At 42.9% G+C, this 72,089-nt stretch overlaps 2 protein-coding genes across 2 annotated transcripts; both read right to left on the reverse strand.

Annotated features, from left to right (window-relative positions):
* Positions 1-18,416: 18,416 nt before the first annotated feature.
* dipk2aa (divergent protein kinase domain 2Aa) lies at positions 18,417-33,730 on the reverse strand. Its single transcript, XM_080838151.1, has 4 exons — positions 33,533-33,730; positions 27,652-28,588; positions 23,384-23,687; positions 18,417-19,792 (listed from the first exon to the last, which is right to left on the reverse strand). The coding sequence occupies exons 2-4, from the start codon at positions 28,303-28,305 to the stop codon at positions 19,440-19,442; spliced, it is 1,311 nt and encodes a 436-aa protein (XP_080694277.1). The 5' UTR covers positions 28,306-28,588; positions 33,533-33,730; the 3' UTR covers positions 18,417-19,439.
* A 26,906-nt stretch (positions 33,731-60,636) lies between these two features.
* Positions 60,637-62,028, reverse strand: chst2a (carbohydrate (N-acetylglucosamine-6-O) sulfotransferase 2a; the record flags this gene model as incomplete). Its single annotated transcript, XM_080837977.1, has 1 exon — positions 60,637-62,028. One exon carries the CDS (start codon positions 62,026-62,028, stop codon positions 60,637-60,639), a length of 1,392 nt encoding a protein of 463 aa, XP_080694103.1.
* Positions 62,029-72,089: the final 10,061 nt, after the last annotated feature.

The following is a 72,089-nucleotide window of genomic DNA, read 5'->3' on the forward strand; positions in this document are numbered from 1 at the left end:
ATTCTGTTTTGCATTGGACACTATCTTCAGTAAAGATTTAGAGAATAATATCCTTCAATTGAAGGGAACAACCTTTAATTTCAATGATGCTGCATTCACGTTTCTTGATGTGTTTACGTCACTGCAGTTAGCCAGGGAAATGTGAATTACTATGTTACAACAGTAGAGTCCATTGCTATCTTCACAAATCACTTGCTGCTGTTGTCATGATTTGGGACCTTCTGGCCTCTAGAGGCCGTCTCAAGGATCATCTTCATCGTCCAGGGAACGTCAGGACACGTTTCTAGAGAAGGGGGTCATGTCATGATTTGGGACCTTCCTGCCTCGAGAAGCCACCACCAAGAACACTCTTTGCCTTTTGTGTGAACATGTTCTTTGTTTACTTCCTGCCATTGTTTTGTTCCACCTGCTTGGTAATGAGTCATTAACCATGAACTATTTCTGTGTTTTGGGACATTCCATTTTTGAGAGCAATTAAAGACTTTTTTTGGCACATCTGGCACTTGGGTCCTACTTCTTGCTCAGTGAGTTCCTCACTGGCCCAGAAAGCCAGCGGCCTGGGTTCATTACCTGAGCTCCGGCCCTGACAGAAAGACACAGCCATGATGGACCCAGCAGATGTGCCTACTCCTAGCTTCTCCTTTTCTGAGTTTAAGAAAGTCCTGAGTGGCTTGACGCACCGTAGCCAGGAGAATCTGGCCTGTAGTATTCAGTTCCTGCAGAATAATCTAAACTCTGGCCCTGACAGCTGTCACTTGAACTTGTTGCTGTCTGTTTAAATAACCATGAAATACTTGAAAGTGTGTTAGTGGACACTAAGTCAAAATTCCATGAAACCTATGGCTGATTCATACAGCAAGTTATTTAAAATCTTAAACTAATTAATATTGACTCAAATATAAGGTAGGTTTAAAACATTCTGACATTTATTTTTTAATGGAGTAAATAACACATGCAGCTGCCACCTACAAGTTCTCAGCTTCATTTTCATGTAAAGGTCGTAGGGGTCTGAAACAACCACCAGCAGCTGCGCTTGGCTTCTGGCTTGCTAGCGCCCGTTCGTGATGCCTCCTTTGCAAGTTTCCCTGAGAGTTACCCGAGAACAGTCAGTTCTCTGCCTGCTGTGTGCTGACTCGGTGTGTGAATATAGCAATCACTTTTCAATAATGTGTAGTATATGAAATGACTAGTTAGTGAAATCAAAGTCTGCAAACTTTGCAAATGTTGCAAACAGAGTGGGCATTTTTAATCTTGTGGTGAATCAATGAATCTACAGTGAAGAAAACATAATATCTGACACACAGGCACCGACTTGTCAATCACGGGTGCCTTAATCACCTTGTTCTTTTTTGCCTTTCTGGGTGAGGAGACTGGGAATGGAGGAGAGACTGAAACTAAGGTGCTGTCTCCAGCTGTCTGTATCAATCTGGCCTACCACAAAAGAAGTTCTGACCCGACTGCACCACAGTCCACTGCACATTTAATAACCTGCAATTATCACTGGTGTGAAGAAAGTGAATTGAAAGACTTTACAGGCATACATCATTCTTTTCTAAAGTTCTTCTATGCTGCCAAGATATGTTTGTAAGACAACACTGAAACTTTGTACAATGGCCTTTTTATTCCTAATTCCAATTATTTGGTTTAATTGTATGAAACTAATTCAGCCTGATGTGTTTTTCATTTCATAACCAAATAGTCACATAAGCACTTTATTTTAAAGCAAAGGTGCAAAAGTTCACCTCAGAACATGAAAATATAGAAAATAATATTTGCACTGTGATATTCACTTCTTTCGGACTCTTCTCTGTTGATTCAATTAGAGACTGATAATTACATTATTTGAAAGATGACCCACACACTGAAATACTTTTCCGCTGTGAAGACACAAAACAGCAGTGTATTTGTTTTTCTTCAAGACTTGCATTAGAATGGATCAAATTACCAGGCTTGTAGCGGTGATCCCCAAATGGTTTGTACTATAAAAAGCAACAACAAAACAAATGAAGGAAAGGGGGGGGGGGGGATGTAAACGAAATGGAAACTTATAATTAGGAAAGGAAGACATTGGGGGATTATTTCCTTAATTATTTATTGAATTCTGCTTAATTAATTCCATTTCAGTTAATAAAGCTGTTCAGATGCACAATAGACATATTCCTGTACCTGATGTAATTGAAGTGGCTGGTTGCGGTCTAAAATCACATTATACTATAGCCTACAAAGCAGCTAGACTAAGCTGACCTGGACCCAAGGGATCATCTGGTGAGAAAGAGAAACAGTCATACATCCATGAGTTCAATAGTTATTGACTGAAGCATGTTGTTGACATGTGCGTTTTCGACAAGGTAATAAAGCAACAGACATAAGCAAGAGGTTGCGTACATGTACATGCCTTTGGGGATAAGTGGTCGTGGGGGGGGGGGGGGGGGGGGTGTTGAGAAAGAGAGAGAGGTCTGTTTAGAATGATTTACTCAACAGGGTCACTTCCAGCCATTTTGCTTGCTGCCAAATCATACTTATATCATTGCTGCCAATTAGATTCCTGGGAGTGATAGCACTGCTGGGACCCAGTGCCGTACAGCCTGCCAAGGCCAGCAAGAAGAAAGTTATTTAGGAACAAATTACATTTTTAAAGCACCTCAGACTCTCTGAGGATAACGGAGTGCTCTAAAATCATATCAGCACATCTTAATATCCTTTCTGCATAACATGTGACAGAAGTGATTGTGGAGTTTGGGAAGGGCATCAGTTATTGCCTATTGCATGGAACCAGTCAGGAATAGAGGTGCTGATTGAATGTATCAATAGCACTTTTTAAGGGCGTTTTGTTAGGAAAGAGAAATATGTTTTGTGTTAGAATCTAGTGGCAACACAAAAGCCCTGCTGAGAATTAATTTCTGCAGCTCTGCCAGTTTTAGTAGATGAAACCATAAACATGATGTGGCTGTAAAATTGGCAGATCATAGTATTAACATTCAGTATGCACTTTTAAGGATCAAACACTCCTTATTTTCCCTCTCAAGATAAAAATTTTGACTACATGAGGTTCTTCACGGAGCCAAATATCAGTCCATCTTTGCCAGATTTGTAAGGCACTGATATCGATTTGTAATTTTGTAGTGTTGGTGGTGTTTTGTACCCTTACAAGTGTATCAAATCAGAATACACCTTAGTCATAACAAAATATGTCAATAAGATTGTCGTGTCCTTATAGCAACTGATTCTCTCACAGGAAAAATGAACAAAAATGGAGAGAGAGAGAGAGAGAAAATTGCTCTGGGAGTTTTGTCTAGTGAATAATCTAAATCCATTATCACGAGTGCCTTGGGGCTGGTGTCATGCTGGGCATTTCATCTCCTATGCATCCACCCCATTAACATCGCATAAGAAACATGAATGTTTGCATATAAATTTCCACTAATTAACTGCATAAATCAAAACGTGTTATTTCAGCACCACATTATGAAACACGGATCACATTTTTAAAAATGTTCTTATAAAAATGTCAGAATGAATTACCCCCAAAAAGTGTCAATATTTGCATTATTAATGTTTAACCGAACATGGTGTACTCAAGGAGAGACAAATATATACTTAAATTCCAATTGTAAAAAGATAGAATGATAGAATGATTTGGTCCCATCCAGAGACAGCATGTCAAAAGCATAATTTGGTAAAGAGCTTTAATATGATGTATTCGGTTGCAAGTTATTGACAGGTGTGTTCACTGTGCTGTGCACAGATACCTCAATTACGACACTGCTTCACCTGGAAGTGTAAACTGCAGGCTGTTAGGGAAATCCAATGCTTTGTGCTAACTCAGCTGTCAATATACCATTTTAATGATGCACCCATCTAAGAAATGCTTCCCACCTCCTTAGCCAGCTCAGTATTGAAAATGCATGTACCTGCACTAACTGTGGAACCTGAGGCGGTCTGACCAGGATGCCTCTCTTGTCTGTTTGTATGAGTCCTCTCAGAAGAACATTTGTCTTTTATCAAAGAGGTAGAAATACAAGAAAGTAGAAAGACAGAGCATTCCTCTGAGAAAACTTAAGTTTGAGAGATGAACGTACCAGGGAATTACGTCTATGTGTCTGACTTTTCAACAAGAGGATTGTCTTTGGAGTTCAGTGTGTGTGTGTGTGTGTGGGTGGGAGGGGTTAGGGTTAGGGTTGGGGGGGGGGGGGGGGGGGGTTGAGCTGTGAGGTTCTTTATGTTGACATACAGGAGGAGATTATGTGCAGTGGCTCTGTCCTTTATCCAGAGAGACTATTCACACACACATGGTAACACACTTACAAGTACACTATCCACACTTAGTGGATGGTGAAAATCTGCTCCCTTGTTTGTCAGGTCCAGTAATATCATTGTGATTGATGAGCTGGACCAGGCTGCTCCTACGCCTCCTCTAGCGCTCCCGCTTTAAACCACACGGCCCTCAGGATCTCAGCTGGCCTCCCTCCACAGCAGGGCAATCCCAGGAAATGCTCTTTTCACCAGGTCGACGGCCGGCCCAGATTGCTCTGCCTGCTCCCCTTGGAGAAGGAGTGATTGCATGTGCTTAGACCTTTCAGCAGCCCACCCTCCGCGTGTCAGTGGGTTCAGCCCCAAAGACAGAATGGCAAACCGTAGAGCTGATGGGTCTCATCTATCAGTCCACTCCATGGACACTGGACTACAGGTATGTCAAGTCAGGATGCTGCCCAGTCTCTCTCTGCTGGAGCACACAGCCCTCTGATTAATGTTCATGTGAGAGGTGATGGCGGGAAAGGAGGATCATTGGTGGGGTGATTCTAGCCACTAATTACAGAGCTGTAAAGTAAAGGTTTTTTTTCGTGCATCGTTGCTGTGACATCCTTTTGGTCCTGATCTCATTTGGTCTTAGTCTCATGACAAATTAATTTTATAACTATTGCACATGACACATATTGAGACCTTAGAGAGCTATCTCAGGGACCTACCCACTTCCCAAGCAAACATCTCAGCCAGCCAAGGCTTTTAACTTCTCATCAGCTAAGTAAAATAGGTAGGCCCGGTAGCTGAGGGAAATAGTTAGACAGTGATTAAGGATTCAACGATTCTCTGTTGAATTCCCTTAAACGTCGTCATGAAAACACAAACAACCTTTTCAAATGTCTTGTGTTTAGAGCTCCGTCTGCCTTAAGCTCTACGATGCACAGCACCATTGCTCCTGGGCAGGAGGTGTATTTTATCCAAGGTCATTGGAGGATAGTCACAGCCCTCAACAGAACAGGGGAAAAAAGCCTATTTCTTCAGTTCTTTTCACTAGTTGTACACGCAGCATCTCCAAATTGGGATTGATTTAATGCTGAAAGAAGCCAGTGTTGTGTTCCATCCATGCGATATTCCATCTCGTCTGCCTCTCTGTACACCAAGTGCTCACTCGCGCACATCCGGCAGATTTAACAGGCTTGCAACCACCGCTGTTACGCACTGACAACCGTAAGGAAAGAATCTGAACTTTTTTACACCACAGGTATTTTCTTTGATAAAGGGCGCTAGAAGACCACCCGCTGGGAACACAACCACATATCAGTACACGTGAATCTGTATAACTGGGAAGTGAAGGCTAGATAAGGTAACAGCTTGACAGAGGTGCATTTAAATGAGGCCTTCCCCGTGGCAAGCTGAAGAAGCTGAGGTTCAGCACGGATCAAAAGCAGTGCAGGCCTGCCCTGGGGAGAAAGCTCTGCTCCTCTGCAACCCCATCGTTCGGTGTGAGAGGATTCCTTACCAATCGTCTGTGGTCTGTTTTTTCCTCATTCTGATTGTTTGCTCTTTTTTTACCATACTGTTTTCCGTGTATTAGCAATTAGCTGTTGGGTTTTGCTCAGTCTCCTGCATTTCTCTTTTTCTCCCAACGTTTTCATTTTCTGTCTCTGTCTCTCTACACTTCTTATATTCTCACCTCTATCACTCCATCCTGCCTTTCTTTGCCACCTACCTTCACTTTCTCTCTCTCTATTATCACCACTTCCCATCTGTCTCTTTTCCTCTATCTCTCCCTCTCTCTCCATCTCTCGTTCCATTCCTCTCTCTCTCCCACCATTAGTAGTCTCTCTCTCTCTCTCTCTCTCTCTCTCTTTTCTTTTCACTTCTCGTCATCGAGTGTCTCCCAGGCTGCTAATGAGGCCAGTGTGTAGGAGAGGCATCTGCCTGGGACGAGTGGACCTGACTGGCAGACGTGCCTGTGCCGCTGCTGGGCCCTAAAAACCACTCTGTCATGTCTGATGCCCGCTGCCACGGGGGGGAACATCTGTCAGTGGACACAACCGCAGTAGCCTCCAGCATCGCCTCCACTCCACAACCAGAGTAAGTGAAAAGTTGCTGATTTCCACTAATTAAATTTCCCCTAATTACAGCAAAAGATAAAATACCGGGAAGAAGCCATGATGATATAAGCATTTTTTAACTTAAATCTTGCCATTATGTTTTTCATTCGGATCATCTCAAGTTAAGTTAGGCTTATTAGGCTCCTGGGCTATATTTACAGCATGGATATTTAAGGTGCTTTAGCAGTCCTTTAACACAGATTACAAGGTGCAGCAGAGCCCATAAAGCTCTCCTATCAGTGATCTATTCTAAGTTTATCATTTAATTGAAATCTTTTATTTGCCTCAGCTATTATCTGCATGTCTCTTTTAATCAATAAAAGAGGAATTATCTGATGAAAATGGAAAGTTGCCATTAATCAACTACAGTTGTATTACAGTACTTTCTTGAGCGATGCAGAGCTAATACTATCACACAAGTGTCAAATAAAAAAACTTCCTTCCTCAGAACAAACTCTTACCGAACGTTTTCTTCAGGGTTTAACAAGTTTAAGGTTTAATAGGTTTCAACACCTAGAGGCAGATCAGAGGCAAGAGGTCCCCTGGGTGGGATGTGTTATCTGCGGGTGATGTAATCTGTGCCTCCATACCCAGAAATAGTATCATGTATCATCACTTCCTCTATCTTTGTCAGAACATTCAATGTTTTGCATGGCTATCTTCAACATGTTGTGCCTATCTCAGGAACAATGGAGTATAGTCCGTTATTAGTCTGCGATGGGGCCCCTCTTTGCTGTGGGCCCCCTGTGCAACTGCACTGGCAGCACTGCCTATAGCTACAACCTTAATTTGGAGCCAAGGCGGCATCTGACAGAATGTTATATAATTAAAAATCTGTTACCTCATTCATATTGAGCAGGCAATCATTATTTTTTTCCTGTGTTCATTTTGAGAATTATTTTTCCTAACCCCAGTTGTGTGCTAAATGAACCTGAAGATGCCATTAATTAACACCTTAGCCTCTGAATATCAAATTAAATGAAGATTTGATTTCTTCAGAGAAAATCTAAAGCAAACCAAAGCCTCACAACAAATGATTTCAACAGTCTCTATCTTTCAACACAGAGACCATGACATCCCTATACAGAACAATGAGTGGAATAAATATATGATGATACTGCTTTTTCCACCATTAGCAGTTCTTACCTGGTTGATGATGATGGTTACTGTATGGAGCAGAAACCAGACAAGAGGGGAAAAAATCCAGTTCAGTTTTTACCACAGAATAACCGAAGTTTCACGTTTCATAGTAACAAGCGCCTGACTTGGCAGAGACAATGGAGCTAGCCAGGTGGCTAATTACAGCCCACAGGAATGAAAGGAAGGGAAGAATGATTCACCCTGCTAGTTCACAAGAGCTAATAGACACTGATTTAGATGACGATAGTGAAGAAGAATGTGCTGGTGGTGATGGTGGTGATGATGATGGTGGTGATGATGATGATGGCGGTGGTGGTGGTGATGGTGGTGGTGATGGTCACTGATGATGGTGGTGGTGACTGTGGTAAGAAGAAAAAAATGATGCTGGTGCTGGTTGCCATGACACGTCTTCCCTGTATGCTCCCGACGAAGCAACCGAGCACTGTAGCACAGGAGAGCAGCAGTTTATGCTCAGCCTTGTTCTCAAGGGCAGTATGTACTCTTCTCCCTCTGAGAGCACAGTCCCATGGGCGCCGCATGCCTAGGCAGTGACAGTCACATAGGGTAAAGACTCGATGGGGATCTCCGCTCCTCGAACAATGGTGGCAGCAGCACCAAAGTCAAGTTAAGTTCTTTACTGCACTAGAACTGCTGAAAAATATGCCTGCTTATTACGCCAGCCAGACTGTCTGTCTCTGACTTATACATATCTGTAATATCCTACATCTTCTGGGTTTTTGTCAATAATCACAAATACCTTACAAATAACTAACTACAGTAACATCACAAGCCAAGGTCCTTCGGCATTCCTATGTCTGTTTAATCCAGACACTGGATTTAAGGCTTAGCACACTATCATCGCTGCGCTGCTGCACTGTAGGCTCCTGTTTTAATCAATGTCCTTTCTTTCATCTCAGCTGGGACACACCCATCACTTTCACCAACAGCAGCTGAACACCACCATGAATGATCAGTCCTGTCCCTCACCATGTTACCTCTCCTTAGTTTATCTTTTGTTAAGGACCGTGCTGATTACCAATTTAAATAATGTACTTCTCTAGTTATCAGGAATCAACACATTTCTCCATCTATGACATTTTTAAGATGTCATAATCAAGACTGGTGTAAAAAGCTTTCCTTCTGTATGTTGTCTTTTCTCTTAAAGTCAAACCCCTGCCACCACTTCTAATTACTCTGTTTCTCCAACAGGAGTTGCCAGACACAAGAATGAGCAATCTATCATGCAGACATTTGTTGCAGATGACATTCACTTCTCTCCAATCAGCGTGACTCCTAAATTAAATCCCATCCCTCATTAAGGCTGAGGGTTGGGAGAGCCAGAATGAGGATCTCCCATGTGGGACAAGAAGGCTTGATTATACAGCAAAGAGTGCTACCACAGAAGCTAATAACAGAGAATGCAGTGTATCCTCACTGTGAATAAGGCCAGATTAGCGACAAGGTGATTTCTCTGTGCTAATAGCATTCAGTTCTGACCATATAATCATTCAAACTAATCAGCCACTGATTAGGCTGCATTCCGTTTTTCTAAAGCCCTCTCCCCAACACCACCAACACTGAGACCATCCCTTTCCCCTAAACCATGTAGACACACCACCAAAAAAATCAAAGATGTAAAATATTTAAAATTACAAATGTCTCAGTGTTGGGTGCTGCAAAGCAATTTGTCACTGTCTTCCATAAGATGTGGCTTCTCACAGTAACTGAGGATTTGTGGCTGAGGCAAAGAGAATGAGGAAGTGTAATTATATCCCACCTGCATTGTCTGTCATCTCTTAAAAGCAGCTATTCTCCAACATGACTGTAACCGAGTCTCCTTTTGACAGAGTTGAACCTCTGATTTTGTGGCCATTATCGCGCTCACCAGTTTTTTATTTGCATATAAAATGCAACTGATCGTTTTGCCTCTCTTTTTCTTCCTGACACATTGTCCGCCAGTCCTTCTTTGGGGCCTGATATTTTTGGTGTATATTTTATCATAAATTTTAGTCCAAACTACGCATGCATGTCACCTCTAATGAGACTACATTACCATTTCAGACAGAGCTGAGGCTCAGCTCTATCTGGGGCTCTTGGAGACGTGCGGGTACAAAGGGAATGGTAGAATGCAGAAGCCCTGTCATCACAAATGAAGTGCAGCTCTGGTATTTATTGGGGGAAGAGTCCCGTCACTTTTTCCTGCAGTACCATCTCACACACTTTCATTTAACATGCATCTCCGTTAGTACAGACTGCTTGCAGCTGTTTTAACTTTCTCGTAAAAGGGTGACAAAAAGAATCGTTCCCCCCAAAATAAGACCTGTCCACAGGGTTCTGACAGCGTTTTTTTGGCCATGATGCTCTGAACATTATAAGAATTTGTTCAGGGAAGTCATCAAGGCACTTTTGGTTCTAATGCCTTTGAAATTCTCAACATAATTGATGTCACCCATATGGATAATTAAGGAAGCTGGCTGCGTTTCAGTTATTTCAGTCGAGCAGACGGCAAGCAGATGGTGGAACAAATCAATGATGGGCAGGTTTGAATCAAACCTCCATTAGAAATGGGCACAAGCATAGTTCATATTGTTTAGCTCTTAGATTAAACCACATCAGATTTCTTCAGAGTTATATCAAGATGCATGAGTCTGTGGACCCTCAGCTCTCACTGAGACAAGATAGGGTACAAGCCAGGGGCCTTCATTCGTCCTAATAGGAATAGGAACATCCTGAAGGTGTCTGATATATTGAAGAAATACAGAACATAAATTCTTCACCACGACATGCTGAAGACTGACCAAAATCTGAGTGCTTTTATTCAGACTTTGTCGATGAGATGCCTAGACGAATGCCAATTCTGACATCACAGCAGGCACTCTGACACCTACAGTGCTGTATTCCCAGCTTTGGGATGTGACAAATAGCTTTAAACAGGCCTCGGGAGGAGGTGTTATACTGATGCATCAGGCAAAACGCACATAGCTTGTCTCTTGTTAAAAGAATGGAAAGGGAGGTATTTGTTCTCGTGCAGTGGAGAGGGTTTTTTTTGTGCCACTGAACAACAGAAGATTCCCATTCATCATACAGGCAACTATTCCCTTTGTGTCTATCCTCCACTTTATCCTGTGAACTGAAGACGGAAAAAACAAAGAGTAGGAGAAAGAGAGAAAGAGAACGATGAAAAAATAAACAATGGAGATTCTGTCTATTTTCACCAAACTAAACATAGCTTAACATGACATTTTCTGGATAAAACAGCAAAAATAAGGCTTGTGTGGGACTAAAAGCATTGGGAGTGTTGGAATCTCCTGTGTTGATGGCAGTGTTTGTGTGTGTGTGTGTGTGTGTGTGTGTGTGTGTGTGTGTGTGTGTGTGTGTGTGTGTGTGTCTGAGTGAGTGAGTGAGTGAGTGGTGTATTCTGGATGCTGTCCACACGCCTTCACCTCCCCCTTCCCATAGGGCAGATTACTCCATCACGCACGCACGCACACACACACACACACACACACGCACACACATACACACACACACACGGCCTCCGCCAACCAAGAGATTGTTTTTGACATGTCTGAAGCTCATGATTTTCCTTCAAAAGGAGAGAGGGGAGCCATCATTCCCTCATAATAGGGCTTGTCAGACTGAGTATTTTCATGTCTCAAACAGCCTCTCCTCATCTCCCATGCCTCTCTCCAATTTCACCTCCTCCTGCATTAGGTCAGGGGAACTGTTGAAGTTCCTTTTCCCCATCCTCTCTCTCTCTCTCTCTCTCTCTCTCTCTCTCTCTTATCCTTTCTCAGCCCAAGAAGTGGGCCAAGGCGATCGCCGTAAGCTTCTTACCCAGCATGGCCTGTCTTCCCCTCTGCTCTGATTGGGTGAGAGGGGAAAAATGTATAAAACTCTGTCAAAATGGAGAGGTCCATCTGTCAGGCCCATGCTGTGCCACCGTGCTCGGGCAGGCGGTTAAGGTGCCCCTCTATCCCTCTCTCTCTCATTCACTTTCTCTCTCTCTCACCCATGCCTGCCAAATCTGTCTCACACATGCAAGAATGCGTGAATAAAATAAACTCCTTAGCATCATGCCTTATCTCTCTGTTCCCACAGATGGGCTGGACTTAAGAGAGGGAAATATGATGAAATGCCACTGACCCACATCACCCTGGCATGAGGAGTGACTCTCTAGGTCTTCACTAACCTTTGGTGTTGTAGATCTACTTGCAGCAGAAGTTGACACACAAGTTTGGCCACACATAGTGCAATGCTAAATGCCACTGGTCCCCATATATTAAGGATGACCACGCAATTTACATTAGGGTTCCCATGAGGAAATATACAGAACAACGTAAATTGTATGCTTGGATGTCAAAGATTCTGCTGTACTCTGTATAATAACAACTGTATTCCCCATAAGTCCTTAGTCCATATTTTTTATTTATCTAGATATTTATAATGAAAATGGATAGCTTCATTAGCTGCATTGACTTGACACAAGGAAACAGAACATAAGACAGAAACCTCTGGCTGTTGTAACAGCTCAATTAAATAAATATGAGCCCAGGAGCAGGTGGTGCCATGGAGGAATGCATACTACATAGCACTGCATACTAAACTGACTTGCATGTTGCTCAGCAGCCTGCTTAACTGACACCTTAGGCATCTACCTCAGGAGTGCTTTGAAAGCAGTTTCAGACACTGCTCCCTTGACTCTGCCTGAGTCAATCACTCATGCGACTCACATGAAATATCACATTGCACCGGGGCATGTAAACGTGGGATATGGACGTTTTGGCTATGAAAAGGTCTTGTGGAGAATTGGATACACTGTGTATATACGTATTGCTGTGTTGACCACTCTGGTAATTATTATTGATTTTCTTCTTCTTTTTTTTACAAGCCAAGGCTTTGTGAACGAAGTCTAAGAGTAAATTATAAAAGCCCATTTGGACCATGACCGACCTGCACAATGTTTACAGTTTTGTTGGTCCTAGACTCATAGGAAATGACACTGTGATCTGATAACTGGACCTATTTAGCCTATTTCTATGGCTGGGACATGCAGAGACATGCTGAACGAAAAAAGCAATATTTCCTCAATGTACCACTGAAGTCCAACTACATGAAGCCATTACAAAAACAGGGCCCAATCCCACACGTCACACATGCTGAACTGATATGACAAATATTTGTCTCAAAGGCCACGGGTGTTGCAGATGAGCAATAAATTAGAAAACGCATAAAGCACTCTGTGTTTGTCACAGTGCACTAATGAAGCATATCAGTAGAGATTTTTTTCTCTCACCCTCCAAAACAGCCCGTAGGCTCACACTCAAAAGGCCCTATATGGAGCCTGTAAAAAAAAATTCACTTAGATTCTTTGACAAGCTAACATTATTTTTGTCAAGGTCTCATAAACACATCCATTCTGGAGAATGTATTTAGGCCTGGAATGTAAAATGTCCAAACATATGTTTCCAAACGTATAACATGCAATATTCAATTTCATAATCTTAATCCATCTAAAGCAGGGGTGGGCAATTCATTTCCCCAAGGGGCCATATGAGATAGTGGGACTGTTGTGGAGGGCCGGTCCAATAGGCTGACCTCAATTCAGCATGAAAAATGTGCATGTTTTTGCAGTAATAAAGGTGTGCCCAGACGACCAATATACATGGCACACACACACACACACACACATGAGAGCAAGCTTGCAATGCAATAGTATAAGTATACAAATTAATAGTTATATCAATTTTTATAGTTTAACGTCTGATTCCTAATTTACCATTGACCTCTGCGGGCTGGTCAGGGACAGCCCAGGGGCCGCAAATGGCCCTGGGGGCGCACTTTGCCCAGGTCTGATCTAAAGGAACACATTTGCAACTTCAGAGCTACTGAAAATAAAGCTTACATTCAGACACTCGCTGCGGTGCAACTTGTGGGAGCAGGAGACATCAGCGCTATATCCGATGGATATGTTTTCAGATGGAAACCCGTTAAAAAAAAATAATAGGCTTCTTTCAGTGTTTTTCCTAATAGAATATGCAGTGATTCCAAAGAATAGTCTTAAACGTTTACAGCAAAAGCATATTTGTTTTTTTCTGAGGGTATTCAATGTTAAAAATAATAACCTGTGGCTTTTTTTACTTAACTAGGCTAATAGTATTATTCTGGGAACAAGCTGTAACCTATTTGGTACAGTCGATGTACCCAGAACCCCAGCAGAACCGAACAGGGCAACCGGAGGATGGACATCTGTTAAATGTTTTGATTTGCATAACAAGAGGTTAGTGGTGACCATTTGTCTCGTTATACTGACGCTACGGGATATCCTGGTGACAGGAAAATAACCTCATGCGTAAATTGCAAAAGCAACAGTGACCAGTAGCCTACATGAGTAGGGAGGGCATAACATGGGGAGGGGGGGGGTTGAGAGCTATGTTTATGGTGATGAATTTGAATAGGGGAAACAAAATGTCATTGTGTATATCATGGATAACATTTGTACACTGCTGACTGAGCATTTAAATCAAGTTGCACAAAGACCATATTTTTCCAGACGATCGAGTTTGTCAAGGGGCTTAACCGTTTACAGCAAACATTTTACACTTTTTAAAAAGCCGGCCAGGATATGTGTTTGCATTAACCCATAACACAAGTGTGCTCCGGTTTCCTTGCTAATACATAGACATATCTAGGCATAATGCAAACACTCTTCCAATGAAGGGAACGTGATGTTTTATGTCAGAAAGATAAATCAGACTTGGGCAGTGATGGTTTGTGATCGGCGCATGCAAATGTCCCCTGTCAGAGACGAATATGTCGCCAGACCTTTATCCAAATACACGTTGCAGCGGAGTGTTAAATGTATTAGTTTAAGACAATCCACCCAGACGGAATAGGCCGTTTTATCCAGTTTCCGTCGTCAAACTAGGGTTCACAGTCTTCCACATGGCTAGAGCACGAGTAAACATGACAGAGCAGTTAAAGGCACCCAGTGCAACTTTATAGGCTTGAGACTCGAAAAATAATCATTCAATTTCTAGTCTTTTTTACACGTAGTAAGTTTAAATAACTCCATACCATTACATATCGACATTCAAGGAGCAAAGATGAGACGTCGTTGTGTGGTGAGAACTGATAGAAAATCGTTAACAACAGCAATCGCTGGTGGGGAGAGGCCATTTTTCCATTGACTGGAATCCTACTTTATTTATTGGTGGCACCAATAAATAAAGAAAATTGCACCCACTGCAACTTTTGAGGCAAAAATAAACATTCAATTTCTAGTCTTTTTTACACGTAGTAAGTTTCAATAACTCCATACCATTACATATCGACATTCAAGGAGCAAAGATGAGACGTCGTTGTGTGGTGAGAACTGATAGAAAATAGTAAACAACAACAATCTTTATTTATTGGGCCCACCAATAAATAAAGCAGGATTCCCGTCGGCAATTCTCAGAGTTTTCCGATGAGTCCCGAACGCTTCTGGAGATTCTAACACGCAAGGCAGTGCTGTCTGTTCTAAGGTATTTGCTGAATGTTACACAATGATATTCCGCAAATGTGGCCCATGCATTGAATACAGTTGTACTTTCATGCCTGTAATTGAATACAGTTGTTAGTGAATTCACTGAAAAATGAATTATTATTATTATTATTACCTGTCCGACAGCACACGCAAGTTCGCTGTCCCTCTGCAGCCCGAGTTTCTCGCTTAGCTTCCTCCATTCGTCAAATGTGTCGCCCAAGAGCACACGACACCCATATGCTTCTTATGAAACTTCTGTTTTTTCTGTGGTGTTGTGAAAACACGAGGTCGACCACGCTTTCTCTTCGTCTTCGTCTCGGAACAACTTAGATCATGAAATAGAAAAAGATAAAATAAAGATTGTTGTTGTTTACGATTTTCTATCAGTTCTCACCACACAACGACGTCTCATCTTTGCTCCTTGAAAGTCGATATGTAATGGTATGGAGTTATTGAAACTTACTATGTGTAAAAAAGACTAGAAATGTAATGTTTATTTTTGCCTCGAAAGTTGCACTGGGTGCCTTTAAAACACACACACACACACAGACACTCACCCCGAGTGAAAACTGGGCTCCACAAGTCTCTCTAGGCATAGGGCTTTGACTGTTTTCCGGGCGAAACTGAGGCAGCACCAAATGCAAAGACAAACCCCATTAACAGGAATGCCGTTTCCCAGACCTGGTCCATGACCTTCAATTAAAAGTGTTTATTTAAATTTGCTAGGAGAAGAGGCTAACTGGTTTGTTCCGTGGTGTTTTAATTTTTCATCAGTATTTCACACCAAGATTGTGGCTTACCTCCCCCCCCCCCCCCCCCCCCCCCCCCCGTCTCTTTCTAATTCAGTCAAGTCAATGTTTGCAGAGCATCAGCTTTAAAAAAAGGAGACCAGGAATAACTTGTTCAAACAGCCCCCCCCCATTACACCATACACCATACACAGAGGTACACACACAGACACATACACCAACACCAACTGCCAATAACAATTTACCATTAACAGAAACCCAACCTCTACATCACTGAAGTGTCAAAGATCGCCTAAGTGTTAACTGCAAAAACACCCAAGGCCTCTGTGCCTCTGTAAGCTGAACTCAGATGGCACAAAATTGAATTTGCTGCCTCTGGCATGTAATAAGCGAAAGGTGACAGTCGTGCTTGCGGTCAGGCATTTATTTATTTATTAATTTGTTAAGACTTTCTTCTCTTTATGCTGATGTCCCTGCACTGCTGGAGCCGGATTGTGTGAGTCCATCACAGTCATCCCAGAACATTAAACCGCCAGGCCATGACATGGACTGCCTGCCAGATCTTTCGTTCGATGAAGACAGAGCTCCCGACTTTGGCTTTACAAAATTGAGCTGTGTTAACGGAATTCCAACCTCAGTGTGCACCCCAACCAACCAACACACACGGAGAACAGCACCCTATTATAAATGCTAGCTCAAGGACTATGGGACTGTAAAAATATAGATCTACCAACACAAGCCGGACTTATCTGCCAATTTAGGCCCCAGCAAGCCAGTGGGAAGCAATCCAGAAGATTGATTTCAAATGCATGCAGCCTCTTCCCTTGTTCACAGACTTGAGAATGAACTGCTTAGTGTTTTTTTGTAACCATAATTTGTTTTATTGCACACTTAAACTAGTTGCAAGAGGGGAACTGGGCATTTGCAGAGGATCTGTTGAAACACATCACACCAGCGATATGGCTGACTCTGATCAGAGCAGAATCAATGCGCTTTTTAGGGGGGGGGGGGGGATCGTACATGTAGCGGGGGGCTTGGGAGAGGAGAGGAGCGGAGCACTGAAGCTGTGAAGCTAAGCGGACAAGAAAGGGAAGAAGATGGTCTGTGCTGGGCTCCAGGCCGTTCCATTGATCCTGTCACTCAGGGAAGAAGCAGCTGCTGGCTGTGTGTGTGTGTTAGAGAGTCCCACTGCTGAGTCAGCATGTCAATACGTTTGATCTGAGACACTCACCATCTCAGTCCCAGGTGAGTTTAATGAAGAAGATGACACACACACACACACCCCCGCACACTCTTTCTTTCCCACACCCTATTCTCAGAAGGAGATTGTCTCGGATCAGCATTCATAACTGGCTGCTCTATGACTACGACCATCCCACTGTAGTGCAACACTCTTTGTATTGATTCAGGTCACATGTTGCCCATTTAGGTCACATGCTGGGTGAATGCTTTGGGTTACTGGCATGGAGGAAGCTTGGTCAGGTTTTACAGCCTGTGTCAAGTGGAGACCCAATAGGGAAAGCAGAGTGATAAACACACACAAATGAAAACCACACACACACAAACACACACACTTTCTGTCTCTTTTGTTCTTTTTGTCTGTCTTTCTCTCTTTAACACACTCATACACATTCTCTCTCTCTCTCTCTCTGACACTCTGACCAATACATGTTTTTCTTTCATTCTGACACACACACACACACACACACACACACACACACACACTCCTGCTCTCTCACTCGTCTGAAACACTCCACATCTGTGTCAATCACAGACACACTTTTTCTCTCAGTAGCCCTGTGCTCACGAGGGCAGCCTGGTTTTCATTAGGGCCCTGAGGGAGCGGATGGTGGGCAGCCACTCACTGTCACTCAGGTCAATAATAATGTCTTCCTGCAGGCCAGTGGGCCAGCCGCAAAGCCTCACAGCGGAATGGGGCCACAGCTGTTTAGGCACCCTGCTGAGCCGGTCGCTCTGACCTCCCAGTCTCTGAGGCCCTGTGGCAACGTAAGCAGGACAGAAGCCTTTCTGTGTGTGTATATTTCTCTCTCTCTCTCAGAATGTGGGACCCATTTGTAGGCCTGGCCCGATGGTAGGTACTGTACAGCATGTGATGTTATCTGTGCTGGTGGTGAGGTACATGCTGGGTTATCAGATCTGAATATTCTCTGTATGCTTTTGTTCTCAGCTCAGGCAGCTTTACAGCTATACATGCTTCAGCGTCAGCCCATTTTAACTGTGTACAAACACAGTATGTTCAGTGTTTTTTTTTTTTTTTAATATTGTATCGTAATGACCTTCAAGCCTGGGAGTTAAACAAATCTTTTATGCCAATATAAAGCCAACAGAAAGCTTCTTACAACAGATATACTTTGTCAGAAAATCATGGCATCAAAACAGGATGTACATGGTCTGTCCCACTGGCTCATTCATTCCTAACAGTCACTCGGAGTAGATGGCCATGTCTCTCCTCTGTGACTCTCTAACACACACACACACGCACGCACGCACGCACAAATAAATCTCTCATACAACAGTGTGGCTTGTATATATAGAGATATATATATATTTATATAGATGTACTTTTTTAATATTTTCATTTCAACAAGTTGTAAACACCACTTTTGAAGGAAAGGCACAGTAAAGCCAGACTCAGCTGTACTCTCAAAAGAAAGTAATAGTACAAAAAGCCATGAAGTTCACAAACACAGGCTTTAGACTCGCCCTGGAAAATTAACAGAGATAGGCTGGGTCGGAAAATGGAGTGCAATATGCACAGAGTTTAAGCAACACATCCAACAAAGGAGAAATAAACTTAATTTAAAGACTTTAGCTAAGCTCAACAGTAATGAAAGAAATATATTTTCAGCTCCCCCTGTATAGCCCAACATAAACAAATCATGTAAAACATTTATTTGAGTGGACAAAACATTTATATTTCAATGGACAAAACTAACAGGAACATAAACGCTGCAGTGCAAATTCACATTCTAAACTCAAGAGACAATTAGGGTTGCCTGAGGTTAAACACAAAACGCCACTGGTCCTGTGAGTTTCCGCATCAGTCACTGACAAATAAAAAAATGTGGATCGGATGGATTGGCCTTATTCTTTGGTAGTCACTGGATGTCCATTCTTGCATACTGTGTGATTCTCAGGGCTCTGTGCTGTTCTGCTGTGCACACGTCATTAGGCGGGGGGGGGGAATTGTCTGACGTACTAAAACTGCCCCGCTGATATATCATATAGACCTGCACCATGAAGCCCCAGCATCCCAGCAGCATATCGATACCCATATGCGTCCAGCCTGTTATCCTGGTGGCAGCCACGCCTCCACTCCCTCCCACTGGCATAGGTGGCAACATTCCTTTCATTCCCCTCACGTTAATGAGACGCACAGTCGTGCAGGAGGGGGCACCTGATCGCTGCACCCGCACCGTGTGTGCTGGGATGCCAGAGCGGCTACCACAACCTTCCCTTGCTCTCTCGTTCTCTTCCACCTTCCCTTGCTCTCTCGCTCCCTTCCACCATCCCTAACTCTCTCGTTCTCAGTCCAGTCTGAAAGGGCAGATGAGAGACATGAGGACAAACCGGGGTGGGGGGAGGTAGGGAGGAGGAGGGTTAGTGCATCACACACACACCCCTGACCCTTGCCTCCATGTACTACCTCACACTATTGCTGTTGCCACTGTTGAGCTGTGTGAGCTGTGTGAGGTGATCGCGTAGGTCCTTGGCGGCCTGAAAGCGGCCGTACAGTCTGCTGGGCTTGGAGCACTCGTCTAGCAGGGCCTCAAGACGGCCGTTGCTGACCACGTCAGCCGGGGGGTCGTGTAGCAGGCCTCCTGTGGTGCCGCGCCAGGTGGCGTGGGGTGAGAGAAGGTTCTGGCAAACGGCATAGTAGTTGTGGTCCACGGTGACCCGGGAGCACAGAATGTCCTTGGAGAAGGAGAGGCAGGCCTCTTTGTCACAATCTTCCGCACGGCTTTCATACCAGACATCGTAGCTCTCTGGTTTATCTGCAAAGAGAGAGAGAGAGAGAGAGAGAGAGAGATAGAGAGAGAGAAAAAGACCACCTGATGTGTTATTACATAGATCCCCATTTATTTCGACTGCATTGATGTAGGCCACATCCTGTGTCATTGTATAATGTTTTGTATTGTAGACACTGTATTAATCATATAGATTTGTCTCAGTAATTGGTGTTCTGTTCTACAATAATGTGTCCCTGCAGAGATAAGTGCGCAAGATTTACATCGATTGAAAACACACACACACACATTCGTGGGAGGAGCTGTCAAACCTGCTCTGCAGAAATGAGTTTACATGTACTCTACCCCCCTGACCACCTAAAATCAACCATAAAAACACTTCCCCTTGAGGCCTTCTTTCTATTTCGACCGTCTTGCACGAACACTTACTCTCTCTCTCACACACACACACACACACACACACACACACACACACACACACACACGCACACACACACACACAGAGTATGAAAGGCAATGACCTATTTTAAAGTGAGCCGTCTGCCGAGGGCAGCAGAGCAAAGAACATAACCTCCAGCTTCCTCCTTTGTCTGTGTACTAATGGAGTTGACTGCTCACTGCATTTAGAACCCTTTCATTCAATCAATACCAGAGAAAAATCAGAGGGGGGGGGGGGGGTGCACATGAGGAAGAATAGAGGAAAGGGAGGGAAAACAACTTAAGAGGAAATAGCAAGAAACGAGGACCAAAACACAGAGAGGGGAGATAGAAATAGGCTGAGAAAGTGTGCTTAAGAAACAGGGAGAGCACTTTAAATGGCTAGGGTCATGACAAACTGGCAGGAAGAGAGACTACCGTTCATCAGCAAAAACTATTTTCGGTCACTCTGCCAAAAATAGTGAGAGATCCGCTTTCCCGGTCATTTGACACAAGTCAATGACATGCCAATAACTAATTAGAGAAAATGAAGTCACCATTCTGCCAATCAATCCCTCCAGAGCCAATTATGAGGAGGCCAGAGACAGCATCACAGCACAGCACTTCAGCACGGGCACACTTTAGCCCCACAGGACCGGAACAGCCTGTACGGGTGGCCATACAGCAGAGCTCGCCAGGGGCACAGTGTGTATCTGGGGTCTAACAGACTGGAGTGTTTTGCATAGGGTGGCTGACAGTGCAGATGTCTCACTGAATGATTGGGGGGTAAAACGGAGTATACGTCTGCACTACCGGAAGAGAGAGAGAGAGAGAGAGAGAGAGAGAGAGAGAAACATGGTAGTATGTGGTTCATGTGTCTGTGACCAGATATTCTAAAATAACTACAACTTCAAACAGAGGCGTTGCTTTTCGACTTGCCAGACCACAGGCAAAAGGAAACACCCATAACCAGACACCCACATGGGGCCCTTATTTCTTAGTGAAACTAGGACCACAAACAGGCTTCGCAGCCGTAACCACACAGTGGGAACAGATGAGGATATCTATATTTCATTGGTTGCGTTTCAGTTCGACCTCAGACTGACTTAAGCTGACTTGAGCAACGTGAACTGCCGGTCTCAGTCGGGGAGGGGTTGGAACTGAGGTGACTGACGGGAGATCTTGCAGAATTGTGTTCCTCATTGTTGTTTGCAGTGGATACAGTTTTAAATTACAGTTAACTTTTCATTAAAATTAACATAAAAAGTTAACATTAGGACTGACTAAATAGATTATAGTGGTTATTTAATACTTCATTGTTGAGATACATTCAACAGGTCAGCAGTGCAGAACACATAAATGCAGTGTTTTATGTTTTCTGCACAATTGTATCTTCAGCATAAACTGAAGCATAAGGCTTTCAGTGCCACTGTTGCAGAAATCATCAATGTATACCTGATTTTTTTTAAACTATTCTTGCATAAGAAAACACGTCATGCTTGTCATGGTAGATTCCAGCCAATGAGGGTGATTTTCTGACATCATGAAGGAGTGTCCTAGCTCATACGGTGGTTTCAAAAACAACAGCCACCTTGCTCCCTTGAGGCTTTAATGTCATGCATCATGGTGACATTCTGCAGGGCCGGCGAAAGTTGGACAACATTTCTAACCAACATTGCGTTAAGTCCGCATCGCATTAAGTCAGCGCTGTGCAGTGCCGGATTAAGTCGTACGCCACCATTGACACAGGGCCACAATCAAGCAAGTGGATCTGGCATTTTAGTAATTCTTTATCGGCTGATCACAATGACTCGACCACACCTTATTAACGTTCACACATAGCTCAGTCATTGTTCTATAATGGAGCAAATCATTTCCAGTTGCAAACAGGGGGGTTTACACCAGAGAAGACGGAGGTTTCTTTTGCGGGAGGTCCATACGGAACAAGAAATCATTTTTGGGGCCACAGTATTACATTTATTTATTTACTTTACTAATAGGAATAAACAATTGATCAATATATATATGCTTACCAAGGTAACAACTTGAAGACACCAAAAAAAGACACTGACTTCCTTTGGGCTGTATTGAAATGTGCCCAATGACCTTTCCAAGCATCAGAAAATGCATTTTTAACAGACTAAATGTTCGCTCAATCACAGACCTGGCTCTTAACAATGTCATATTCTATTGGCATTGAGTCGCTGGCATAATGTACGGCCTGAAAGCCAGGTGCGTAAGGAGAGCCATTGCCTCCTAGCGGCCACCCATCCAAAGGCGCAATGCCCTGGAAGGCTGATGAAACACCTGAATTCGCCAAAATGAAAGCGTCGTGTGTGGAGCCAGAATAGTGGGCAAACTCATGAGCAACCTTACAATAAGGGTCACAGATCACTTGAACATTTGTATACATTTGTTAAAGCAGGACAAAGTATTTGCCTACCACTTCAATGTGCTATACGGTGATGTTATTCACCTTACCAATAGGGGTTTAGAAACAGAGCAATGCTTATTAGGAACATTTTGTTTTATCTGCGCTTCATTTAATCAAGACTTCAGTCACTTCAATAAATAAAATTAGGGCCAACAGAGTCACAAGCCACACAATAATGTCCATACCATAGGAATTAACACTATTCCAATGGGTCTTAAGACACACAGCTATCATTTCCTTTCTTGCCGTGAAGTAAGCAAGAATTTAGGTATAGTATTGCAACAACTGAGCCTCTATTAGTTAGAGCTGTGAAACACTTAACGCCCAATGACACACTGGTGACTAATTGAGACTCATTCTTAATGCCTCTCATTATTGTGTTAATCTTCCTTGAGTCATTGTTTTCTTCATCTGTTTTACCACCAGCAAAGGACCTGGATGTTGCCTCTGCTGTGAAATTAGTTTTACCTCTGAAGGTGCCAACGAGGTGCACTTAAACTGGAGAGCATGAAGTCATGATATTTAGCAGTAAGCTTAGCAGGGACTTCAACAGGGACTGGACGTACCGGCAGGGAGCTCACTTAGAAAAGTAGGATTGCATTGTAGCTACCACAGGATTGCCCAATCATAAATCACGTGTCTGTTGTATTTCTATTGCTAGTTTAAGAATACAAACTTACATGTTATCACCTTAGCGTTGCTATTTATAAAATCCCAACTAAATCGTTGATTATATGTCGACAACCAACCCTGTGCCCCCTACTCACTTTGCTTGATGAGTCTCTTGTCAGCCACAATGACGTTCTCTGCGTCCACCACGATGACCTTGCCGTCTCGAGGGCCCACAGCAAAGTTGTCGAAGCTGACGTCCAGTAGGTAGAGGGCAAAGTCAAAGTCGTTGTTGGTGAGCTGCTCGGCGATGTCCATCAGCTGTCTGGCCAGGTCCACGCGTTTCTCCCACGGGGCGTTGTAGAAGCTCCACAGCTCCTCCCCCACGTAGTTCACCGCCACCATCCTCCCACACGCGCCAAGGTACTTTGCAAAGGGCCAGCCCTCGTCCGAGGGGAAACTCTAAGAGAGAGGGGAGATCAAAGAATGACATGATCAGAGAAGACGGATGGGGCTACAGTTATCCCAAGGGCTCATCAAACCCAAGAAACCTACCCTTTTAGAAGGGTGCATCTGGAGAAAGACACATAGACAGTAACATAAAACAAAACAAATGAATTAAAAAATAACACGATTGAAAGATTCGCACACTCAAGAGCAGCACTGTTCAGGTGATATCCACATTAAAGCGGTAGGTGTCTCACATATTAAATGCCTTCAAGCCGCACAGGGTTTTGAGATCTGACTCATTAGAATGTTAGTCATCTCACTAATACCCAGCCACTGCGAGGGAAAGACAATTAAAGATTAAAGGCAAAATTAATAAAGCAATCATGAAAAATTGATGGGTGATTTCTCAGACTAACAAGCCAGATAATGTAAAATGACTGTGGTGAGCGGGAGAAAGTGCAGTCTGGCCTGAAGAATAAAGTTTTTATTTTTCTTACTGTCTGGGCCAAAATTGCGTGCGGTTATCGCTTTCAGGTTGTGGAAAAAAAACCTAACAAAACCGACCTTGACAAAAGATCTTGAGCACAGTGGATATCTGAGTTCAAGTTTCATTTCAAGTGGAGTCATTAAATTTGCATGGATAGCTATTTAATATTTCATAAAATGACTCCAGTAATGTAGGACACAACACACACACACACAAATACTTAAGTCAGATCATATATATTAGATGGCAGAGGAAATGGACACAGCTACCCACACACTTCCGCCCATGTCAGGATGAGTAGGGCTGCACCGTCAGTATGCATGACATCCTGCAGACAGCCACACAATGGTTTGAGCTCCAGAACTCCAGCGCTACCCGATAAAAAAAAACTCCAAACCATCCGGCACAGTCTGTAGAGTTGAACCATGCTCACAGAGAGGAACAATGCTGTGGCAGTAAACAGGTAGTCTTGTTCTCATCTCTGTGAATATACGAAACGGAGGAAATGGTAGATGGTAGCCTTGTGATGTTTCATTTCTCTATTTGTAAAGCCTAGCCTCCAATGTGAGTAGGACCATAGTGTGGCATCACCGACAACACGGTGTGGCAACACCCACAACACAGTGTTGCAACACCCACAACACGATGTTGCAACACCGTGACATAAGGCACCGATTGGTGATCGGCACTGATCGCTCTCAACCTATCAATGTCCTCACTTTCTTTCACAGAGCTGTGGACATCACATGGATGCTGGATAAAGGATTTTGAGGACACACACATGTGCTGTGCTTTTCAGCTTTACTCAAACTGCATCCTCCATCCAACACAAAGACCCACAAATATTCTACACACAATTGAATACATTCTGTTGTATATTCGGCATGAGGAGTTGATAGGTACAAAAACAAGAACAAAGTTCACCACCGAGACACAAAGAAAACCTATGCTAAACAAATTACCAAAAAGCAATGACCACACTTCAAGAAAATGCTTCTAATGCTTCTAATATGTCAATGGAAATATTTTCCTCTAGGTGAATAATAAACACCCATAATAAACACCCATGTGTATATCACCACTTACTTTAATTGAGAGTGTGAAACATGGCCTTGTTTGCGTGCTTCATGACTGGAATGCTGAGCCCTACAAATTTCCTATCATTTTCATTCAATGATGTACTGCTCAAGGTGTGAAACATCCCTAAAAAAAGCACACCACAGTCGAATCTGGTATCATATTTTAAAAACTTGTGTCAAAAAAAACAAAAGGAGGATGGAAAGCCTGAAAGGTCTGACACATGGAATTATACTGATAGACAGTCAACAGGGGGAAGTGGACGGTCTTAGTAGCATGCTCTTTGACCTTCAGGTTTGCAAGCCAGTCAGAGCTTGAGTCAACGAGAAGGCATGACGTCAATTTGCTTACACTTTTGTTTACTTTCCACTCTGCTGACCACAGCAAACAGCCTTGGAGGTGAACTTATAGTTAGACCTACTATGGCTTTTGGCTCCTGTCATGTCCTAGTGATATCCCTGTCAGGTGGGGGTGGGGGGCGGCTGGGCTAGCTCTGTGGCCCAAGAGAGATTAATGACTTGATGGACATGTCACACCTCCCCCATCACCACTACTACTACTACTACCACCACTCTACTCCGCCCGCCCGGCCACCACCCCCTTCAGGCTCATCCCATGCTATTCTCAGCCTCACTGAGCAGATGGGCCATGCTTTCATGAGGGGGTGTAATGCATGCACATGGTCAATGGGCACCTTCTCTTGAAGTAGACCGTACAGTGATGCAACAAATGGAGGAGAAGAGGGGGTGGGGGTTAAAGTAAATGGCATGGGCTACAAAAACACAGGGGTGGACAAATCCTAGTATTTTTAGCTTGCCCAATGGGCCAGTGAATGCTCCATTTTGCTTGACCAGACCCTAGATGTGTTTCCCCAATGTCAGTATTATATATACGTGAATTGACCTTGTCCGGCAGGCAATAAGGAATAGAAAATAACTAACCCAGACTCGGAATCTGCTTGTCCCGGGTTACCCGGGCAAGCGATTTGTCCACCCCTGAAAATAAGAAGTAACATGCTGATAAAACGGACAGCATTGGGATTCTCATCACACACTGGCAATCTCAGCTGCCCTTCCAGAATTATTCCTCTTCAAGCCTGAAGCAAAGTGGCCAGCCCATGCCCTTCACATGACTCTGCAAAGAAAACAGGACAACAACTTGTTTTCCCATTGACACACTAAAAATACAAGGCCACAAAAGCTGGAAGCTAGCAATTCAGGAAGCATGCTGTGAGGACAATGGAATGGCCTCTGCACTATACAAGAGTCAAAACTTGATATGCCGTCATTGTCAGAAGTAAAATGAACAACAAATTGGGAGGTTTCACAGGCTATCGTGCTGCAGTGCCAGAAAACCTTGCTGTGTAAGGAAACTCAGTAATCAGAGATTAGTTTCCAGCCTCAAACACTTCATCACAAAATCATGCTAGGCTCAAGAAGGTTAACTTAAAATCTGTGGGCCTTCGGAGGCCAAGGCTTGTGATCACAATTAAACGTTTCATGAACAAATACCAATGGCATAGGAATGGATGCAATCAATCAGTGTCAATACTGTTTGGCTGAGCTGCCCTGCTGTGTCATTACACTGATGGAAGTGCTGCACAGGTTGATAGGGCAAACAGGGCACCACGAACAAGGCTAATCAGATTCTATGGATCCTGCTTGGAGAGTGAGCTGATATTGCTGTTTACTCCACACAAAAATCACTTTTGTCACAGATGGATTGTGAGAACAAAATAAAGGAGGGCCATGTGAATAATAAGCACTTTAGAGTTTGGCTCTTCAACAGCTGAAGTCAATCATTAGCAGAAGTGGAATGGAATCAATGAGTTTCAGAGGTGCAGAGGGAGTTCAGAGGCATTGACTGTCTCGGTTGAAAAAGACCTGCAGGTGTCCAATACAGCAGAAAGTAGAGACAAGTGCTCTGGCACCTATCCATTAACACAGCATGTAAGACTGTACTTCAATTTTGCAGATCATTTGTTTCCAATAAGACATGAAATTCAGCAGCCAATGATTCTGCAACTGGGCCCAACTAATGATGGAACAGTCCTAGCTCCTTTCACTGATTAACACATAGCATTTTTAATGTCAACCAAGAACAAATAGCCCTTCAACTTCGTACTGGGATAGAAAAGTACAGCATACTTAAACCCAGGGTCATACCCAATAAAGTAATGTAAAATGATGTAATTTATCAAAATGTTACACTCAATTTTAAGTGGCTTAGGTGTTACTTGTCTTGTATACAAGGTAGTCTGCCTGTTCTCCTAGGCTGCTTGCAGTGTTGATCCAATTGATTTAAATCTACACGGTTGTCACAAAATACTGGCATATGTACTCAAACATTTGTATGTGCCCTCTCTGTTTCTGGACAACAGCAACTCTGTTGGAGGGCTGGTAGGAGTCTTACCTGCAGCACCAGAGGCTCTGGATTGAAAGCTAATGTCATGAGCAGCTGCATCCTTTCCGTGTCCTTCAGGTTCTTCAGAAGGAAGCTTCCGGAGTCCTTGGTCTCAGCATACCGCCTCACAATCCGGTCTAGTAGTCTCTGTGACGGACAGTGCACCAAATCTGACCAGCCCTCCACCACCTCAGGGGTCAGGAGACGCACATCCCCGTTGAGTCGTGCAAACTCCGTCTTATACATGGACTGGATGAGGTCACAGCGCGGACGGCCCGTGGCCCGCTTGCAGATCTTCTGGTCGATGTCAGCCAGCTCCTGGTTGGAGCCGAGGCGCTTGAGCACAACCCGGCGGGATCCTTCTCGGGGCTCCCCGTACTGCGCGAAGTAGACGTTCTTGACGTTAAAGAAGTCCAGGAACCGGAGGCGGCCCCATGTCTCGAAGGACACCTGGCCGTTCATGAATTTGCGGCACCAGCTGGTCCCAAAGCAGGCGGGGCACTTGTTGAGGCCCACGAAGCGCCGGTCAGTGAGCTCGTTCCGCTGGAAGGAGGCCAGCAGGCTATGAGTGTTCATCAGCACGATCACAAACAGCGCCGCCACCAGCAGGAACTTGCCACATCGGTACAGGCGACCGAACTTCAGAGATAGGAAGCGCAGCATGATGCCCAGCTATCAGGGATGGGGAGGGGAAGTAGGAAGGGGTGAGGGATGATGGGGTGAGTTGAGACAGAGTCAGCGTCTAAGATTCATCATCATCATCATCATCGGCTAGATCTTCATCCTCATCAATGTCACAGTCGTTTTCCTCGCCTTACCCTTCATCCTCACCACCACTGTATAGAAAGTTCTGCGTGGGTAGCGAAACAGTAGATTAGAGCGTACAGATTTGGAAGCTGTTTTCCGGATGTCATCTCCAAGCAGTGGTAAGCCTCCACCACTGAACCTTTCATAAAAGAAAAACAAACAAAAACACAAACATTCTTAAGGGATCACTTGAATCATGAGCAAACTTTATGAGTTCATAGGTAGCCTTCTGAAGGGGACCATTCTCAGTGACAGCTTTTGAGAATAAAACAGAGACAATGTTTATCTCAACCATGTCCTCACTTACAGGGTTTCCAGAAGTGGCTGAACATTGTTCATTCCGTATTATATGTTCATGTTTTAAATGTTGTTATTATGTATTGCAGATGGTCATATCACATTAACGTCACAGGATATTCAAGTTACAAAATGTAAGTTGTAGAGGAAAGAAACTCATACCCTGAGGAATGTGAACACTGGTTTCTGTTACAGAAACTGCATTAAGCCACTTAGAACATTTTGACAGCGCTTGAATGCGTTCGAAAATTGGCAAGAATTTCCTGGCCTGCGCTGCTTTTATTTATTAGACCAGGGGTAAATAAAGGTACACCAAACGCCGCACCTCTCACAGGAAGCAGGACACACTTGGAGACCTTTGAGAGGACTTAAAGGCTGAGATCACTTACGCACACAGCAGAGGCATTCATTTAGCTCAGGGACTCAACACTGATAAAGAGACTTCCTTGCCAGAATACCTTAAACTTGAGCATACAAATGATGCAAGGTTTAATGGACCATTGTAAGGACCATGCAGAGGGCTGATCATTGATGGACTGTTCAAACATAAACACAACCACAATCATCTACTTCCATGCCGCAAACTGAAAGTTAAAACTAAGTTTAAGAGATTTCAGGCTTCTAATGGAGGAGTATTCAGTAATTATTATTATTATTTTTAAGATGATGTTGCACATGTGATTGTGGTGAACTGCATCTTGAAAGTCGCATATAGGAGGCCAAAGTCTAAAAAGATCTGTCAATGTGTAAATACATGAAGGCATCAGATTTTTTTCTTTTCACTGCACATGTGGGAATTTCAGAAGTCAAAATGTACACATGCCTTTCTCCATTTAACTGCCTTGCAATTAAAAGTTTCAATGGATTTTTCAAAGTTTTTTGCTTCCAAATCACAAAGAGCACAACTCAAACCAAGAAATTGCCAGCTACTTAGAAAGTTGGGTACTTTATCTTACGGCTTCCTTTTATTATAAATCCTAAATGAATTCCGCTGGCTCAATACATAAAAGAGCTGTTACAATCTCTACCATGTGATCTTTACAATTAATTTTAATTGGCCATAATAATTGGTGAGATAACAGGAAACTAAGGATATTAGGGTCTGCTAGGGGCTATTGTATAAGACTGGACAATAGTGTACATATCAAGCTCTTGCCCCAACTTCACGAACAAGGCAGTATAATGAATTGGTGATAATAATTACTGAGATAATCAAGGCACAGGAGAGCGTAATAAGAAATCTCCTAGAAGCTACTGGATAACATTGGACAGTTAACATATTTAGCCGCTGTCCCCCGACTTTAAGAACAAGAAATTATAATTACGCTCAAACAACTCCAATGATTTCTGCCAGCACTCTCTGATCACATCCAGAGCAAGGCACTCTAAGGCATTCATCACAAATCTGCAAATTAGGTCACATGAAATTCAAAACAATTAGGAGGTCTGAATCCTCTCGACAAACAATTTGTTTCCTGAAGCCAGCTCATAAAAAGAGTCCTAATTAGAGAGATGGGAACACAAACACATTCCTAGAAATAGATGGTGGGCTCAACAAGTGGTCCACACTGACAAGAGGTGACTGAGGAGTTGGACACTGAAGCATTTGTTTAAAATGTCATTTTTAATGTATGACCTTATACTCTTCCCTCAAAAGAAATGGAGCAGTCTCAGAGTAAATGTGCAGGCCTAGTGCCTTACTGGCAAAGCCACACTCAAGGGTAGGTGATCAAAACAAGCTGCAGCAGGTTTGAGCTGCGTTCCACCCCACCACACTGCGATTTAATGATGCTATCAATGCAGCTGTATACCAGTGACAGTGGGCTGGTAGATTATCTAGGTGCAAGCCTAGCAGAGATAACGTCACTGATGAAGCCCCCTTAGGGCAGAACTTCCTAAATAAAAGGCATAAATATTGGACTGCAGAGCTTTGATATCGTCTTCCAAGTTCCTTTGGTCAAAGCACCATTGAAACAGTCAGAGGAAAATATTTGTTTACATTATCAGCATACATAGCAGAACAAATTTTCTCTACTATTTGTACCTTCTTGTTTCTTTATTCTTTTTCCATTACCCAAGAATCTTTGGGTCAACGCATTCGCATAGTTGGATATTTGAGCCAGAATTACTTGTCAGTGTGAATCAGCAGGGAATCAATCACAACACACATGAGGTAGGCCTAACCAGACACAGCACCTCCTCAAACACAGAGGTGAGCTTTACCAATCAGTGCATGCACCAACCATCGCATCTGCTGTGGTCATGACGACCATACCAAACTGTGGTGAATCCCCTGCGAGTGTAGGTCAAGTGGTCATTTTTTAGGGCGCAGAAAAGAAAACACAAACAGGACCATTGTTTTGCATTTGAGCTAAAGTGAAATATCGGCTGTTGCTTTGTCAGACTAAACATTAATCTTGTTTGGGATATTGATCTGCATTTATAGCAGCATGCGCACAATGTCACATACTGTATGTTGCAGTCATTCTATTGCGTTCCATGGTCCACTACAGTTCTATTGCACATAATGAATCTTGCTCTTCTTCCTGTCAAACCAGCAGTGTCCAATGCACCATAAGGAGAACGTAAAAAACAAACAAACAAAAAAACTACTGGGCCTATCTATACCTTGGATGCATTCAGGCTCATCATTAGATACAACACAGTAGAGGGAGTTTTAATGCTGATACTCGAGTAACTACTGAGCATGGGGGTGGGAGGTACAGCCTTCAGCAAATGACCGCAGTGTAGAAAAGTAGAAATTTAAAAAAAGAAAAAAGGCACATGACTCATCAATGCCAATTACATCCAACTCCCAAATGTCCCACTTAAACAGCTTTAGGCATAGCCCTTCTGCTTAGGAAATCAAACAGTAGTGACTGCAAAGAAAGCTCCCTCAGCTCGTCCCCAAGTCCCCGTCAGACCTGCTTGTCTTGAGTTTCCACTTCCGTCTCCTGTCACAGACGGCAACTCTAAAAGAAGCAACAAAAGCTTTGCGGCTTTAGTGCTCAGTGTGGGCAGCAAACATTCGCATGGAAATGAAAACTAAAAGTCTGTTCCATCTCATTAGTCAACTATTTAAGGCTGGAAGCTGTTTTACTGCACAAGTTTGATCATTAAAAGGCTACTACTCTTCAGAAATACATCAACAATTAAAGTTGGAGATGAGGGGGGAAACATTGCCAAGGTTATTGACTGTATGAGTCAATAACGTTTGATTCAACATAGCCAATGCATTCCCCCAGACAGCTTTCAGCTTCTCAAAAAAGCAGGAAAGCTAATATTAGTTATGCAGTGTGTGGTCTTCTACAGGCAAGGGGATGATTAAACTCAAAGAGAGCACAAACGTTCTCAGGCATATAACATGTAAAGAACACATGCAGGCCAACAAACTAAATGTAGTACTGTCCATCTTAATGGCTGTCTAAGCACCTTATTTAGTAACTGATTAGTGATGTTTTTCTCTCACCGGGAAAGACTGTCTGTACCTACAATATCAACTGAAAGATCTATGGAAGACGCAAATAACTACAGGACAAAAAAAAATCTGCTAACCTTACCTGGAGAAAGAAAAACCACACACACTCACCATACAGGCTAGTTATGTCTCTCCACAGATGTTCTCCGTCAGTGCCTACCAAGCACTCTTGGTTGAATAATGAGTTCTGAGAAAGTTGGGAAGGCTTCTGCCCTTCTTCCTAGTGCTCTCAATTCAGACAATATGGGAATGGTAATATGTGGGCCACTCTGACCCACATGTGCAGTGTGCATTGATGCCGAAACCCTTGAGGAAATCCCATATGCAGGGCGCATAATAATTAAACACCCTCCTTGCAGAATCGGGAGAGCCCATTAAACGCACTTAAATTACTTTGCAGCATAATACAGGCTAGTCTACTATTTAACACAATTATGGTCACAGAACTAAACTCATCAAAACTCTTGACGCGTGATGTGTAGTTTTAAAAAGCCTTGTATAACATACACACCTTAGGTAGATAATAAAAGGCATTCGCAACCCACGCGGCAACTACTTACCTAAGCTTCTGACAACCCCATTTCAGAGATGATTCCTTTATGAATTGGTACGTCCTATAATTTTCAGAGATAGCGACATGCCGTAGCCTACAATAACATCTGCGACTACGATACGGCTACCTACTGAACAGGGACACTAAGTAGCCTAGCTGACAAGTACACTGCTACATTAGTTATATTAGTTGCATTATCCTAACTGACGGAATCCTGTTCTGAATGCCAATGGCAATGTATATTTGATATTTTGGTGAATTAGCTTACACGACGTTACTAAATAGGACAAAGTCGTATGCTAATCGAGACACGAAGTTTTCTAAGATGAAATGCAATGGGTTTTACTGTAAACAAAAAAGATCACTTATGCACGTGCCTCGGGCAAACAAGTTCGAGACAGTGTAGCAATTTTCTTTTCTGAACACGATTGCCCTGGTTCGGCTCGTAAGAAAAGAAAGATTACGGGAGCTCAGAAGTTTGCTAACAGCAGCAACCCCTTTCAGTCTTAAAGAGCTTCATATTTCTGCGGAACACAGTACACATTTAGCTGGTTATCATGGCTAATACATATCCACAAGTCTCGTTCCGTCCCTGTTAACGTCCAGGCGATCGTTTTTGTTGAAGTTAGTTGAAGTGTGCAAACAGAAATTTTGTCCTAACAAAAATATTTCAATTTTCTTGGAAATAAGATTAAGCAATACGGAACACAAATCGCGTTAGAAACACGTAACATTTGAGAACCCCGAACCCTTACCTGTGTAAAAACTAAACAGTCCAGTTGTCAAATGGCTTGAAAAGGGAAAATTTGCGATCGATATAAACTCTTCTCCCACCAATAGAGTCTTGATCGCCTGCGCACAGTTTTACAATCTCAATTTCTTAAGCACCTAAGAATTCCAGTTTTTAGTCCAGTAGATTAGTTTACCGAACAGAGATCATCTACCCTTTCTCATAATCCAGGCACAGTCGTCTCAAGCATTCAAGCAGCGGCACAATAGCTCTCTGACTTTTTTTCCCCCAACAGCTCTGGATTTAGTATTTACGACCCCCTTGTCGGTTTACAGCATTTGTTGCTAGGCAGCGAGCTCTCAATTTGTCGCTCTTCGAACCCCTCTAATTAAAAGCAATTTGTTGATACTTTGCATATGAGGATACTCAGGGACGTGCAGTGAGGTTCGGAGCTGGTGAGGCACAGAAACCGGAAGTGATTACGTCATTTTGAGCTCTAGTTTAAACTATATATATAATGTATATATACATGTATATATGTCTATGGTTTTAAAATTGTCATCTGATCAGAACTGAAAAAACGTTGTTTTATTGTCTAATACCATTATTTTCAAACGATTGTTTTTTTATTGTATTATGATGAGTTATTAATAAGATATTAATAGTTGCAAGCTAGTGTATGTAGCCCTCCCACCAATGATATGGCTCATTTCATTTTGTCTGGAGAAAATATAACTACGGTGGTGGGATGCTAATTTAAATGACCATTTAACCAACTCGGACAGCTTCCAAAAAACAATTCCATATTTATTTACACAACATATTAACATGTAAACAGTTAAACACCGCATACATAGCACACAATACCAAAATGTTCTACTGGCCAGTATAATTTAAAGTTGGTGCACTTTCGTTGGAGCTCATAACCGTCAGTTTGAGGTGAAACAAAATGAATCCACTCACGATTATCAGTATAGATCAGTGAAAATCCGCTGTCCTTTTCTTGAGTGAATGCAGTCAGTGGCTAGTTTAGCTCAGGATTAGCACCTACCTAGTCTGCTCTCAACTTCAAGGCAACTTTCCTGCATCAACAGCCTTTAGCTTCTTTAGGTTCGTGTTGCGCATGAATATGTAGTCCCGTTGGGAAACGTGAAATACTCCAATGCAAATGTGTAATACTACTGTGTTAACTTAAAATACTTAAACGTTCTTAGTTAATTCAACATGCCTCAGGTTAGCAATGCAATCTTCCATTTTCGCTGTCAAACTCAAGTAGAGAAGTGAAGAAGAAAATCCAACGTCAGATTATATACCCAACAAGTGCCCTCTCGCTCGCCACCCTTCTTGAATCCGTGGTAGTGCGTGCCTCCCTTGCAATATTTTTCAATGCGTTTTCAGCTCAACTCAAAAGGTTCTACGCTTGCGCACGCATGCGTTAAACCCAGTTTGGAGTGATTTCGCAATCCTAGGGGAGGCACTGCCTACCCTGCCCATAGACTGCAATGCATCTGCCTCCCTTGACCGCACGTCCAATGTTCATTGGCTGATCACTGGGAACCGGAAATGCTCAAATTGAGCGATTTTGATAATAAAAATGCTCGAAATGATCGGAATCATGCAGAAATGACACTCGTAACACAGATAACTAGAGAAATATGAATATTTATTTTATAATACATAAATATATTTATTATACAAAAAAAAAATATATTTTTTTAATATATATTTTTTTTTTACTTTTCAAAATGACAGGTGAGGCTCTGCCTCCCCTGCCTCCTATGACTGCACGTCCCTGAGGATACTGGGGAATTTAATGGGATTTCTAATTGAATGTAGATTTCTTGTTACATGAAAGATAACCAACTGTAGAATTAATTCAGTAAACATTTTATTGAAGGCCCTGCAGCCTGCATTCAGCGGAATGCACATTTGCTATTTCTGTGTATTTATCTTTTGTAGGTTTCTCTACTATTTGTAATTTGTAAGCCACTGGATGTCCTAAATATCCCTCGGGATACATTTCCAAAGTATCCATCTATCTATCTAGCTATCTATCACATGCATAGAAAGATGCAAAACATCCGCCTCCTTCGGAAATAGAACTATCAGGGGGAGAGAGAAGTGAGCGAGCATCACTAATGAATATTTCATCAGATCTTAAGCCTAAAGTAAGTAAGTCAGCCGCTCTCTATGGTGTGCATTGAGGGCAGACTTCATGTCAGACAGGCTCATTCAGCCCACACAAGTTGTAATGTTTCGACATCTGAAAGCCCTATAGCATTGATCTAAAAAAAAAAGACTGGATCGAACATCTAATATTTCAAAAGGGCAACCACAGCAAAATCGCAACAGCCATCTTGGGACCACTTTTGAGGCCCCATTGGGACCATGGTGTTAGGAAACAAGGCTGGTATGGGCAAACAGCAATATTTTTGTATTAAATACAGATGACGATAGGTACATTTAAATCTTTATGCCCTAAAAATGTCACCTCTTCTAAAATCCCATTGTTAGTTACTAGAGCAGTTTTTCTTAGCGTTGTTTTGCAGGCACTAAAACTGACCTTTTAGTAGAAGTAGTAGTCATTTAAATTACATTCAGCCACCACTGTTTCAGGGTAGTAAAACTGGGTAAACTGTCATTGGACACAGACCAGGCCTTTTCACTTCCTGCCTTGGCAAATCATTTCATGAAATTGCATCCAGTGAAAAACAAAACATTTAGATCTGAAATATATTCACCTTGCAAGAAGAAGAGTTTTAAGCTGATATTCTTAGTTTGCAATGCCCTTTTGGTTAGCCTATGCCTAAGCTGAAAAGTACAAGGAACTTCCTTTTTATTTTCTGCTTATAACAGCCAAGGGCACAACACTGCATCCCATTTTTACCCATGATCTCAGTAGGCCTACTGTCTAAAGTTTATGCACGATAGTGGTCCCAACCGAAATCAGCTGGCTTCTATTTTGATAGAGCAAGAACAATAGGTTGCCCGATCCAGTCTTTTTTTAGAGCAGTGCCCTACAGAAATGAGCTTCAATGAGTTTTCATTGCCTGAGGAAAATCCATATATTTCACACATTCACAATGGGCTCTGACTGTATGTATAAAATTATGTATTTTATTAACTGACCAACCTTTGTAAATGCCATGTTGGACTTTCCCCTTTATACTGATGCCCTCTAGTGTTGATATTGTAGCAGTGACTGTTACAGACAATCTGTCGCAGAGCCACAGACATTGAAATTTCGCCTCCAGAGAGTTTGTCATGACATTGGTAAGGGGCCCATGAAATTGGCCATACAGGGGAAGAACCGTTGGACAGAGTCATTAGTTAGGGCAGGCCTGAGGTTACGCCGCTCTGTCTGTGACATGGCTGTGGAAATCAGTGACTGTTTTCCATTGTTTGAGAGTAAACAGAATTTTGAAATGTATTACCAAGATGCAATTACGATAGATAGATAGATAGATAGATAGATAGATTACTAATGACTGGTGATAAAATTGTTCTTCATCACCACAACCTATAACTATATACACACATACAGTATAAGGCAACTTAGCTCTGTCCACTCACTTAGTCTTTTTTGCTGTCACAGTCTTTCCACCCGATCTACATGCAGAAAGCTTACAGCTGCCCATTACCACCAAACCATTATGCATACATTCTACTCTGCTTATAATACATACATACTGTATGCCAGCCTATTGACCCGTATTATAAACAAATTGCATTGTTGACATAGTTTTCTGCTTCATTGCTCTGCTTGTCCTTGTAATAGTAGGACATAAAGGACACTGCTACTCACAAGCTATTCTACAACCAATTTCTTTGCTGGCTACTTGTATGTTTCATGGAATCATGTATGTATTAAACATATGCCGCATGTGTACTAATATGTTCTGTCTTCTGATCCACCTGCTTGATTCTCTCTCAGATTCTCTCTTTTCTTTCTCTCCTCCCTTCCCTTCTGCCCCCCCCCCCCCCCCCCCCCTTCCTTTTCAATCTCAATTTCTCTACCCAACCATTCCCAAGCAGATGGGTCCCCCCTTTGAGCTGAGGTTGTGCTCAAGGTATAGATAGATAGATAGATAGTGAGATAGTAAGATAGTGAGATAGGGAGCGAGAAAGGGAGAGAGTAGGAGAACTGTCTGTCTGTCTGTCTGTCTGTCTGTCTGTCTGGCTGTCTGTCTGGCTGTCTGGCTGGCTGGCTGCATTCATGTATACATGTCTGTCTGTCTGTCTGTCTGTCTGTCTGTCTGTCTGTCTGTCTGTCTGTCTGTCTGTCTGTCTGTCTGTCTGTCTGTCTGTCTGTCTGTCTGTCTGTCTGTCTATCTGTCAGTATGGAGAGGTGCAAGTGAAATACCATGCCCTGAGGACAGAATAGCTTTCTCCCAGGCTATGAATGTGTCAGTGGTGGGCATGAGCAGGTCTCATTAGTCAGGCACAGGAGACGAGCAGAGAGGAGAATGCTGTCCCCAGCAGAACTCAGCTCATTAAGCAAGCAGCCCAGATGGACCCGGCCTGGAAAAGATAAGGCTATCATCACATTACCGGGTCTATTCGATGGCCGGCCATCAGGGAGCAGGGTTCTTGCAAGCTACAGTCAAATTTAATTTACCATCAAGGTAATTAGCCAGCAGTGGAGACTAACCTCACTCTTGGGCTGCTATGCAATGGAGCCTGCACAGGGAGTTGCGTGTGTGTGCCACCCATTTGAGCTTGTTACACAGATATGCATCATTTGAGTTGTTGCCGAAGCATCTGTCATCGAGCGCTTTGTTTGAGCAGCACAGGCTGTGGTGTCTGGAGGTCCTTCTGTTGCATGGGTAACTGATTTAGTGGAAAATGTTTCTTGTACACAGTTTGGCAAGGTAGGCAGATGTTGGTTCAAGAGGAGTTTCTACCCTCCCCAGGCCCAAATTGAAACTAATTGTGCTTTGTCTATTTGCCAGGACCGGCTTGGTCAGTCCATTGCTGTTAAAAGGGCCAGATACTATAGTTTGCTGGAAAAACTCATATAGCAGCAACCTGTGCTGGTGCTATGGTGGTGACTCTCTTGCTGAACAAGTTTGGTGTGGCTTAAAGGTACAGTCCCCTATTTTAGCCGTTATAAAGTTCCAATCAACTTCCTCTTCATTTTCTCTAGGCCTACTGTGCTGTCTCCTACCACGAACACATCCTGTTTTTTCTCCTGTATCCACTAGATGGCGGTCACATCCCATATGCCAGTGAAGTACTTTAAGTGCATGAGAAAGCCATTCATTTCACTGAAATCAGGGTCTTAATGAGAAACCCTGATGTTTCAAGGCATGGGGCTTCACAGCACATCACATTCTCCTGCATGGAATGGGCTCTGGCATTTGGACTTAGACTCACACAAAGCACAGTTACGAGTGTGGCACACACCTGCCCAGAGGTTGGGATATTGCCATGCATTCTCCTTGGACAAATAGCCCCTTGTGAAAATGGCATCTCAGACAAACTAAAACAGAGATATAGTAATAAACACACACACACACACACACACACACACACACACACACAATATATACATAATTACATATATACATGCCAGAACAGAGAGAGGTGGAAGGGTCATTACCATAGGATATGGATCGCGCTGTTCAAGCAGTTTAAATGCAAATGAGATACTGTATCAGCTGAAGATGCGGTCTGGTAGCAGAGTAATTTTCTTACATGCCCTGTGTGCCATGTGCACCCAATAACATGAGCATAACATTGCACCATCAGTAATGCTTTCAGATAACTGTAAATGCCTTGGGGGTATTCTAGTCTAATGTCTCTGTGTGCTTTTGATCTTTTTACCCAATTGAGTTCTTCAGTGCTGTGATATTCTGGTATTTGTCTGTACTTTGTGGTTACTGGTAGTACTTTAAATGTAAGCAACCATGAAAGGTCTATCTAAAAATGCTTTTATGATTCCATGAGGGGCAAAGATACCTTTGAGAGCCGTACCACATTGCCTGATCACAACCAGACCATTTCAGAGGTTTCTACATATTCAGCATTTTGGAGATCAAAGATGCCTTTCATTAAAAGTTTTCATCCAGGCAGTCTGACCTCCTGGAAAGACCTCACTCACTAAGCTCATGCAATATACATGCACCTCTGAGCTGTTTTGACATGCTTCAGTTCTTTGGGATTTACAAATATGGCATTTATTTTTTAGGGTGTGTTTTGACCTGTTTTTCCCCCCGCCACCACTATGTTTTCCGGTTGAGCTTATCCCCTAGACTGTGGTGCATGTGTTATGTTTACAACACATTGGGAGGCTGGAGTGTCTGGGGAGACGGTAAAGAAGAGCTCATGTACTTGTGTCATTGAAATTAGTCCACTAGAGGACCTATCTAGTTTTATAGGGCGGGGTGGTGGGTGGTATTGGGAGACAGATATTAAAATAAAAGAGTCTCTTGGTTTCATTAGGAATAAAATAATAACAATCATTTCCAAATAGCTTTGAATATGAATGCGGTTGTTCCCAGGACTCAAAGCATAAGGACAGTAGCTATATTCTGAGACAACTCACTAAGTCATCATTCATGCTGGGCGACTCGCTGTGGACATTATTACACTGGCGAGATTAGTTCACGTTGATGTCTACACTTTTGACAGACACAGATACAGACACAAGATACATTTGTCTCCTTCTGTTAAAGGCTTGTCGAGTTCTCCCCGATGAGAGGGCTGGTTGCCAATTATCTAAGTGCTATTCCTGCACTCTTCATCTCCATCTATCCCTACGGGTGATTGTCCTGCTTTTGCATGAGGAGGACATGTAGGGTAACCAGTAGCTGGCTCCACCCTCACCTTATATAGAAAAGTGGCTAGAACTGTTTTCCTTTGAAGATAAGCCATCAAACAGTAGTTTTCTAGTCATATATTCTGATTGGTTGCAGTCTAGCTAGGTTTATTGGTTTTGTCTTCTGGTCTGTGTATGACCACACAAGTTAATCTTTCTACTCTAGCTTCACGCACCAACCTCTTTCATGTTCACAACCGTGGATTTTGTTGCAGTGCAATACTAGATCAAACGAATGCCCCATGATGTAATATAATATGCAAACACTCTTTCAGACTGGTTGTTGGAGGGGGGTGTTTGATGGGTTAATGGAGCACTGCTCACCATGGGAAAACTGCTGTTAGTAGATTTAGTCTATGAGCCGGAGACTGTGGTGGCTGTAGAGTGGCTCTCTAATTCGGATACCCTCTGCACAATCCTCTCACTAAGTGCTCTGTTTAATCACTCCATTGTTTGCCATTAGGCATCTGATAAAAAGGTTTGATTAAGCTCCAGGTTTTTGCATTCGCTCAGGGATCTCCAACTCATCAAGTTGTCTCAAGAGGACAGGCCTTTCATTTCTAAAAGGCTCAGCAAAAGCTTCTGCTTGAGCTACCTGTCACTAGGAAGACAAAGTGCATGGGTTCTTTCATCAACTGGTGATTAGCCTATTTGCTTATAACCCGGTCTCTATTTTGGCAGAATCAGAGCATTTGGAAGTAGAAGTAGATCAGGAGTGGAAGAGGAAGTGTGTGTGTTTATAAACTTGAAGGGTTGGGGCTAATTGTAGACTTGTTAGTTCTTCCAAAAGCTGGGTCAAAAGCCCTTGACTGTGATATCAAAGGGTCTCTTGCCACATCTACACTTACACTGTACCGCAGCTAAAAACTACTATGACAGTGGAACCGGATTAGATTGATTGGCAGTTATTATAAGCACTGATACAACACCTTCCTCATCAACAGGAAATCTCGGCTCCTGGAATGCGAGATTAATGGCCATCTCAGCTGTAGCATTAGGTTGAGATAGCTGTCAACACCTCTGCCTGAGTTCAGTTTTTTTTTTGTGAGTGACGTGAGGACCGATGACGTTTCGATAAAGATCTGCTCACGCAGGGCAACATGACTGGGAGTGCCAAAGCGATTGATTCCAGATGCCTTCTGGATGAGGCTGATCTCCATTGCTTATAGGAGCTTTCTCATTCATCTCCGACAGCAGCATGGCTGAGACACACACAGGAGAAGAGTGGTGTGTGTTTGTGTGTATTGTTCTTACTCGGACTAATGAAGACTTTTTTGACCACATTGCATTTTAACAAATTAAGGTATCAATGTGAAGCTAATGTCATCAGTAGACTCAATAGCAATATTTTTCCTTTTTCAACAAATATTGCACATTTTTAATTGAAATCATTCAGGAAAAAAATCTTGATTGCAGTGCCCTGCTTTACAGTGAACTACAAATCATTTGTGCAAAATACTCTTTTACAACTTAGAACAGACAGCCTAGAAAACTGTTGCATCCAGCTGTATTCCCAGAAATCATTAAACAAGCTCCTGCCAATGTGCCCTCATTCACAGGCGGCGTGCTCCCCAGCCCTGTCAGCAGTGTAATCTCACAATAAATGCTTGAAATGCTGAACAGGTTTTAGCCCATAAACTGGAATTTTGTGCAGAAGCGCTGATCTTGCACTGGGGCAGAGACATAACCCATCAATCTCTTCCCCTGAGCCAGTCAGTAAAAGAATAGCTCCTTTTCCATTAGTTGCCTCTGTACTATCTGCAAGCTTTCAGCCGGAGCAGGGGCCAGAGAGGGATAATGTATGAATATCATCCAATAAATGTCAACAGTCAGGGATAAGAGAATCTGCTCTCTCTAGGCAGTGTCAGATCTATGGTGGTGGAGCGTGACGGCATAAATAGAAATGGCATTTTTATGCATAGAAGGATTCACCTCATTAAATCTGAAGCTCTGACTTTGTCTGTGTGCACAACTGTGGGAAATCTTTCTGACAAGAGCACTCAGGCATCAGTGGCAAAAGAGGATTGTGTTCGCCTCATCAAAGGAGTTCTATTTACCTCTTCAGAGAGGCCACCTCCCTCTCTGCCAATTATTCGTCTGAATATTAATTTGCATTGGGATGAACCTTGCATGCCCCCTGTTGCAATGACTGAGGTCTGTGTGTGTTTTCTGACTGGCAAGTATCCACTAGTGCTTCAGCAGAAGTGTTACTTTTTGTGCAGCAGGTTACAGAGATCAGCAAGAGCCAGAGCATCAGTACAAGCGGAATTGTAAGCTGTTGTATTTCTGCTTATACCGTCCATAATAGCAAACACAGAGTGGCACCAAATTAAATACATGGTCTTCACTTCCCCAAGGCAATGTATTGGCCTGTGGATATATTTCCTGTGATAACATTAGTGCCAAATCTTATTTTAGTATTTCCCCTCCTAACCCCATAGATATTTTACAAATGACACACTCTGTAAGCACAGAGCACGACAGCACACACAGAAAAAAACTCCAGCGTATGCACGCAGCTGTGTAAGCAGTCTTATGAAAAAGGCACTGTCTTCCACCAAGGTCTGAGTAGCTGCACATTCAGCCACCAGGCCATAAATGCCACCGTATTAAAGAGAGAGCTCAGCTGACCAGCTGTGTGAGAGGGAGCACCAACAGCTGCTTCTCCTGAGAGGGGAGCTCTAAGACCCCCCCACCGGAGAGGGATCCAGAGTCCTAGGCAGCTGAGGGCAAGGCGACGTCGCTCAGTAACTACAGGGCGTTTCCCAAGCCAGTGTGTGACTGAGGGGGTCATCCCAACAGCAATCAGGAGAACTGGTGCCAGCACTGCAGCACGAGCCAGCAGCAGAAAAGGACAGTGGGGATGTCTGGACAGAGCACAGAGGGACGGAGGGAGACGTCTCAGGGACGTTGCCCCATGGACAGAGAGAGAGGTTTTTTTTTTGCAGTGAATTTTGAGAGGCTAGTAAGGTGGTAACGGCACTTAGGTCAATTATTTAATTCCCAGGGCAAGCATACAGGTAAATGTACAGCAGCTAAACTCTTAGTAGGCTATTGATGACATATTTGTACAGTTCAACACTCACTTTCACCACATTAACTTGTTGTACTTAATTATACTTGCTGAGACATGGCAGCTAATATGTCCACTGGGCTTCAAGTGAGGCTTTCGCACAGATGACAATATTATGTTTTGTAGCATTGAGTGGGATAGCTGAGGAGCACATGGAGAGCATTCTAAACAGGCGGACTCGCATGAGGGCGTTTATCATCCGACAGCCCAGAGCTTGGTGAGTGTTCTGTTATGCTGGGGTGATTAGGTAATTATGGGCTTCTTCAGCCAGAGTGCAGGAGATCAAACCACATAATTACACAAATGCTGCTGAATTAGTCAAGGGGTGGTGGTGAAAGATCCAATCAGTGCGTACTCTGCACGGAAGTATGGTTCTGTTTTCGCTCTAAGTTCCCTACTTAAATGGTTGCATAGTCAAGTGAGAGCTTCCCTCTTTCATTTCTCTATTTACAATCCTTCTCTTTTCTCTCTCCCTCTAGCTCTGAAGTAGACCTCGACATATGTGTACATATAGACTTACATGCATACGTCTAAAAGGGAGCAAATTATTTGTCTGTGTGCTGGTATGTACAGTATAGTTATAGTGTGTAATATATAGGCTATGCATGAATTATTCCAACACAGTGGTCCACATGATTCTCAAGTTCTTTTGTTATGTGAAGCAGTGTTCTTTTTTTCTCTTTAACCACACAGAATGAAAATCCCAGAAGGGCTTTTATAAGTTATATACTCTCTGGTATGTGTGTGTGTATGTCTGTATGAGAATGTGGGTGTATGTGTGTGTGTGTGTGTGTGTGTCTGAGAGTGTGGGTGTACGTGTGTGTGAGTGTGTGTGTTTTGTTTTAGCCCTGGCAGTGGTCTCACTTAAAAACTCTGCCATGGAAGAAGTGAGGCCATTTCCTGTCATCGTTCATCAGTCCCCTCTCAGTGTTGTCCTGTGAGTGACAGAGAATGAGCAGCCAGGAACTGACATGTTCTCAGACATCTTATATAAGCCTTAAGCCTTCTGACAACTGACAAGCCTATGGGGCCTGGCTGTCTGTGTGTGTGTGTGTGTCTGTGTGTCTGTGTGTCTGTGTGTCTGTGTGTCTGTGTGTCTGTGTGTCTGTGTGTCTGTGTGTCTGTGTGTCTGTGTGTCTGTGTGTCTGTGTGTCTGTGTGTCTGTTTGTGTGTGTGTCTGTGTGTCTGTGTGTGTGTGTGTGTGTCTGTGTGTGTGTGTGTGTCTGTTTGTGTGTGTGTGTGTGTGTGTGTGTGCACGTGTGCATGTCCCTATATCTGTGCCCATAGTAAGATCAGACGCTTCCATATCAGCCATTCCTCTTGTGCACACTGGGAGTAGGCATCAGCAGGCTTTGCTGCTCCCAGGGCCGAGATGTAGTCTGATCTCATTTGGCCTCCTCAGCTGTGTGATAGCACTGATAAATGAGCTTCGTTAGAGCTGTCCCACTCCCACTCCCTGCTGTGTTATATCTAAAGATCGAGCTTTTTCTCTTAACAGTAAACACTTAACGCAGACAGGCATCTCAGGCTGTATTTCTCTTTGTGGTAGAGACCATAATACTACTGACTAGTGATTTCTGAACTCCAGAAAAAGGCTTGGGTAACAATGTGGGGATGAGTTCTGTCGAGTTGAAGGGATACAAAAGACAAATATGAGACTCGTGCAAGGCAGTGTGTGTGTGTGTGTGTGTGTGTGTGTTTGTGTGTGTGTGTGTGTGTGTGAGAAAGAGAAAGAGAGAGAGAGAGAGAGAGAGAGACAGAGTGAGAAAGACTCAAGCAGACTAAGCCGCGGTGTTGAACTTGTTACGTTTTCATGTAGAAAGCTGTGTGTATAGTACACGTGTCACACCTCTGTGCCTTTCATGCATGCAGTGACATGTCTCACACAAACACCTGCATACCTTACTTATAGACTCACCTGGGCTGGACCCAGACTGACATCACACCACTCTAACTTTACCTCATTTTGCCTGCATTCTCCCAAGATAATCTGGCACTGAAGGGGTTTGTGTGGATTCTTGCATGAATGCCTCTTCCGCCATATTAACCATCTGTCCATGCAAGGTAAACTAAAAAACTGTGCAAGGGACTGGACTGGAAAAGATAGCCATAGCTTCATAAATGAGAACTAAATGTTCTCTATCAGTAACTCAGAGAGAGAGACAGAGAGAGGACACAAGGAGGGAATGAGGGGAAACAATAGCAAGAATAGCAAGATATAAAGAGGATAAAAAACAGAGAGGGGGCAAGTGCCTGAGGCGGGGGAGAGGGAGAGGGAGAGAGAGAGAGAAGAAGAGGAAGAGAAAAAGAAAGAGGAGAAAAAGAACAGAGAGTGAACAGACAGCATCCTGATTGCAAGGAAGTGAGAGTGCTGAGGAGCACAGCTGCCCTTTTGCTTGCCCCTCTCTGGAGAGGCCCACGTGGACTTCCCCCAGCCTTCCTCTTCCTCCTCCTCATCCACATCTGACAGTAATGAGGCAGCAACCACAGGCAGGCCCCCGGGGGGTGGAGGCACAGCAGGTGGAGTTAGAGGCAAGATGAGTCCTGCCTGCAAGACGGTCGGTGGTGTTGTCACTATTTTAGTTTGTTGCTGCTGCTGCTGATGATGTTTCCTTTGTTGGATGATGAGGATGATGTCTGAGGATGTTAAGCATCTTTTTTATTAATATTCTACCAGTTGTCAGTGGGTTGAGAGAGAAGAAGAATAGTAGCAAAGATGTTTTGGTAGTAAATTGTCTTTTTCTATCTGCTACCTTATTATTTTTCTTACAGTGTCTGTCTGCTCCTATCTGCCCTCCACAAACAGTACCTGTCATTGTTTTCAAAAGACCTTGCAGTTGCATTTTTTTGCTGACCTTCCAGGGAAGATCCCGTGTGGTCATCAAACAGTTATTTTAGACAGCAGACGGTTCTCTTCTTTTCTTTGTATACAGCTTTTCTCCCACATCATTATTTTTTTATTAAGTTTCAGGGAGACATTGATGTTACTCCAAACTTCATCAACACTAACTTGGATTGACAGAAGAGTGACATGGTGGTGCCCAGCCGGCACAGATGGGAGCCTTAGGTTTATATCACAGAATGGGTCTTTTCAGCATTTGCTCTTATTCGGGTCCAATTTCTTGTTAACATTTGCAGCAGGTGCCTGTGCTCAGTTCAGTCGCATCCAAACTGAATCTGGTGCTGGGAAACCTGGTTGCACACATCAAGTGTTGACAGATTCAAAAGACGCATTTCAGTACATGGACTAACTGCAGCTTCTCCAGTCGTTCTTAAAATGCTAGCTGCATACATACACATTTAGTCAGAATAGAAGGTATACGTACTTTATATACTTGCTATGATTTATGACATTACAGGCTGGAATGTTTGCCTGTTATCAGGATGGCTTCAATCAAGACAAAATAGTGGTGAGGTACTTTCACATTCTATAGAAATCACATGTTGACATTTCCAGGGTAAAGAATCTTATTAAAAGAGTGTATCAGTGCTGAGGAAAGATAACAACAACACATCTTTGTGAGCAGATCTAATAACGGAAAGATGGCGAGAGGTGTGCACTACAGCCCCAGCCCATGCCCCACGCCCATTTGAAACATTTAGTGCCTTCTCACCTGTGGGGATGAGGAGTATGCTGTGGGTAACGGTGCGGTGGAGGTCGTTTAGCTCTGAGCTAACACCTCTCCATAATGCATGAGGCAACACAACAGTGGCCCAGCTGCGATGCTCAGCAGACATAAATCACTCACGGCAGACCACGGTATGGCCAAGGAAAGAAACACTATATCTGGCCTGACCATAGCACTGTAGCTCCAGCTATCATTTCCTCTGATTCACATAGGATATGTTGATTTATGCATGTATGGGTGCATGTCTGTGTTAATGCTCAGCTGGTAAAGGTCAAAGTGGTCATCACAGGGTCATGCAGGTTACACTCTCATCTTTAAGCTTTCTCTCATACAATAAAGCCTCCGCATATGCAGTAGATTGCTGGTTCCTTTAAGATTTCTCAACAGAACATTTGAAGATGTTCCCAATATCTCCCAAATTACGATGAGGCAAAGGCTGCTTCAAACAAATGCATTCTGTTGTGAGAGTATAGATTGTATTGCTTCAGCTCCCTACCAAAAAATGTATTATGGATATATGGCATATGCCTTCACAGGACAACACTGCCATTTTGGATGACAAGGTTAAAGATTAAATGCAGGCTGAATGATGGGTACTTGTGTAGGTGTAAGGTGACTGAGTTTATGTTTCTATCGGCAGTCTGTTTACTATTCTGGTGGATATGTGGGGTTTCAGTTTCAGGTTTGAACCACAGTCTCACCGTCAGGCTTCACAGTGCCTCTCAATCTCAGAGACCATCAGGCAGGTCAGGGCATGCCAGAGGTACACACACATGCCTGCACGCACACACGCAAACACACACACACACACACACACACACACACACACACAGCTTGACTCACCATGATTCATATTTGCACTGACATTCACCTATTCAGTTTCTCTCATTAAAACACAGCACACACACACACACACACACACACACACACACACACACACACACACACAAGCACTCCAAGCTGTGCACATCCCCACACACATACACACACCCACACACGCCAACCCTCCCATGGGAGTTTCGATCGACTGTGTGTGTGTCCCCACAGCAGCCTACATTCTCCTAATTGGGTGGAGAGATATGTGTTTTCATCTGGCACAAGTGATGATGCAGTTATTCCAGTATTTATGAAGCACCACAGTCTTCCTCGTTATGAGGACAAAGAGACATCACAGCTAGGGCTGCCTTCATTTTAAACCGTCTCTGTCTCTCTCTCACGCACACAAAGCGCACAGACACACAAGCACACAGAGACACAGACACACACATCTGATTCTTTTGGGAAATTCTCTCCCATACATCATATCTGCGCTCCCTCAGAGCAATGATACATCTTGTCTGTAGACAGAGAGGCATGACAGACAGGGAGAGAGAGAGAGAGAGAGAGAGAGAGAGAGAGAGAGAGAGAGAGAGAGAAGCCTCTGCAAGAGGAAAGTGAAGATAACAGAGAATAATCTAGAGAAATGGTTGAGTTGAATTCATTGTTTTCTTTCCCCACCTAGCTCAGACACCAGTCTGCAATCAGATGGTGGCTCAATGGTTTACTCTATTCATCTCGTTTTTTCCCAACCAGGTGCCCGAACTGTTGTCCAGCATCCTCTTCTTCTTCTTTTTCTTTTGCTTCTTCTCTTCATGCGACACATTTTTTTTCGGCCATTCTGGCAATATCACTGCATCCTTTGAGATGGCACAATGAAAGCACTGTTTTCAAGGCCAGGCTGAGAGGCAGACAGGCATGGCTGTTGGGGTACAATGACGCTGTAAAATGACTAATCTGAGGCGTATTTGTGTGGGCACCGTTTTGTTTTGTTCTTGCCTATACATAAATAAAAAATCCTACTGGCTGGGATGTGAAATATTAAACATTAGACAGAGCGTTTGTTTTCTTCTGTTCTGTGTGCGAAGGGATTAGTCTTGACCTTTTTTTGCCGTTTTCTCATACACCACAATAAAGAAACAAAGAAAGAGAGAGAGACAGAGAGAGAGAGAGAGAGAGAGAGAGATGCAGGCATCAACAGAGACACCAACAGGAAGTGGATGTACAGGAGTTCTTCCTCTTATTAAAACTTCATGGACAGAGGCATCTCACTTATGCAACTTTGTCACGCACACAGATTCCTCCTCGCTGCTCATGCCCAGGGATCTAAGGGAATGCTCCGTAATGAGCTAGTTACAATTCAGAATACTGTGGCCTGCTGAGTCCCAAGCCATGAACCAAACGAAAAAGCTGGTTACCCAAGCGTTTGATCCAGGCGTGCATGTGAGTCAGCAGCCTGAGGTGGATCAGCACCATGGAGATGGCCGACACCCTCCCAGCCCCTTAGAGCAGAGGTGGGTGCAGGCCAGCATGGCGACGGGCCAGGGGAATTAAGAGGTTGAGGGAGGATGCAGCTTAAAAAGAAGCGATAAGTGTGTACAAACTCACACGGACACCCGTGCAGTATGCGCCGTGAACCAGCACATACACACAGTCACACTTATTATCACTTAGACACATGTCAGAGACACACAAAGATACACACCCATAAAGACTCAAACCAAAGATGGATATAAATGTGATAGCAGGAGAAAGAGACAGCTGGGCCATGGTAAACACTCATTTTCTTCTAGTTTTCTTCTATTACCTCAACACTCCTCTTACTCCTCCTCCTTCTTCACCTGCTTCTCTCCACTGTTCTCTTGAATTTGTCAGAAATACAAATAAAAGGTCTGCTGATGACTCCCCAGTGCTCCTTCAAGTTTTCCATTATAGGGAGCTACTGAGTGGGTGCATCTGAACCGCCATCTTACCATCAAATGCAGACAAAAACCAACTGCCCCACATTCAAATACATTATTTATGAGTTTCTTAGATGCATCAAATATACTGGAATTGCAGGCGTGGACTGGCCATTAGGAAGTTTGTGAATTTTCCCGGTGGGCCGGTCTTGCAGTCTTGCAGGAAGCCCACCGTCCATGGTGCATAGAGGAGTGAGACTGTGTCCTGCTAGGTGTTATGAACTAGCTTATTAAAGAGCTAAATGTTTTAGTTTACTTTTACAACTGGTGTTTAAATGCATTTCCACTGCAGCTTTAACTAGTCAGTACACAAACATTTAGAGTTAATGCTGAATCTAACTTATGATCCTGGATCTTGTCATCAGTTTAATTTGACAGTAAATGGCCAAAATAAAACATAAAAATGTGTTAAATTGAGGAAGTTTCCCTTTTGTAGAATAATAACAATGGGCTGCTAATTTCTCGTCAATTATTTTTCACATTATAGCCTATAAAGCATAATATATTTGATAGCCAGTCTAGCAGTAAAAAAGATGTCTGTTAAGAACTTACTTTATAATCTTAACAAACTGGTGAACATGGCACTAAAAAAAGAGAAAGGAAAGTAACCAGCCCAGATTCAATAGTATATTATTAACAACAATAACAATTATTATTAACACAAACAATACAAATTAAAGATTCAGGTTTTTTTTCATTAATGATTCGTTGATAGATAAACAGGCTACTTCACAGAAAATTCACGGGGCTGCTTTTTGTTGCCGATTGTATACCTCATAAATCCAAAGAGCCCACACTAATAATAACAGAGACAGAGAGAAAGGGAGAGGAATAGAGGAAGATGTCCTATTACATTTCAGCTTTTCAATGATATAGTCTAAATGAGCTGATGCAAGGTCTAGACCGGCTCATTCATTCTTGCCTTTCTGAGCCAAGGTATTCCATTTAGACAAGAGGATGATGTTCTTTTGTGAAGGGTAGACCATTACCAGTAATGTCTGTGAATACCCCTCTTTCTCAGAAATGAAGGAAATTTTACTTTCTCTGACCAGCGAGTGAGCATGTCTGAACCAATAAATCTGTGGGAGCAGGAAACAGGCTGACGAGGAACTGCACTGTTACATCACGGTCACTGAGCTCAGCTCACCAGGTCAGAGAGCATCACCAAAACAAAATATTACTGCAAAGAGGTTAACCTTCTGTAAACATACTGTATACTGTGCATATTGTCGACATTTCCATTGCAAGTGTTTATTCTTTAAAAGTTAAGCACAAAAAATGTATTCATTGATAACACTGGTCAAACCTATTTCGGTGTTATAAAGAGTCCTGGGAAGCCAAAGCAGAAGCAGAACTACATACTGCTTGTAATGCTGAAGTTGTGCCATAGATACAACTCTATGAGCAGCACTGCAACTGCAAACACTTTTTCCATTCCATGCTCTACACTGCAACTGCATTGTGCCATTACCTACTCTCCTGGTAGTGGCTCATTGATTACTTTTACATGGCTGAGCTGCTTAGTGGGTAGAGTGGCTCCCTGTTAGCCATGCAGTCATGTGGCAAAGCGGGAGCGACAAACAGAGACAGACAGACAGACAGACAGACAGACAGACAGACAGACGGTGAGACAGACAGCAAGAGAGAATGTGAGACAGCACGCAAGCAAAATAGACAGAGCTAGGAATAAGGAATGGGAGAAGGTGAGTCTGTGTGAGTGAGAGAATGAATGTGAAGGGTAGTAGGATGCTGGCTGGAGGAAGTGGGGCTGTCTCACATTCAGCTGAGGCCCAGCGGCATGCCAGAGGCCTCCCACATCTACGGCCCACAGCCCACACTCATTAACCTCCTGCAGGGGGGGATTGGGGGGTTGGGGCCAGGGGCAGTAGGGTCCCACATGCCTCACCCTCTCTCTGCATGTTTAAGGCAGAGTAGAGAGAGGGAGGCCTCAGCACAGCCTGACCATTTAAAAATAACGCAGCTATCCTGACCTGCTTACGAGACAGAAGTGCACAAGATATGTGTGTGAGTGTGTGAGATCGAGAGAGAGAGAGAGAGAGAGAGAGAGAGAGAGAGAGAGAGTTTATGCAAGAAAAATAGTCCAGACAAAAACTTTTGCAGTCGAAAGATGTCACGGTGCTGTAGGCTTTCAAAATCCTGCGCAAGAGACTTAACTTCAGAATAGAACATAATTGTTTATATTTTCTAATGTTACATCTAATTGCAAAACTAAGTCCCATACAGTTATATGTCGTGCAAAGATTTAGAAAAGAAGAAAATATTACAGTAAATGCTATTGAGGAGGTAAAAAATCAGAAGGTGGAGTGTGAGAGCGCTATGTCTAATATGTCAAGGGTAGATGGTGGGGGGGACCTTTTTGATCAACAGGTGAGGGAGATGGGAGAGTAGCAGTTCTTAAGCTGCACATAATGATCACAGCAACACTCTTGAACTTTGAGCTGCTATCCAATCAGAGTGTGTGAAAACATCTGTGCCCTTTACATTTTTTTTATGTAGGCGACAAAGTGTGCATCACCCTGGCAGTCCCAAATTTTGTCTTTTTTGGCATCATTTTTTGTTGAGTGGCACTTGTCGTCTGGACTATGATTTGGGTTTAAGAAGTGAGAAGGAAAGGGTTACACAGACAGACAGAGACAGCTGAGGGGGAATCCTGTTTTCTTGAGTGTGTGTGCAACCTTGCTTCTCCTTTGCACAATGCTGAACTGCCTTTAATAATCTTAGTCTTAGTAAAAGTCACACGCTAATCCGCCAATCCTCTCAATGAATGACCCCTTGCCCTCATGTCAGCTATACTCCCAACATGGGGTTGTGAACACTGGCAAAGGTCCCTTAGGGTAAATACCTGGCTATCAAAAGCACACTTTCCCTCACTGACCCCAAGAACACATTTGAATATATACATAGGCATACAAGCACACACCTATACACATAAATCAAGGGATAGTCTTGTGGTAGAGTGCAACAGCAATGCAAAGGTCTTCAGGGACCATCCTCTTGGATTCCCACCTCAGTCACACACAGTTTTGTGTCCAGATTGCTCTTCACTCTGAGTAAAAATGGAAAAATCAATGTTGGTTGAACCACTGTTCAGACATGCCTCTGTACTGATTTTATAAGCTTGTGAATTATAAATCAGTTCCAATGATTCCACTGCTCAAAATATTTGTTTTCCCTCTTATAAACAGTCTTGTTCTAGAAGATTAACATTTTGCATTTAGGTGTTGTTTTTGGACATCTAAGCTGTATCATAATATGTAAATATGTTATGTAAGCATCCAAAACCTTTTTATAATTCCCAACAAAAGGATCGTAACACAAAACACAAAAGCATCCAGCTCAGACTATCTCGGGTTTGTAATCAAAGTTGAAGGACCCAGATGTGATGGCAGGCCTTGGCATCTAGTTGACGGGAGTGCATGGCAGCATCCGGTTATGGTGTCCCGTTTTTCCAACAAATTGGGTGACAATACAGAGCCATTGTGTTCAAAATAGAATCCTCATGTCCCGGGAGAGGTTGTGGCTTTATTGAAGCACAAGCATTCAGCCAATCCCACCATTGTTGCAGATGGCACAGCAGTGATGACAAAACACTCCAAAAAAAACATGACTATGTGTTGCGTAAAGTAACACAACAGAAACACTGAAACAATCCTGTTACTGTGTCAATCCTGTTACTGTGGCCTTTCAGACCACACTGATATTGAAACTCCCATCCAGCCTCATCCCTACTTTTCCACTCATTTTTAGGTCACCTACTCCCTGAATGCACTGACACTCTTTATCCTCTTGATTCAGGCTAGGCATAGCTTTTCAGTCAATGCTTGACTCTGACCCTTGTCTGGGACAATAACACCCAGAACAATATGGAAACCATAACCGGGAATGTGATCCCTCTGCCATCCTTGTTCCCAGCCCAGTGAGACTGGAGCCCATCCCCAGAGAGGAGCGGGATAATTCAGTAATTAGGTCAGGGCTCAGATGCCTCCCAAAAGAGCTGCCATATAGTCAGAAATCTGTCTCACAGGAAAAAAAAGAAAAACAGCACAAAGATAAAATGGTTTCCACGAAAAGTTCTGAAATAAGACAAATTACCTCTCTCTACTCTCTACTGCTCGTCAGGTTGATGTCTTGTAATGGTGTCTAACATACCTCTTCACATTAAAGATCCTTTAACATAGATTACATTTTGTCATCAACAATGTGGTAATGCATTCAATGTAACCCTTCTTTAAATCAAATTTTCAACAGAATATGGCCAGGTCTTGCACAGAAAAACAACAAAATACCTAAGGCACTGAAGTAAGAATGCAGAAATGCAGAATTCATCAACATGCTTAGAAATGCTGTCTTTCTATCATGCCTGCAGAAAAACATGAACAGAACCTCAGTCCTCAGAACACCAAAACTACTACATTACTCTTTGTTTCCTTTCCACTGGTTGGCCATTTCTCGTATTGTAGGCATATTATCTGGCACTAGCTGGATAGAGTGATAAAAGAAGTACTGCTGCAGGGGTCTCATAATTCCTGCAGCTCTTCATCTCATTGTAAATTAAGGAGGGGGCTGCATAAGACAGATTTAGATCAAACATTCATCACGCCACTCTCTCCCTCGGAGCGTTTGCGGAGCATGCAGCTGGTGGGAATGTGTATATTCCGACAGCATTCCCACTGCTCTCTGGGAGTGTGCAGGCACAGGCGGACCTGGAGTTCCTCAGCAAGCTCAGTCAGGCCTACATAAGCACTTGTCAATCTCAAGGAGGCTCTCTCCAGACCCTGCTCCCATCCTCGCCATTGGCACTTAGGTCACTAGTATTAAACACCATGCCCATCCTAATGAGGCTGTACATTTAAATAAATGGAACTAAATTGCTAACATGGCGGGGGTCAAATGGTTTGAGATTAGACGTTATTTTTCACGACACCTTCAGAGTCTAAAGAACACAGTTACAGCCATGTCAGTGTCCATTCGCACAGTTCATATGTACACATCTACGCGTGACAGACGAGAGCCAGCAACCCTATGTACAGCTTGAGATCTGGGTTACAAAACCTGCACAAGCACATAGTTAACCCCACTGTTTGTTTATTCAAAGGATGATGTTTACATATTTACACTCTGCCAACACATTTGTTGAGCTACACACTTGACCGGAACATAAGCTGTGGTATTTGAAGGGTATTTGCTTGTATTTGGCATCTTCTGCCCTCTGTCTGAGTCTCATTAAGCCCCTCATACCACTGAAGAAACAGCAAACCGGTTGTTTATTGGCACACACCCTAACAAGAAGCTTTCAACCCCCCCCCCCATCTCCTCCTCCTCTCTCTTCCTCTCTCCCACGATCTCTCCCTCTTCTTCCCCTCCTCCAACCTTCTCTCTGTCTTTCTCGCTCTCTCTCCTGCAGTGAACAGGCAGGCAGCATCACTCAGCAACCTCCCAATAACCATCCATCCCCTGAGCGTGGCCCGTGTCAGCCAAGGCAATTAAAACAATCCATTCTCTCTCCCTCCCCTGCTGCTGCTACTCCCACACACACACACACACACACACACACACACACACACACACACACACACACACACACACACACACACACACACACACACACACACACACACACACACACACACACACACACACACACACACACACACACAACTACAGCCGTTTGCACTCGCTCCACACTGAGCCTCTCAGTCCTGTGACCTGTCTATGGCCTTAAAGCAAAAGCACAACCTCTGCTAAATGATCAGTTTGAACTGTCAACACAGGTAGTGGAGTGGGAGGCAGGATGCGAGAGAGAGAGAGAAAAAAGGGGGGAGGTAAGGAATGTAATAATTAATGAAACAGGGCAGGAACTCATCTCCCCTTTGTGACTAGTCTTATTTCGAGACGGGGAGGAAGGAACAGTTAATGGGAAAGAGAGGCATGGGGTGCCTGATTTTTTTATGAAACAAACAGGTAACACATCCTCTTATGCTAAATGGTGGAATTGGATTGGTTTGGAGACACAGAGCGAGAGGGAGAGTGAGAGGGGAGATTAGAAAGGAGAGAGAGATGAAATACAGAAAACAGAAAGCTTGCCTTTTTTAAGTGTGGAGAAAATGGCCCTGACACAGGGTTTTTCACTTCAGCCGCTGATAGTAGCTAGTTCCTGTGTTTGTTTAGTGCCTGTTAGTTCAAAAACTAAGCGTGGAAGTGGCCTGCTTCAAATCGTTGGACAGAGGAGCAGTGACAGACAGTAGCTACCGCGAGCATCCCTGCATGCAGAAGAATGCACAAGACTGAGACCTATGCAATTACGGAGACACATCCCTGCTGAATGATGCCTTGACTTTAAACTGGATACCACCACCCACAGGCATGATGCAGAAACCCCCGAAACACCGAAGCTCTCAGCTGAGTGGATTCACTCACCTTCAAAGGGGAAGCTAGAGAGGCATGTTCAGATGAAGCTTCTATAAAGTGGACAAGTTTCACCCCCCACAACCTCTCGCATCCATAAAATATGTATGAAATGTATCAGACCGAGATGTGCCAAGGCTGTGTTATTCAATAATTCACGGACTTCACCTCTCATTTATTTTTGAACACCTGTGTGGGCCGATAACCTTTGTCTTTTGAAATCTCAGCCCTGATATGCACAAGGAGTGAAGATGAGCTTCTCCTTTGTATATTTGTACAGACAGTCTGTGTTGGGTTGGCCTTGAGTGAGACTGGGAGTCTGTAAAGCAAAGTACCAGCCCTGAGTGGGCCGTTCTTAATACGTTTTTATCTATAGCCGTCTACTGAACAGCAAAAAAGGGAGGGAACAGTGAAAAGGCATTGTCTTCAGCTAACTATTATACCATAGACATTATATCTCTTGAACTTGGATTAACCTAACAGTAGGTCATGGTGTTTGTGAGTTTGTAAGAAGAGTTATATAAAACTCTTGTCATTGTGATGGACTGGATTCACGCCTGCAGTTCAAGAAAGAAGCGCTACAATGTTGTGGCATAACAATAAGGGGAAGACAGCGGCGGATTGTTCAGTTTCAGCGAATGATATGGGTGAATGGCCTATTGTCTTCCACACAGAATCAGAATCATTCTGTCTTACATACCGTTCCATCCGACGTCCGTCTGTCCCTCTGCCAAGTTCTATGTAGCAAGGTTGCATCAGATGCAGAGGACAAGTGTTCCTATGTGGTTAGGCTAGGATTGAGGTTAAGCAACACAGCACAACACTGTGTCACTCACATGTCAGTCTATAATGCCTCTTCTCTGATACTTTACGCACCCTCTTTTCCATTCGTTTTTTTGTGATGGCCCAAAGCCCATTTGACCTTATCAACAGTGATTTGTTTCACTACGATTGGCCGTTTTCTGAAACATAAATGACTACCTTCCTTATAATTCCATAATCTGACAGCTCTCTAGAAGTCCTCCAAAAGTGTGTGAGTTGTGTGTGATATTCTGTGTGTATTTCTGTGTGTGGGTGTGGGTTTCTGTGTTTCCGTGAGTGTGTGTGTGTGTGTGTGTGTGTGTGTGTGTGTGTGGTTTGTATGTGACAGAGAGAGTACAAGAGAGAGTGGGACCTGCAGCACGATCATTATTAACTACTGTAACCTGAGCAGGGTTTTGAAAACATTACTGACCTTCAATGGCTGAGTAACTTCCCACAGCAGGAGAAGCTTTAACAGCATAAGCCCTCCGTTCAAAAGACAAAAGTGCTCCTGTTCTCACTGAAAGGATCACATCACCCTTTGCATGATTTTTCTCAGTGAATGTCCTTATCTGATTGTACAAGTGACTGGTCTAGGTCAAGGGGAGATCACAACAAGGTGTGCAAATGGATAGATGGGACAATCAGATTACACCGCTAAAGGGAGCTAGCTGGTCCCTTCAGACAAGATTTAAGTGTGGTTAGCTGCCTGAGCAGGCCTCTTGGCATTTACCGGTATTTCTTTATAGACTCCATGCCATTTACGTTAGAAAGCTGTATTACTGTAATTTTCATATTTGGTGACTTCACAGAATTTACTGTAAATGATCTTACAGCAAGGTGTGCTGGAAATATTTTCTTCTCTCTGAAAAACATCCTGCCATTGCTAGAGCCTCGATCCAACAGCAATGCTTTTAACAACGTGGCCTCCAAAACATTAACATCCCCTTTGTTATGTGTAATCAACCCAGATATAGTTTTTTTCTGGAGGGAAACTCATTTTTCTATGATAAATGTATGTATTCTCAGATAGATGCTTAGAACACAGGATTTTCAGTCAGGGTAAAGCTGCCTAATTACCATGTTAAAAAACAAACTGAATCATAAGCAGATACCGGGAGGCAGGGCAATAGATCGAGGCCTGAGTGCACACCTGTACAAGCCTGATCCAGAGTCTTGCCACGGTTTCCATTCACAGATGTATAGACCTGGGTGAGATTTCCTGTGAAGACTTTCTTCGTGTACCACCCCACCCCTCTCTTTGCTCCATACTGCATAACACATCTCCATTCCTCCCCAGAGTGTGTGGTTACACCACCATCTGTTCACGCAGCCTTGCCGCCATTGGATGATGAAAATTCTGGGGCCCTGTAACTATGACAACGACAGAGAGCATCATCTCAGCAGTTGCAGCGGGGAGGTGTGATGATGACCAACTGGCTGTTAGAACAGCAACCCGTAAACATGATCTCCAAAGAGATTCATCTCACCTGCTTTTTGTGACTGCCCATGCCTGAAGCCATTAACCACTAGGGTTTCTGATGCTAAGGTAGAGGTCGCTAAAATGTGTGGGTTCTGTTGACCTGGATGCATTGCAAGGTCATGATAGGTTCTATAGCAGTATTTATACACTGGCTACATTATTAGTTGTGTTAATTTAATCCCAACAAAAAAATCAGATGGTGACTGTAAGTAACTACTTAGAGTTTTGATTAGCATGAAAAGTATTATGATGTCAACAACATACCCTAACATAAACATGATCTTATCACCAAGTCATGCAGACACTGGTATCACCACTGCTAACAAGAATATTACCACTGATATATCACCACCGATTACTAGCACAAGGAATTTAACATCTATGCCCACGTATTTACAAAATTAGGCACACAATTGTTTTGTCAAAGATTGGCCAAAAATGTAATATTACCCTAATTTCAAAACCAAAATCCATCCTGTAGTCATCAGGTATGTCAAAAGAGGAAAGCCTGGAGTATACGTATGTGTCAAAGCAGCGGTAGCTGAAGAGTAAGAAAGGCTGGCATAATGCAGTGCCCCTAATAGCCAGTAATGAGACTGAGGAGATACAGCACCCTAGGACCAGAGCCGTAAAAGCACAAACACCAGTCCTGACCAGCAGAGCAGCCCCCATCACCCCTCACCAAGACAACTTGTAGTGGTTGTAGGGCACTGTGTCTACACTGTGATTCAATTCTGTCGACTTGAACAGCGTCTACAACACTATGCATAAGTCTCCCTAATGAGTCACTCCCAACAAACTCTTTCAGTCTGTTAATACTGTTGCATCCATTCTCTTTGGTCAGTGAGCATTTAAATCCAATGCAAGCACGGTGACGGCATACATGAGGGATTTTATCAGCATGTTTCCTGTATAGGCAGGGACTGACCTGTGACCTTGACATCACCTGAACCATGATAAACCAGTTAAGAGTACTGACGCCTCTCTGCCTCTGTCTCTACAGCCTTGGCCTCGACAGCTGCTATTTCTGGAACAGCACAACCGTCTGCTTCTTTCTCATATCCTCAGTCATACCATGCCCCTTCCCAAAACACACCCCCCCCCCCCCCCACACACACCTCAAATCTCCTATTTGGTTCAGATATTTTTGGTTTGTGCTTTCATTTAGCACAGATATGAAGGTATGGTGTGCACTGTTCACTAACAATGTTAAGACAAAGTAGAACATTCGGTGGGGAAGTGAATTCAGATCCTCTTGATGTTGATGTTCACTTTCACATGACATGTCCTACAGATGGAACATCGCAAGACCATGGAAGAAACCACAACACATACTCCTAAAGACTGATTTAAGACAACATAACAAAAATGTGATTGTTACAAGTTTACAATTGAACTCTTTATAGTGTACTGCTGTTTATCAGGATTTAAAGAGTAAGGATTTTCATACCATTGTAAACATACCAACACACGGAACTTGATATAAAAAGTAATAACATTTTAATACACAATATGTATACATATTTCTGTCCTACTGAATTCCTTGGTCACCTTGTAAGGTATTAGCACCCATAAAAAGCTTTTGTTGTTGGGTTAATCAAGGCCACATCAAATATCTACCCTTATGTTGACAAGTGGATTCTTTTTTTGTGTCTTGGTGAGACCAGCAAGTATTGATTTTGATGCACAATACCTTGTAGCTAAGTTTAGTAAACATGATTCTCTTTATATTGAGTGCTTTAAACAGATCATACTTGGAAGAACAGCTCCATAGTATATTTCACCAGGGAAAGTAGGCCTACATTTTGAATCCCATAAATAATAAGGAAAAGGTAACTTTGAAAATAAAAATTATGCCATTAATAAATAAGGTATGAATGTGAATAAGACACAACAGGATTTTCTCATTCTTTTCTTTCACTCCTTTGTGATGACATATCTGTCCTATAAACATTAGTTTTCTCAAAACTTACAATAACGCTGAAACAAACTAAATAGTCCAGCAACGCATGTGCGAGAACACATACGATTAAACACGTTTATAATGACCAATTAAGTTGTCAATAACATCAACAGTTAGATACATTGAGACTGACATGCTGTCTTTGGTGGCAACAAAGTTAAAGTTTGGGCACTGTCAGCAGTGATTTACTCAAATCTCTAGCATCTCCAGATGTTCGGACGCGAATGTATCCAAGCAAAGACATCGAGTGGTGGCAAAAGTCTTCAACCTGTTTAATCTGCTGGAAACTAAGGACAGTTCTCCACGCACTTGCAGCTTGCGTTGCATTCCTGGATGATACGATAAACGGCTTTGAAGATGAACTAGTCCCGCTTGTCATATTCAAGGCAAAAACCTCAATGTCATGATTTACCGAAAGATTGGCAAAGCGATAAATGTTCCGTACTTCCTTGATGGGATTTTCTACTAAATCCTCGTAACGCACAGTCATGTATTTCCCCTTAAACCAGCTGGGCGGATTTACGCCGGTTTTTAGAGTTCTTGATGTACGGTCACATATCACTTCCATGGCTCCAATTGAATGGTAGTCAGAGCCGTCCTTTTTATTTGCTTTATGATTTGGATCTGCAAATGGCATACGGCGAAGTTTAGGGTCTCTGCTGCGTACCACCTGCAAATTTTCACGGATCAACCCGTGTCTTGATTTAATCCTTGAGTTGGCGACAGCCCTGGGGTCCCTAACCAAATGAATCACTTTCAGATTTAACGAAGGGTCTTCCATTAAGGGAGCCAATACGTTGACATCCAAGATGCGTACTCCCTTGATTACAATTGTGTTATATTTCAAGCACTCCTCTTCCAACACTCGGAGACTCTGAGGGGGGCATTTTTTACACACCTTGTCATCCACCATTCCCACCACATCTTTCCTGTATGCTGTGCAAAGAGGCAAAGAGCACATAACTTTATTGAGAGTGGCACCGAAGACTCCAAGAGAAGTTACATTCTTGCCGCCGGGGCTATTGTAGAGCTGAAACACAGAGAAATCACAACGGTATAGGGAGTTCAGCATGTCTCTGGCCGCCCCCTGAAGAGACACCGCATCACCGGGGTAGAGCTTCTGCCATATATGCCACATGGGTTCGTACAGGAAGAACACCTCAGGGTTTTGATTAAACAGTTCTCCGAAAAAGGACGACCCAGATCGCCAGGTCGTCAAAACGTAGATCAGTTGTCTTTTTCTGGTTTGTGGGGCTTTATAAAGAAAACGGATATCAGACCTGCTCTGAAAAGTCGTGCCCTGCATTTGATGATTACATTGTTGTGGCTCTTTAGTCCATTTGTAGTTAGCCAGGTTCAGCATGGTCAAAGCTACAAGAAGAAAGTAGGCTATGAACATGATTATTCTCTTTCTGCGCAATACTTTCATAACAAATCCAGGATTTGCTATGATCTTTGTATTGTTCCGGTAGGTTTTGGGTTTGCGTCCGAATCCAACATCTTTCTCCCATGGTGGCGTCAATTTCAGTTGATACGGTTTGTTTTTCATTTGAAACGACTGACACTATATTGTGAGGTGATGTTTAGATTTGTACCACTGTAGCATTCCGTGTAGCGGCTGCAGTGTTACATCTGGAGGAAGACGTTTGCATAAAGTCCATCGCTATCCATATGGGTACTCGCGAACTGAGTGATCAGCTGCCAAATCCTCCACAAAAACCGGTTGAAAACGTAAACGAGCAGTTCTGCAATGAGCAAGTGTTCGCATTCGCAATTAAGGCTTCGGCTCAAGAACAACAGATCTACGTGAAAATGTACTTACTGAGAATTAAAGCCTCGGATCCCCTATTAGTTCGTGGATGCATCTCAGAACAGACTAAGGGTAAACAAAGCACCAACAGAGAGAAGAAGGCTACCCCGCGGACTGTGATTTGAATAAAATAAATCCGTTTACTTCGGGCTGACACCATTTGGCAACGGCAACGTGAACAAATAATACTCCATTTACGTGACTGCGACAATTCTCTTTAGATAAATATTTCCTGCCTGTTTCGAGTCCTATGCCGAATGGACATTGCCGTACCACTGAAACTAATTGAAACTGCGCGAGTTCAATCAGAGCATGGCACACATAAGTCCCTCCCACCTAAAGCCGTGATAGTTGGAAGGTCTAGGAATCAGTCAGGCGGCGAAGAATGTAACTGGCGGTTGACATGTCTGTCTGATGTCGTGACTATTTGAGGGACGGCCAGATACAGCAGGATGTAAACATCCCATGTTTCTTTGAAATCACTGATGTGCTAGAAAAATGTGCGAGCGCCATAGTTCATCATCACACAGATCATGATTAAAACGGTATGCTTTACCATAGCATGAATATAATGTAAAAGCCTGTAGGGGTAACCCGTCCATATCAACGTGTTATTCTTGTGAGTGACTGCAACAATTTTTTTTTTTTAGATGAAATTCATTGGCATCCATTTTGGCGATAAAAGTTGTATAAGGCTGTTGATGGCATATGTGTGACACTCAATGGGTGTTACAACACAATTATTAAATACATTTTATTCCCTATGGAGGCGTTTATGCTTTAATCGCTCTATTCGTGACTGCCACCTGCTGTTGTAATGTCCCTGCTCTTTCTCTGTCTCTCTTTCTACACACATGAAACAGCAAACAAAAAAATGAATTTAACCAACACATCGTGCCTTAAGTTAAACTTCAGATATTAGATTTTGTGATTGTTTTGCATAGTCTTTACCTTCAATATTGTTAGATTACATTCCTGCACTTTTTTATTTCTTATGTAAAATAGCGTTTTTTTGTTACACTAGGTCTCTATTGATCGTAGCTTGATTGTTCTCCTTTGTAGGTCGCTTTGGATAAAAGCCTCTGCTAAATGAGTAAATGTAAATTTTGTAAATGTTAGAGCAGCAATATCAATCTTGTTTTGCAAAAATAGTTGCAAAACATTGCATTCTTCAGTCACTATTGAAACGGAAAGTGTGTGTGTTTGAGTGTGTCCCTGTTTGTGACAAGTTCCACAGGCCTCCTTAAAATAAGAGTGACAAAAGGTTCATGTCCGTGTTGCATTAGGCTTGCTCACTGCCATGAGTGTGAGTCTGAACAGCCTTAAGCTTGCCTTTACACGGAGGAAATTCACCCACCCACCTATCTCCCCAACTACCACTATCACTTCAGCCCCTATCTACATCCTTCTTCGTTTCTCCTCTTTGTTTACGTCAATAGATGGTTTCTTTACTTCTACCAAAAATGGGCTGCTGCCACTTAGGTTGTACGTGGCACACTCTATGGTGGCACAACTTTTGTAACGACCCGAGCAGTGACAGACAGTAGGACTCAATAGATACAACTCAGAAACAGGGGTCTGGAAAAAACTATATATTTTACTGTCAGGGTTCGGTACACAAGTGGACAGTCCGGAGAACAGGCAAACAATTCCGACAAGGAGAAGGCGAGGACAGGTTTCGGTACACAGGTAGTCAGCTCGGAGATCAGGCAAGCAAATCTGACAGGGAGAAGGCAAAAGCAGGGATCATTAAACAAAGAAAAAAAAAACTCACTGGGAAAATCGCTGGAACATTAGAACACAGCAGAAACTAAGACAAACTGGCAACACGACACAGGAACACACAAACTAATTACACTAGGTGATGAGGAACAGGTGCAAACAATCAAGGCCAGTCAGAGAATCACCAAAGGCGGGGCACAGGCAAGGGCAGGGAGTGAGGTGTCTAAAACAAGAGGGGAGATGAGTATACAAACATAAAACAGGAACCGAAGATTAAACGACTAAATAAAGAACATTTACGTTTACATTTCCATTTAGTCATTTAGCAGATGCTTTTGTCCAAAGCGACGTACAAGGGAGAGAACAGTCAAGCTAACATAACTAGGAGGCAGGACAGTACTTAACAACTTTTCTTTAGTGTGCATACTATGAACAAGAATCCTGCTGCCACCCCTGGTTCCATCCTTATACCAGTCCTACTGAGTACTTGGCTTGGCATCTTATTCTGAGACAGACAGCCCAACAGATGAGCCCATATTAGAGCATAGAAACACCTCCCATGGGCAGCAGAGCACAGCCCAGTGTGAACGTCAGCAGTGTGTGCATTTCTCCATTTCTTGTGAACACTACATCACTAACCATCTGAACTGTATTATGAAGTTTTGCAAATGGCAAGGCTGTAATCAGGCAGCAGAAACCAAGGTGGCATCACAGATCACATGGCCATAAAGGCCTATAAGAATCTCCTCCGGCACCCTGCCTCTTCTCTTAAACCCGGTCCAACTGGTGACTTTCCAGGCAATCGTCCACACTCTCTCTGAGTGATCTGATAGCTCGGAATCCAACAATAAACTTTAGACAATAGAACCATGAGGTGAATCAAAAGTCTTGGTTGTTTATTTCCCACGTGTGCCTGCAGGGAGCCAATTCCACATCAAGGTAGACAGGGTAAAGACTGTAGATCTTTGTACAATGGCAGTTTAAATAAGGTCAGCTGTGGGAGGTCATAGATCATATGGGTGTGTTTACAGGTGAGAGGTGGGACAGGGGGTTTGTGAGTGGGAGGGGAGGTGAGGTGGCCAACATCCACTCTGACCACCTGCTTGGAGGAGATTGAGGCGTGGATGAAGATACACTTCCTGCAGCTGAACAGTTCGAAAACGGAAGCCATACTAGTCGATACACTATGGCAAGCCATGTTAACATTTAAAGGCTGTGCTCGAATATCCGAAATTGCCATGGTAGATATCAACAATGTCATTCTGACTAGTCGTAATTATATTTCGGATAGTCGTAAAAGTCATTGGAGATATCTGTAATTCCATTTCGCCAAGTCAAAATGATAGTTATAGATATCTGCAATTCTTTTTTGACTAGGCGAAACTGAATTACAGATATCTGCAATGACGCCATTGAAAACGACATTCAACTCGTCACATATCTAAAATAACAATTACGGATATCTGTAATTCAGTTTTGACTAGGCAGAATGAAAGTTAAAGATATCACAAACGTAATTTTGAATAGTGTAAAATATCCTCCTTGACTTAGTAAGACGTCGCCCTGTTTTAGATATCTTTCAAATAATGTAATTTCCGATTCCCGCGAAAAGTCAAAGCAGAAGTAGGCTTATTTTTTTTTTTTTCTGTAGAAGGCAGCCATGGCTCTAGAAGTTATTAAAAAGGTAACTAGAAAATGGCACGAAATAGAACGAAGCCTATCGCAAGGGATTTGTGGGGAACGAGAGCGTCGTTCTGTTGAAATTTGCGAAAGAAATATTCAAAGAATTGAACATCTGCTGTCTCCAGACACAAACAACAAACTCAAAAGTAGTCTTGCTGAACTGAAAACTCTACTGGGCGCTCATTTCCATGCTGGTGAAGACCAAGGTTTTTCGGTTGGATGCCGAAGTTCGGGTGAGCAGGCTAGTTATCAAAATGCTGTAGGCCTAATAAGTGTATGGAAAACTCTTAACATTTAAAAGCCAGACTGGACGGGCCTGTGTGTTGCGGCCTGTCGGGCAAAGGCGTAAAATGTTATAGTTGGGGTTTTGGCATGCTTAATGTTAGGGCCTATAATGTTGTTTTTTTTGCTTGCATAATGTTACACGTTTGAAATCGCAATGCTGAGACTCAACTTCCTGACCACTAGTAAAGTGGGACATAGTTAAAGTGAGACTGTTTCTGCAGTCTTGATACACTTTTTATTTAACTATCTGATCCGTAATTTTGTCAACTATAAAACAATTGTCAATGCTAATGTCAATATTTAAAACACTGGGCCCTTAACATTGAGCTCAGAGTATACAGTATGTGACCGACCGTGGCTAAACCAGCCACAAGTACATTTTGAGTTACACAGATTCACAGAAAGTGTAGGTTTAAAGCTATCCAATGATGTTTCACTCATGTAGATCTGATAATATTTGTATAAGTTGTGATCATTTTAATGTATACCCGCCTGAAAAGCTTTTGCTGGGAAAAAGAACCTCTAAGATTTTCCAAATTGTCACCTCACCTGGGACAAAGGGTCATGCATCTCATTGATATTAGCCCTCCTCTACAGATGTCACACTGACATCTGGTATCTGTAGCCCTTCCCCCTACAGGTGTCACTGAAGACTCAAGAATTGTAGTGCTGTTAATATTGATGTAGTGTTATTTTCATTAGGCACTTCACTGGACTTGAATCAGAATTGTATTAAAATGGAAATGCTTTTATTACAAAAGGCCCTGCTTTTATTACAAAAGGCCATGCATTAATACACAAGATAAGATGTTACAATCCCATAAACCAAGGTATAAACCACATCTACAAGTTCCCAATGTTCTTTTTGTAGGAAGGCGAGGCCGACCAGCCATTGATGTTACCAGGGAGCAAATTGTGTTTTTACTGAAGCAAGGCCATACCATTAAAAAAACTGCTGAAATATTGGGCTGCTCATCGTCATTTCTATACAAGAGGTCAAAGTTGATGGGCATACCTGTAAGGAGTATGCAGTCTTTAATAGATGACGGTGAACTAGAGCGACTTGTGAGGCAACTTCACAGCCAGTATCCCAATTCAGGAAATGAGGTAGGCTAATTGGTATTCATGTAGGTCTACTATTACTGTATATTTCAAGGATTACAGGGAGGGGGGGACTTTTGTGTATGACCGGGCCCTTTCAGATGTCTTTGTCCCGGGCCCAGCCAAAGCTGTCAGCAGCCCTGGTTGTGACTGTTGTGAAATATCATACCAATTTGTGTCTTTCCTATAATCTGTTGCAGATGATGAGAGCCTTGCTGCGCACAGAGGGCGTGTTCATTACAAGGTCCAGGGTGCGGGAGATGTTGACGCGAGTGAACCCTACCGCTGCTGCAAGGAGATGGAGCCAAACCGTTGCAAGACGTGTTTATCATGTACCTTACCCCAATAGTTTGTGGCACATTGATGGGAACATGCGTCTCATAAGGTTAGCCTTACTACCTATAGTTCAGAAGCCAGCAAATCAAAAAAGGTGCTATGCTTTGTATGTATTTTTAAATGTATTTGTTTTTTCTATTTTTAGATGGGGCTTTGTGATCCATGGGGCTATTGATGGATACTCCCGTCTGATTACATACCTCAGTTGCAGCACAGACAATCGTGCTACAACAGTGCTTGGCCAGTTTCTGAAAGCAACATGCCTCTATGCCCTACCGTCAAGAGTCATATCTGACCATATCCTGACCAATGTCCTCGTGGCTTTATTCATGCATCTTGTTCAAGGACTTGAACACAGAGGTTTCATAACCGGACAATCTGTTCATAATCAGAGAATTGAACGCCTTTGGCGCGATGTGTTTTTGCATGTGTTGCAGCATTTTTACGCTATGTTCTACTCGTTAGAGGACTCTGAGGCTCTCAACCCAGATGATGATGTTCACAGACTTTCACTGCATATTGTCTTTCTTCCTGAAATTCAAAAAAGACTGGAACACTTTAGACAGGCCTGGAATCTCCACCCCTTGCGAACAGAAAATAATCAATCTCCAACTCAACTCTGGACAGCTGGTATGCTCAGAAACATGGCAACAGACAGCACATCTATCAACAATGTGTTTAGAGAAAATCCCTACAGCAACCAAAACATAGATGCGATACTTGCACGGAATGGCATTTCAGCATTGCCTGCTGTTGATGAGGAAGAGTTTCCTGCTGTTAATGTAGAGCCACCTCAAGTCATTCTCACTCACCAACAACAGACATCTGTATTCAATGCAATCCAAAACATTACTGATCTAAAAATGAAATACCAGGCTTGCTGTAATGAAATTGTAAATGTTTTGCAAACTCCGGTTTAGTAAATACTAAACAGACACATTCATTGGTTGAATGCAATATTTGGGACTGAAATTTTATTTCATATTTTGTTTCCCATGGCAGTATGGGTGGTAAAGCTGCACCGTGCCAAGTGTGAGTTGTCGCTGTAAGTCCTGACACGGATGTGTGTGCATTATACTTTTTATTGTCATATTGCTGGTCGACAACATTTATACTTTGTCCATCCTGTTTTGGTAAAAGTGGAAAAGTAATGTTACTGAGTAATTCTTCTCAGTAACTTCTCTTGATGCAGATGCAATGTAAAATTGTAAAAGGAATGAAATGTCAATACAAAGTAATGTAGCCTATTAAGATAGAAAATGTGGTGCGCAAGAGTCTGTAAAACCCATTCCACATCGTGAAAGCACTTACAAGTGCTCATAGACTGACTACACTAGCAATAGTACAACCCCAATAACCAGTTTTGAAGGGCGGTTTGAGTCACACGGTTTGTTCGCAGCCACAGGGAGACCCCGTACCCGTCTTATTGACTACTCCAGTGATTTGAATTTTTACCATATTAAAAATACACAGACCTTTACTACCACTGGGACACAGTGGACTTAAGCATAGTGAAGCCTTTCCTCTCGCATCCACACACACTCCCTCTCCCACAGGTAGGCCTTAGACAGCTAACTTCAACACTTTAAATGGCAACGGACCACACTCCTCTCGCTTGCACACTGTAACGCATGCACCCTCTCTTGTACCTGCTCTCTCTCATATGTGAAGAGAAGTGTTCCTGAACTGGTATAGTCCCTCTCACCAGAATGGCAAGTTTAAATGTATTCTACACACCTTGTGTCATGCCATAGTAGTTTATTACCATGGTAGTGAAGTTTTTTTTCTTCTTCCAACTAACAGTGAAGTATTCCACTAGTAGGACAGTGCACATTACCTATCTTTGTTGGAGGTCATGTTTGTTATTTTATTTCTGTTTGTGTAGAAATAAGTTCCCAGGGTAGAATACTACAGTTAGCACTTGTCACCCAACCCCACAATCTTTGTTCCGAATAGCTGGTACGTAAATAACTTATGTCATGTCACCCAGTATCTGCTGGTCATTTATCTTGTAATACAGCAGTCTTATTTTCAGAGCTACAATAGAGGTGAACATCCATTTGTCGATATTTATTATTCAAAACATAGCCTATGTGATTAAGTTAAAAAAAAATCAGCAATAACAACCAAGACAATAATGCACCACCATACCAATTGATGCTGACCTTTGTAATGACCATTTTAACAAGAGTATGTTAACAGATAGTGTGGCAACAATGGACATTTCATGATTATAAAGTAGAAACTGGTATAACTTATTAAATCTCATTTATAGAGTAAGTACTTACTGTACTACCCCCAGTTCTGACTGCCTTTCTGCAATGGTCTTTTTATCTGTACATTCAGGGTGGCAGTCAATATAGTTCAATTTGAATTGTTCGTCTTTGTGTTGTTTTTACAACTTATCTTATTCACAAATTACCAAGAGTCCCAATGTCTTACAACTGGGTTGGTTAAAAACTTTCTTGTGTGGAATGTGTGCCATTTAGAGGAGACTAGGTTTAGAATTTGGCTACCTGTTGTATGGCATTTGATTTTATTAAATTAATATTCATCACCTTTTACAATAAAGTTGGGGTGTTGGGTTGAGTCATCCTGGGAAAGACTTTTGCATCCTATCTGGAAATAGTAACGCTGTTATCCTGCTGCATAGGTAGAGTTCTGTTACATTTACAAATAATGATGAAGAGTGAAAAATTGAAAAAGACAAATTTGAACCAAACAGAGATAAGAATAACTTCAAACTTTAATCACTGTTTTGAGTTTGAGTTATCCTGCTGATTGACAAACAAACAGACAAACAAGACAAAAAAGCTCCTTGGCAGAGGTACTGTTATATAATCAGTTTGTATTCCCTAATAAACAAAATCTCACGCTCATAAGTGTCTCAAACTTTTCTGTATTCTTTCAAACCAAAAGGACAAACAAAGATTGCGGTGACAAATTGTCACGCATCAAACAAATACCGACCGCCACATGCGCCTTGTCCATTGTCCACCGTGCTTGTATGTCCATCCAAAGAAGAAATATCCCAAATAAGAAAGTCAGAGTAATCCGTATGGAACAGGTTTAAATCCGTAGTTGTGCTGGTGGAGAAAACTGAATCTCCGATTTTGTCTCTCTGAGTTCTGGGGGGAGTTTATGGAGCAATGCACCACAGGAAACGAGCTGAAAGTTCCTTTTCTACGGCATGACTTCGGCCAAATGGAGTGGGAAAGTGTTGGCCGAATCCTGGCCTTTGGATGGGCGAGGGAGCGCTATCTCCCTGTTAAGATAGCTCCATCTATAATTGAGAAGGCAGCCTTCGGATCCACAAGGAGCAGTGTTCTGCAAAATTTTCTGCAATACCTGCCTCCCTCTGACAGATCATTAATTGAGTCTTGGCGTTCACATCAGATTGAGGACGAAGAAGAGTTTATTGATGTCCTTGGGACTTATGGGTGCAGGAGGTTACCAAACGTTGAGAATGCAGATGGCATTCTCCAGGAAATTGCCCACCAAACCATTATTCAAGAACCCTCTTACGTGATTGAACAGTGGGTGAAGCCTCTCAGCAGAATCAAGGACAGCCTTAAGGACCTCCCTGCAGTGTATGGAGACCTTCAACCAACTGCAAAAAAAATACTGAAGTCTTTTTACTTTCCAGAAACACTGGATTGCTCTCAGAAAATCATCCAAAATCACCTGAAGTTGTTTGTAAAGAATGCTGACACAGACCATCTGTGCAAGTTTCTTAGATTCTGCACCGGCTCCGACTTGGTTGTGGGGAGGATGATAACCATTTCTTTCAGTGTTGTTAGTGGTTGTGGTAATGGCTGTGGTTGCAGTGTTGTTTCATGGTGTACAGCCATGTAATCCCCAGTGGCCTCAGACAGATTTCTGCCTTCCTCTGATACAAGGTTCCAACATGACTGGCTGAATTAACTTTAGTGAACAAAATAAAGGAAAGCTCCAGAACACACTAAAGGAATGCTCCAGAACACATTATATAAAAGCTCTAGAACACACTAAAGGAATGCTCCCGAACACAGTAAATAAACACCTCTTAATGAGTCCTTAATGAGTCAACCCCTTTCTCCTGGGTTCCATCTGGCAATACAAGCTGGATTTGCACGTCAGCATTTATGATTTGGTCATTATAAAAATGAGTAATGAGCTGTCTAAGAACTTGCCCTCTGTTAATGGTCAGTAACAAAGGAATACTCTCAGTTGGCACGTCGTCGTAAAACATTGGCAATGTGTCATCAAGATGTTCTTCCACAACTGTTACAAGGTGAGTCTCGTCTTCTTCAATGATAATAATTGGGTCCTCAAATTCTGAGAACAGAGTGAGGGGTGGCTGGATGGGCAGGTCTGGCAGCGGTGAGCAGGTGGACAGCGTTGGCTGGATGGGCAGGTCTGACAGCGTTGGCTGGACGGGCAGTTCTGACAGCGGTGGCTGACCATGAGATGTAAGAGAATGGGAGAGAATTTCCTGGAGACAAATGCACAAAACATGAGCCTGCGAAAACCAACACACACCATTTTCAATTGAGAATAAATTGAATGCAACATGGGTTCACCTGTACATCCAAATTTGAGAGCCAAAGCACATACAAAGTCGGGGACGCCGTTATGCCATGGTCGATTATTGACCCAGTGGAACGGCTCTCAATAGATTTTGATGACATGGG

Source organism: Sprattus sprattus (genome assembly GCF_963457725.1).
Source record: "Sprattus sprattus genome assembly, chromosome: 4".
NCBI classification, from domain to species: Eukaryota; Metazoa; Chordata; class Actinopteri; order Clupeiformes; family Clupeidae; genus Sprattus; species Sprattus sprattus.

Bases quoted from the DNA above. Each gene is read 5' to 3' on its own strand.
- dipk2aa (XM_080838151.1), bottom strand. From the start codon at position 28,305: ATGCTGCGCTTCCTATCTCTGAAGTTCGGTCGCCTGTACCGATGTGGC. The intron at 23,688-27,651 runs GTAAGACTCCTA...CCTCTCTCTTAG, and splicing joins CAGAGCCTCTGGTGCTGCAG to AGTTTCCCCTCGGACGAGGG. The intron at 19,793-23,383 runs GTGAGTAGGGGG...CTCTCTTTGCAG, and splicing joins CAAGAGACTCATCAAGCAAA to ATAAACCAGAGAGCTACGAT.